The 69,030-nt window shown below is 44.1% G+C and overlaps 5 protein-coding genes and 1 pseudogene across 7 annotated transcripts in view; 5 read left to right on the top strand and 1 right to left on the bottom strand.

Moving 5' to 3' along the window:
- The first annotated feature begins 4,792 nt into the window (after positions 1-4,792).
- Positions 4,793-5,208, top strand: LOC308343960 (small ribosomal subunit protein uS8-like; annotated as a pseudogene). Its single transcript has one exon. The product of its transcript is annotated as a small ribosomal subunit protein uS8-like (transcript).
- Positions 5,209-19,950: 14,742 nt separating this feature from the next.
- PSMB9 (proteasome 20S subunit beta 9) lies at positions 19,951-27,045 on the bottom strand. Its single transcript, XM_080805223.1, has 6 exons — positions 26,515-27,045; positions 24,480-24,547; positions 23,606-23,737; positions 22,828-22,957; positions 22,462-22,603; positions 19,951-21,924 (listed from the first exon to the last, which is right to left on the bottom strand). Exons 1-6 carry the CDS (start codon positions 26,542-26,544, stop codon positions 21,797-21,799), a joined length of 630 nt encoding a protein of 209 aa, XP_080661349.1. The 5' UTR covers positions 26,545-27,045; the 3' UTR covers positions 19,951-21,796.
- Positions 26,759-34,929, top strand: TAP1 (transporter 1, ATP binding cassette subfamily B member). Its single transcript, XM_080805196.1, has 11 exons — positions 26,759-27,739; positions 28,214-28,328; positions 28,470-28,600; positions 29,378-29,583; positions 30,020-30,217; positions 31,253-31,381; positions 31,537-31,725; positions 32,324-32,497; positions 32,739-32,901; positions 33,392-33,528; positions 34,303-34,929. Exons 1-11 carry the CDS (start codon positions 27,142-27,144, stop codon positions 34,513-34,515), a joined length of 2,253 nt encoding a protein of 750 aa, XP_080661322.1. The 5' UTR covers positions 26,759-27,141; the 3' UTR covers positions 34,516-34,929.
- A 530-nt stretch (positions 34,930-35,459) lies between these two features.
- PSMB8 (proteasome 20S subunit beta 8) lies at positions 35,460-39,436 on the top strand. 2 transcript variants are annotated; one of them, XM_080805213.1, is made up of 7 exons: positions 35,460-35,609; positions 36,125-36,277; positions 37,042-37,189; positions 37,351-37,462; positions 37,922-38,051; positions 38,420-38,624; positions 39,110-39,436. In XM_080805213.1, the coding sequence occupies exons 2-7, from the start codon at positions 36,131-36,133 to the stop codon at positions 39,196-39,198; spliced, it is 831 nt and encodes a 276-aa protein (XP_080661339.1). In that variant the 5' UTR covers positions 35,460-35,609; positions 36,125-36,130; the 3' UTR covers positions 39,199-39,436. The 2 variants fall into 2 exon arrangements, with proteins under 2 accessions (XP_080661339.1, XP_080661340.1); XM_080805214.1 differs by lacking the exon at positions 35,460-35,609 and having other exon boundaries at positions 36,086-36,277; positions 37,060-37,189; positions 39,110-39,435.
- Positions 39,437-41,066: 1,630 nt separating this feature from the next.
- TAP2 (transporter 2, ATP binding cassette subfamily B member) lies at positions 41,067-54,380 on the top strand. The gene is made up of 12 exons (XM_080805199.1): positions 41,067-41,163; positions 41,601-42,098; positions 42,189-42,303; positions 43,530-43,660; positions 43,943-44,148; positions 46,618-46,815; positions 46,929-47,057; positions 48,238-48,426; positions 48,586-48,759; positions 49,183-49,342; positions 49,679-49,815; positions 50,351-54,380. Exons 2-12 carry the CDS (start codon positions 41,609-41,611, stop codon positions 50,528-50,530), a joined length of 2,109 nt encoding a protein of 702 aa, XP_080661325.1. The 5' UTR covers positions 41,067-41,163; positions 41,601-41,608; the 3' UTR covers positions 50,531-54,380.
- Positions 54,381-65,336: 10,956 nt separating this feature from the next.
- The window catches only part of LOC308343952 (HLA class II histocompatibility antigen, DO beta chain), a 6,639-nt gene continuing 2,945 nt past the window's right edge, over positions 65,337-69,030 (top strand). Inside the window, exons 1-2 of the mRNA XM_080805215.1 lie at positions 65,337-65,502; positions 68,468-68,737. Of these exons, the coding sequence (XP_080661341.1) occupies positions 65,412-65,502; positions 68,468-68,737 (361 nt within the window). The 5' untranslated portion in view covers positions 65,337-65,411. The remainder of the gene's footprint in view (positions 65,503-68,467; positions 68,738-69,030) is intronic.

Consider the following 69,030-nt stretch of genomic DNA (forward strand, 5'->3'; position numbering starts at 1 on the left):
TTCCTTCCTTTCTCTCTCTCTCTTTCTTTCTTTTAATAATTATGTTATATTAGTCACCATACAGTACATCATTAGTTTTTTATGTAGCGTTCCATGATTCATCGTTTGCGTATAACACCCAGTGCTCCACGCAATCCATGCCCTCCTTAATACCTGTCACCAGGCTCACCCATCCACCCTGCTCCCTTCTCCTCCAAAACCCTCAGTTTGTTTCCCGGAGTCCACAGTCTCTCATGGTTCTTCTCCCCCTCTGATTTACCCCTCTTCATTTTCCCCATCCTTCTCCTAATGTCCTCCATGTTATTCCTTATGTTGCACAAGTAAGTGAAACCATATGACAATTGACTCTCTGCTTGACAAATTTCACTCAGCATAATCTCCTCCAGTTCCATCCATGTTGATGTAAAAGCTGGGTATTCATCCTTTCCGATGGCTGAGTAATATTCTATTGTGTAAATGGACCACATCTTTACCCATTTGTCTGTTGAAGGGCATCTCAGCTCTTCCCACAGTTTGGTTATTGTGGACATTGCTGCTATGAACATTGGGGTGCATACGGTCCTTCTTTTCACTACGTCTGTATCTTTGGGATAAATACCTAATAGGGCAATTGCTGGGTCATAGGGTAGCTCTATTTTTAACTTTTTGAGGAACCTCCACACTGTTTTCCAAAGTAGCTGCACCAACTTGCATTCCCACCAACAGTGTAAGAGGGTTCTCCTTTCTCCACATCCTCTCCAACATTTGTTTCCTGCTTTGTCAATTCTCGCCATTCTAACTTGTGTAAGGTGGTATCTCAATGTGGTTTTGATTGGAATTTTCCTGGTGGCTAATGATAATGAACATTTTTTCATGTGTCTGTTAGCCATTTGTATGTCTTCTTTGGAGAAGTGTTTGTTCATGTCTTCTGCCCATTTTTTGACTTGATTATTTGTTTATTGGATGTTGAGTTTGAGAAGTTCTTGTTTTTTAAAGACAATTCGGTTTTCTTATTTTTTAAATATTTTATCTTATTTATTTGACACACAGAGAGAGATCACAAACAGGCAGAGAAGCAGGTAGAGAGAGAGGGGAAACAGGCTCCCTACTGAGCAGAGAGCCCGATGAACCCTGAGATCTTGACCTGAGCTGAAGGCAGAGGCTTACCCCACTGAGCCACTCAGGAGCCCTGAGAAGTTCTTTATAGACTTTGGATATCAGCCCTTTATTTGTTGTGTCATTTGAAATATCTTCTCTCATTCCGTGGGCTGTCCCTTTGTTTTGTTGGCTGTTTCCTTTGCTGTATAGAAATTAAAGTCCCATTTCTTATAATTTAAAAAAATTACACAATAAATACCTGAACTCATTTTTTTATACAGTGTTCAAACCATACAGAATGGTATAAGGCAAGGTATACGGCAGGAAGAATTCTAGGATGTCAACTGAGGATTGTTTTGTCTTTCTACTTTCGAGGTAGGTTAAGACATTTCCCCTTCATGCCTTGGGTGACCACAGCAGAACAATGAGGATCAAAAGATGCAGTTCTTGCATTTAAAATCTGCTTTTAAACACCATGGTAGAGGCAAGAGGAAAGAAAGGCCTTGATTAGTAAATGTCTGAGCTGGTGCTTATGCCATAAGTTACAGATTTGCGAAGGACTCTTGAAGTCAGAGCCGGTTTCCTTGCTTTGGAGCTGATACAGAATCTGTGGGCTGGGGTGAGGGTGCCTCTCTGGGGGTCTTGTGTCCTATAATCCTTTAAAACTGTGTCGAGGTGCCTTGGTGGCTTAGGGTCCTCTCAGGGTCCTGGGATGGAGCCCTATATCAGGCTCTCTGCTCAGCAGAGAGCCTGCTTCCCCCTCTTCCTCTGCCTACCTCTCTGTCTACTTGTGATCTCTCTTTCTCTTTCTGTCAAATAAATAAATAAATAAAATCTTAAAAAAAAAAAAAAACTGTGTCAGAGATGATCACTGCTCCCCCACATTCAGATACTCGGCATACAAGGATGGGCCCCGAGGGGGTGTATTGTCTCTCTTATTACAAATTTGAACAGAATAAGGATATTTCCAACAGTTTCTAAACTGTCTTTGCTTAATATTCAATAGACTGGGCTGTCATCTGTGCTGGAGAAGGAAAAATCCTGGCAAGGAAAGGAATAAGGAGTTTTTGAGAGGCAGGGTGCCGGATGCCCAGGCACCATGATCAAGAATCACCCTAATTACTCTTGAGCGATGGGTAGAAGGAAGTTGACTTGTACTTCTGTGAAGCCAGTAAGAAGTCAGCCAGGTGCCTTACTTCAGTTTCTCCCTCCCTCCCTCCCTGCCTTCCTTCCTTCCTTCCCTTCTTCCTTCCTTTCCTCGCTCTCTCCCTCCCCCAGTTTCTTTCTTTCTTTTTAATATTTTATTTATTTATGTGTGTGTGTGTGTGAGCGCGTGAGAGGGTGACCATGAGCAGGGGGGAGAGGCTGAAGGAGAAGGAGAAGCAGGCTCCCCACTGAGCAGGGAGCCCAATTCGGGACTCAATCCCAGAAACCTGAGATCATGATCTGAGCCGAAGGCAGATGCTTAACGGACTGGGCCAGCCAGGTACCCATCCCCCCTCCCTCTACTTTTCTTTTTGGTGGGCAGCAAAGCAATGTTTATTGAGCTATAGTACAAAGCTCCTGAAGAGGGAGGGGACCTGAGAGGATTGCCCGTTACTTTGGTTTCTACCAGAAGCACTTCCTGAGACAAGGACGTGAGTGAAGGCAGATGCGGCAAACTTCAGTAGCAGACTGGGGAGAAGCTAGACAGGGAAGGGAGGGCAGCCAGCAAACGGTGCATGACTGGAGCTCAGTAGTGTAGGGAACTCTGGGAAAGGATGTGGACCTCATGCCTCAGAGTCATCCCTGCTGAGGAATGAGGGAGCTAACTTCCGTCAGTCATTGGTTGAAAACTGCTTCCTTTCCCTTCTGGTTCACTGTGAGTGGGGTCAGTGACCTCCATACCTTTGGAGAAAACCATCAGGAAAGAGATGGAAATGCTACAAGTAGGAGCCCAGCCAGTGTGCAGTGCAGGGGTAAGGCCTAAGAAATTTGGGCAGGCAGTGGTAGAATCGGGCAACCCCTGTTTTGTTTCTAGTTGGAAAACCCTTGGAGTGTCCTGTGGCCTCGAACTTCCATATTCTCTGCCATCAGAATCAAAGGATTTCCTATTTTCATTTTCTTCAATTGTGCCCAAGTCTTTAGTGCAATCATTAAATGTTAAAGTCCCACCTTAGAAATTCCTTCCTTAATAAGGAGTAGCCCTAGGGCCAAATATGAGACCTAATTTGCTCCAGCCGCCATAACAAAGTCCCACAGACTGGGAGGCTTACACAACAGAAGTTTATTTTCTCATAGTTGTGAAAGCTGGAAGTGTTCAAAGTGTCAATGGGGTTGGTCTCCTCTGAAGCCTCTTGGCTTGGCTTGGAGATGGCCATCTTCTGAGTGTTCACATGGCCTTCCCTCTGTGTATGGCTGTGTTCTAAACTCTTCTCCTCATTAAAGGACACCAGTTATATTAGATTAGGTCCTACCCTCTGGATAGAATCCTGACTGCACCAGGCATTGTGTGACAACTTCTTCTCACCCCTGGGGCCGGAAAGAAGTGATTCATTATTGATGGGGGATAGAAGACTATGTCTCCATTAAGGCTATGGGGGTTGGGGCTGGGGACCCATTTCCACCAGGAAGCGATGAACATTCAGGTTCCCTACTCACTTTCACTGATATCACCCTGGTGTGTTTGTGTTATGTTGGAGGGTTGGAAGTTTGAGCTTCTCAGCTGGCCTTTGCTGGTGTTTGTGGGGTTTGGCTGGAGTAGAGCAATTGTCTAAAATTTTCTGCCTTGCTAGGCTGCTCCCAGCTTTTTTTCCCCCTGCCATTCCTGTTAGCTGTCTTTTCCCATGTTTCTGGGTTGCTGGCTTTTTAAGTCTGAGATACTTAAAGTAAAAGGGAATCTCAGGGACCTCATCATTGTGTGATTCCTTGGGTCCTGAAGTAGCTAGCTGGTCTGCTTTCTCTCCACCTTTTGGGATCTTCTTATACTTGTTTTATAATAATGTCCATGGTCTAATTGTATTTAGCAGGAGGAACAGGAAAAAGTACATCTACTCTATCTCTTAGAAGTGGAATTCTTCTCCCCATATGTTTTGAAGTTGACAAGGAAATTCTCATTGTTTAAATATATGTAAGGTTATGGTCAATATTGGCATTTAGAAAATAAAACTGTTACATCATTTAAAAATGTATCCAACTCTGCCTTCGGCTCAGGTCATGACCCCCCAGTCCTGGGATCGAGGCCCATGTCGGGCTCTCTGCTTAGCAGGGAGCCTGCTTCCTTCTCTCTCTCTCTCTGCCTGCCTCTCTGCCTACTTGTGATCTCTCTCTGTCAAATAAATAAATAAAATCTTAAAAAAAAATGTATCCAAGATTTTATAACTGGCAACTATTTCCTAAATATAAACATTCAGACATTTTAACTTTGTTTTTCTTTTCTCCAATTTTATTCTCAGCTTGCCTAACTTTTATCTTAAATTTAAACACGCAAAATATTTTGGTTGGTCACCATATTTGACTTCTCTGCAAAACCAAAATCTGTAGGGATGCATGGCTGGTTCAGTCAGTAGAACATGTGACTCTTGATCTCAAGTTTGTAAGTTTGAGCCCCAGGTTGGGTGTAGAGATTGCTTAGAAATAAAATCTTAAAAAAACCCCAACAATCTATCAAATCTATCAAAATGAATTTCTACTGCCATAAATTTCTAAGAGTTAAAATGTTTCTTCTGTGCTCTTTCCACCATCCTTCCGTGCTGTCGTAATGGTGCACGCGAATGTCCTGGCAGATGCCTTCCAGAACAGTAACACCACTGAAAAGAGAGGCAAAAACCAGGTTTTTATTAAGCCATGTTCCAAAGTCATCAACTGGTTTCTCACTGTGATGAGAAAGCACGGTTACGTTGGCGAATTTGAAATCGCTAATGATCACAGAGCTAGGAAAATTGTTGTGAACATCATGGGCAGGTTAAACAAGTGTGGAGTAATCAGCCTCAGATTTAATGTACAACTGAAAGATCTAGAAAATGGCAGAATAACCTGCTCTCATCCTACCAGTTTGGTTTCATTGTCCTGACAGCCTCAGCTGGCATCACAGACCATGAAGAAGCAAGATGAAAGCACACAGGAGGGAGAATCATGGGATTCTTTTTCTAGGGATGTCATACATACATGCAAATAAAGTGCCCTTAGTGGAAAAAAAGTTTCTTTTGTTTGACTTTTTGCAATTTGGTATAGTATATAATAGATCAAAAGAGTATAAATTGGGGCGCCTGGGTAGCTCAGTGGGTTAAGGCCTCTGCCTTCAGCTCAGGTCATGATCTCAGTGTCCTGGGATCGAGCCCCGCGTTGGGCTCTCTGCTCGGCAGGGAGCCTGCTACCCCCTCTCTCTCTGCCTGCCTCTCTGCCTACTTGTGATCTCTGTCTGACTTGTGATCTCTGTCTGTGAAATAAATAAAATCTTTAAAAAAAAGAGTGTAAATTAATTAGACATTTTCATAAGTAATTATCAGCCATAAAAAAGTAAAATTATCTTGACAATGAATCTCTTTAGGAGATAGATGGCTCTTTTCCCAATTAATTTAATGTATCTGTGGATAAATAATACTTATTTCTAGAATGAGATAAAAAAGTAGCTTTAGTTTTATTTTGAATTTTCCTTTTAAGCTTGGAAAATGTGCACATAGATAAGTAGGTGGTAATGGATGGTATTTTGTTATAGCAGTTTTGCTTAACTGCTTGAATTTCTGCAGAATTTTATTTTCTAAATCACATAGTGAAGTATCATCAAAAATTATTTTAAATAATGTAACAACTTACAACTTGGTTAGGTCCTCCTTCTGTTTTGTTGGAAGCAAATTATAAACTACCTGACCTATAAAAATAATTTGTGGGGGTAGGGGGTGGTAGAAATGGGTGAATTGTTTTGTTTTGTTCTTTAGTTTAGACAAACTAAAGTTTAAAAATTGAAAAGGGAAAAGGTATGCTTGCACTATGCCTGACATAATGACCTCTTTGGTTCTCTGTTGCTAAGGCCCACAAACATCACAATGGAAACTTTTGATCTCATTTTAGGGTTTTTAATCAAATTTGTCGAGGTGTAATTTACCTAAGACAAATGGAAACATTTGAAGTATTCAGTTTCATGAGTTCTGGCAAATGTATGTACCATATAACCACGACCCCATCCAGTACACAGAGTATTTTGTTTGTCCCCCAAGTTCCCGCTGGCGCTTTTGTAGTCAGTCCTCCTACCCCTTTGTGCTTCCTACTTTCCCCAGCTATTCATAGGATTTTTATCACTGTAAATTGGTTTTGGGGAACAAAGGGATTTGTTCCTTGTTCTTCGACTCATTTGTTGTCTCCGTTTCTGGGAAGCAAACATAAATGTAAACATACGCAGCTAATCTAACTACATTATCACAAGACACGCTTCCATTTTTTTAACTGATTGGTTCTTGTGAACTTTAGATGAGGCTGCAAATCATTTGACTTAGTTATTTTACTCACTTTCTTTGTAAAGTTGAAAAATTTTGTTTCTTGGAAAGATTTGTAAGATCAGAAGTGATTATGTTGCTTTATAATCTCAACTTAAATGATTTTATGACTTTGGATTAATTTGAGTTATTGAATAAGTGGCTTTTGATTACTGGCATATTCTGAAAAGAAATAATTCATAGAAGAGGGAGGCAAGGAGCGCCTGGGTGGCTCAGTTGTTTGGGTGTCTGCTTTTGGCTCGGGTCATGATCCCAGGGTTCTGGGATTGAGCGCCCACATCAGGCTCCTTGCTCAGCTGGAAGCCTGCTTCTCCCTCTCCCTCTGCTGTTCCCCTGCTTGTGCTCTCATTCTTTCTGACAAATAAGTAAAGTTTAAAAAAAAAAAAAGAGGGAGGCAAACCATGAGATTCTTAACTCTCGGAAACAAACTGACGGTTGCTGGAGGCCAGGTGGGTGGGGGGATGGGGTAACTGGGGGATGGGCATTAAGGAGGGCACGTGATGGAATGAGCACTGGATGTTATAAGCAACTGGTGAATTACTAAATTCTACCTTTGAAACTAATAATACACTATATGTTAACTAACTTTAATTTAAATAAAACCTGAAAAAAAAGAAAAATAATTCATAGAGACAAATAAAAAGATTACTGGATCATCAAGCAGCTTTTGTATATATACTCTTATCTGTATTTGTTTTGCACAACTCAGATTAAGGTGGTAAATTCAATGTGACATACATATTGGTGTATTGTGTTAATAAAGTTAGTTACATCTAAAAGCTGAAGTTAAATAATATTGTCATCCAATTATATACATATTTCTGTATGATTAAAACGCATACATAATGATGTATTAAAATTAACAACCAAAAATGGAGAAAACTTGTGATTCAAACTTGGTCTTGGAATATTCATTATACTTTTAAAAAGTTGTAGAAAAGATTTCTTTTTTCCTACTAGCTAGCTAGCAGAGATTTATTTTAGAATACTCTCAGTATCCTGATAACTTTGAGTGTTTTGTGCTGTCATTTTCTCAAGTTATTTAGTTTTTTTTAAGATTTTATTTATTTATTTGACAGAGAGAGAGACACAGCTAGAGAGGGAACACAAGCAGGGGAAGTGGGAGAGGGAGAAGCAGGTCTCCCAATGAGCAGGGAGCCGGATGCGGGGCTGGATCCCAGGATTCTGGGATCATGACCTGAGCCGAAGGCAGATGCTTAAGGACTGAGCCATCCAGGTGCCCCTCAAGTTATTTTTGAAATAAATAAAATCCCTTTGCTTCTGAGAGACCTAAAACTTATATTTTCATGTTACCATCTTTATATTTATTTTTAAATGTTTTATTGTCACTCTGGTTATTAGGGTAGCAAAATCTAAAATAATTGCTCACTCTCAAGTACCTGTGCACTTAATCAAATAATCAGTTTCTGCCAGAAATTTTTTGTTTTTGTTGCCTTTCTGAAACCCAGATCCTGGATTCAGAAATTAAAACTGTCGATATCTTTAAAGCTAAAAAAAAAAGAAAAAGAAAAAGAAAAAAAATCATTACCCACTTGACCACTGGGTGGCACCAAAGGCTTAATCTTTTACCTTATAAAACAGGAAGAAGTAATTAGAAGTAATTAGTAATTACTAAACAGAAGTAATTAGGCATACTCTATATATTTTAAATTAATTCTACATTATCAAAAGAGTTACCCTGTCTTTCAAACCCATGATGTGGAAAAAGCTGACAAATAAAAGAGAAGGAGTTCAGCCTTCCTTGATTAATTCTGTTCAAGTAAAAAGAAAAAAAATAACATATTTTATAAAGATTTTTTTAAGCCACTGATCAATCAGTCAGTCAATCAATTAATTAATTTGGAGAGCGAGCAGGAGGAGGGGCAGAGAGAGACGGAGAGAGAGGATCTCAGGCAGACTGCACCGAGTGTGCAAAGCCCAAACAGGGCTCGATCTCAGAAACCTGAGATCATGACCTGAGTGGAAATCAAGTGTTGGACACTCAACCACCTGAGCCACCCAGGTGGCCCTCCACCAGAAAATTTTAGAAGAATAAATGAATTATGTAAAGTTGCAGGATAGAAAATTAATATACAGGAATTGGTTGTATTTCTAAATAATAATAATAGCAATCATAATAAACCATCAGAAAGTAATTAAGAAAATAATCCCCCTTACAATTGCATCCAAAAGAATACAATACATAAGTATAATTTTAACCAAGAAGGTAAAAGACCTGTACCTTGAAAATTATAAGACACTGATGAAAGAAATTAAAGGCAATACAAATAAATAGAAAGGTATACTGTGCTTATGGACTGGAAGAACTAATACTGTTAAAGTGTCTGTACTACCCAAAGCGATACATAGATTCAATGCAATCTCTACCAAAATACCAATGGCAATTTTCACAGAACTAGAACAAATAATCCTACAATTTGTATGAAACTACAAAAGACCCCCCAAAGCCAAAGAATCTTAAGAAAGAAGAACAAAGCAGGAGGTCTCACAATCCCTGATTTCAAACTACACTACAAAGCTGTAATAATCAAAGCTGTATGGTACTGGCACAAAAGCAGATGCTCATAGATGAGTGGAGCAGAAAGAAGAGCCCAGAACCGAACCCATGCTTATATGATCAATTAGTCTATGACAAAGGAAGGGAGCATATACACTGAGGAAACGACAGTTTCTTTAGCAAAGGATGTTGGAATGGAATATTAGTTGGTGATCAAAAAGAATGAAATCTTGCCATTTGCAACAATGTGGCTGGAATTACAGGGTATTATGCTAAGCAAAATAAGTCAGAGAAAGACAAATATTATATGATTTCACTCATATGTGGGATTTAAGAAACAAAACAGAGGAACTTGAGGGAAGGAAAGGAAAATAAAAAAAGATAAAAACAGAGAGCAAGACAAACCATAAGAGACTCTTGAGGCACCTGGGTGGCTCAGTGGTTTAAGCCTCTGCCTTCAGTTCAGGTCATGATTCCCGGGTCCTGGGATTGAGCCCCGCATTGGGCTCTCCGCTCAGCGGGGAGCCTGCTTCCTCCCCACCCCGCCTGCCTCTCTGCCTACTTGTGATCTCTCTCTCTGTCAAATAAATAAATTAAAAAGGAAAAAAAGAGACTCTTAAATATAGAGAACAAACTGAGGGTTGCTGGGCGGGAGGTGAGTGGGGGGATGGGGTAACTGGGTGACGGGCATTAAGGAGGGCACTTGTTGGGATGAGCATTGGGTGTCGTATGTAAGTGATGAATCACTAAATTCTACTCTTAAAATTAATACTACACTGTATGTTAACAAACAAATTTAAATTAAAAAACAAAACAAAACAAAACAACCATAAATGGTGTTAAGAAAACTGGATGGCTATGTGCAAAAGAAGGAAACTGAACCATTTCCTTACATCACATACAAAAATAAACTCAAAATGTATTAAAGACCTAAATGTGAGACCTAAAACCATAAAAATCTCCCCCAAAACATGGGCAGTTAACTCTTGGAAATTAGTCTTCACAATTTACATATATTTTTGGATCTGTCTCCTCAGGCAAGAGCAACAAAAGCAAAAATGAACTTCATTTTCTGTGGTTGTGTGGTTGGGATTCCAGCAAACTAAGAAGTTTTGTGTGTTTTTTTTTTTTAAGATTTTACTTATTATTTTAGAGAGAGAGAAAGTAAGAGCGAGTAGGGGGAGGAGCAGAGGGAAAGGGACAAGCAGACTCTGTGCTGAGCAGGGAGCCTGGCTTGGGGCTCAATCCCATGACACCAAGATCATGACCTAAACTGAAATCAAGAGTCAGAAGGATAACCTACTGAGCCACCCAGGCTCTCCCAAACTAAAAAGCTTTTGCACAGCAAAGAAAACCATCAACAAATTGAAAAGGCAGTCTACTGAATAGGAGAAGAAATTTACAATTAATATTTTGGTAAGGGGTTAATATCCAAAATATATTAAGAATTAATACAAGTCAACACACAAAAAGCAAATGATCCAATTAAAATATGGGCAGAAGACCCAAATAGACATTCTTCCAAAGAATATATACAAATGACTGGGGCGCCTGGGTGGCTCTGTTGGTTAAGTGTCTGCCTTTGGCTCAGGTCATGATCCTGGGGTCCTGGGATAGAGCCCTGCATTGGGCTCCCTGCTCAGTGGGGTGCCTACTTCTCCCTCTCCCTCTGCCTGCAGCTCCCCCTGCTTGTGTGCTTTCTCTCTCTCTCTATCAAATAAATAAATAAAAATAAAAAAAGAATATATACTAATGACCAATAGACATGTGAAACTATGTCCAACATCACTAATTACCAGGGAAATACAAATCAAAACTCACAATGAAATATGACTTCATGTCTGTCAGAATGGATAGTATAAAAAAAAGCAAGAAATAACAAGTGTGGGGAGAATATGGAGAAAGGGAATGCTCCTGAGCTGTTGGTGGGAATGTAAATTGGTGCAAAAAATGAGCCTAAAAATGAGCCCACAATAAAAAACGTTAAAAGATTTTTAATTTTAAAAGCCAAATTAACATAAAAAGTACAAATTTCCAGTTATAAAATAAATAAATCACAGGGATGTAAAGTATAACACGGAATGTAGGCAATGATATTTTAGTAACTATGTATGGTGACAGACTGTAAGTAGGACTTATTGTGATGACCTTTTGTAATGTAAATATATGTCAAGTTACTACGATGTACATCTGGAACTAATATAATATTGTATCCCAACTATACTTCAATAAAAATAAATAGTAAGACCTTTGCTTTGTCAAACACGCAACAAGGAGTTCTTTATGTCTTAATCCTAAACAGGCTAAATAAAAGGGACCATCCAATTAATTAAAACATTAATTAAAACATTTCTGAAAAATCTTATTTGGTTAATTCTGTACCTTAGGGGAAGGAATTGTGTAAGAAAAACTGTTCTAAAAATTAGGAATAAGGCAAAATTTTGCTTGCTTCGTTATCTAATATCATACTGAATAGTTTCTCACAGTCCTGCCTGATCAAAATCTGGGTATCTTAGGGATTGCAACTTGTATAAAAAGAACCCAGCCAGCCCTGTACTATTAAAGATTAATCTGGAGAAAACTGCTAAGGTATGATGGCTTTGCTTTTTCTCTGGTAAAGAAGATAATGTCAAGGTTATGATTTTATTGCCCTGTTGTACATTAACCATTTTTAATCTTTAACAGCTTTTCCTGACTACATACTCTCGGCTTTGCAAATTTTTTTTTTTTTTTTTTTGTCTTTGGATCATCTCTCTCTTATTCTTCCCGGTTCCTTCATTAATGAGTTTGATAAGACTTTAAAAAGTCTAAAAAAATACATTTCTCTCAGAGTTAGGCTTTTAGAGTGGAAATACAGAGACAACCGGAGGAGCCCCATTAGAAACGGACCACCACCACCCCGCTCCCCACTGCCACACACACAATATGTCTGATAAACCACATCACTGCGACTGTTCCACGGCTTCTAAATGTTACTTTTTGGTCTGTTGTTAGGAACGGGACTTTACCACAACCTGGTGTTGAAGACACCTCCTCAGCCACTTCTGTTCCAGAACTTCTCCTTTTCTTATCACTGCTTCCCCAAAAGCCAGTTGCTGCTTCTGTCACCTTTGTCAGTGAAATGATTGTAGAGTGGGTCTCCATTTTCTCCTGTCGTCCAGTTTAAAATTGAAGTCTCAGGTGGATGAACTTGATTGGTGGCTTCAAAGAAGGCTAAAGTATTGACTTTTCTGATCTCTACTATGGGAGGCAGGACTCATAAGGTAGGGACCAAATATTTTGGAGTATTCTACAGATTTCCAAATCCCATAACCAGCCAGAAACCATAAGCAGGGTCCATACATGGAATGAGAGATGCTGTGTGGAGGGTCTGCTGTGAATAAGGGTTTTGGTTCATAGGCTCCATCAGTAGTTCCTAAAGCCCAGTTAACCTACAGACTCCCAAGAGATAATAAAATGGTTGTTTTTGTTTTAAGCCACAAAATTCAGGGGTGGCTTTTACACAGCAAAAGATAACTGAAACATACATGTTGTATTTTTTATGTGTGCCTGCCTTCTTCACTCAGTATTGTTTCTATTAGATTTATCCATGATTGAATTACCAGTTTATTCATAATCATCACTTATACAGTATTCCATTGTAGGGATAGACAACATCTTGTCTATCCATTTATTGTTGAGAACTATCTTGTTAAGCTATTTGAGAATAACCTGTGGACATTATGAGAGTGTATCCTAAATAGTTTGGCACGGGTGTTTTAAGAACAAGGACATTTCTCCTGCATTACCATAATACCAACATCACTTCCAAGACACTTAAAATGGATACAATGTTATCAAATATACGCAGTCCATATTAAAATTTCTTCTCTTGTCCCAATAATGCCCCATAGTAAATGTTTGTTATTTTAAGCTGTTAAATTTTGGCATCATTTGTCATACAACAATAGATAACCGATACAGTGGGTACGACAGCAAAGATGTTCTGGGGATTTGGTGATCCACAGTTCCCTGTGTCTGTTCATATGTCCCCATTTCATATCTCAGGGTCCAAATCCATCCCAGCCAGTGGCCTTATCTTAACAAAGAGACCCTACGGGGTTATGCAATTAATCGCTCTATGACTCTTATCTATAAGTTTTTGAAGAAAAGATGTCCTTTCAAACTGCTACATTTTTTTTTTTAAATTTCTCATTCATCTTGAGTTTGGATGAAAAGCTTTTAATTTATTCTTCATTCTTTGTATGCTCTCTAGGGCAGTCTGAGGCAGTCAGCCCATAAAGGTGGGAACCAAAAACCTCAGGGAAATCACTCAGCATTTGTCTGGTACCTACCCTAATCTAAAACCCGGCTGCGTGTTACGTGGTGTGTGAGGTCAGTGCGACCGTTCAGTGATGGTTCAGTGGCCCCAATGGGTTAGCACTGAGTCCATTTCCTTCCTCAGCACGCCCACCGCGTTTAGCTTGAAGTTGGAACTTGAGCCATGTGATGGCTGATTTTGTGTCACCTGGGTTAGGCTAAGGTACCCAGATATTTGGGTCACAGTGTAGATATTGCTGGGAAGGCATTTTTATTTATTTTTATTTATTTATTTTTTATTCATACACAACTGTATATTGTAAAGGAGACCATAAATTATGTTCTTATAAACATTCTCAGTTTTGTACCATATCAAGTTAGATTTCTTGAGTGCAAAGGCATTTTTGAAGATGAGATTTAACATTTAAATCAGTAGATTTTGAGTAAAGCTGATTACCCTCCACAATGTGGGTGGGCCTTCCAGTCTATTGGAGGACTTCAGAGGAGAAGACTGAGGTTCACTGAAGAAGAGGGAATTGTATCTCCAGACCGCCCTTGGGCTTGGGCAGCAGCATCAGCCCTGTCTCCAAACTGCCCTGCAGATTTTGAATTTACCAGTCCCCGTGATCACATGAGCCAATTCCTTCAAATAAGTCTCTCTTTATATATACATCCTATTGGTTCTATCTCTCTGGAGAACCCTGACTATTACATTTCCTAGGGAAGGCATTTCCCAGAAAAATCCACTCTCCTCCATGTGAACAGAGTTTAGATGAAAATCGAACATCCAAAAACTCTTCATCTCTGAGTTTTTAGAGCTCATAGTCTGTATCACACGCATACAACTCTGTCAGAAGCATTGTTGAACCAGTTTCCCACACCCAGCGCTTTTGAATAAGCTCAGTGGAACCAAGACACGTTTCTTCTTACAATGTATGCCCGTAACCAGCAGAGTTAAGAATTTGGTAAAGAGGACCAAAGATAACTCATCTATTCTGGCTCATTCTGTAAAATAGAACATGTTTATTAGATTCTAAAACATTTGGGACAAAATAAATAATACTTATTATTGGAGAGAGATGCTGTAAATGTAGAGAGGAATCTAAGGTTTTCTAATTTCTACCCCCCTTTCTAAATCATGGTCTTCAACTGAACACTTGAACTGTCTTTATTTAGTCGGATGGAAAATACAGGGAATTATTTAATATCTGTCATGGAAATATAGAATAAATTGCTCCCAGACCTATGATTTTCTTTGAGTCATTACCTTTAAAAAAATCTTACATGCAAATGGTAGAATTATATTCCTCAGTTGATGGCACATGGTCATCACTGGTCCATACCAAATCTTCTCCCTGTTTGTTATCATTTATTCCTTTTTATGCACATTCCAGTTTCCTTCCTTTCACGGAAGGCAACCCTTCTCATGTATTTTGTATATACCTTTTTGTTATATATATTCTTGAAAAATGTGTGTTTTGTATTTATTTTTTATTCAAAATAAGTTGCTTTGTGCTTATAGAACATTCTGTTTTTGTTTTGTTTTGTTTTGTTTTGTTTCTTTCCCCTCAGCCCTCCATTTTAAAGACCCATGCATGGTACTTTGTGCACTCGCAGCATTTTTCCCACTGTCTCTCTGGTAGACATGAAGATTGCCTCTATCTCTTTGCCACCACAAGTAAGTTACAAAGAACGTCCTCCCGTAGGTCTCTTCAGGGAGGCAGTTGCAAAGGCGTGTATTTCCAGGAGCAGAATTATTGGATCCTAGAATGTTTGTCACTTGATTAAGTAGTGCAGAATTTTCTCCAGAATGGCTACACCAGTGTACATTTCCACTAGCAGGGCAGGAGGCTTCTCTCATACCTATTTCCTCACCAACATTTGACACAATCAAGCTCTCATGTTTTTCCAGTCTAATAGGTATAAAAGTAATATATAAATTTGTTTTATTGTGATTTTTGTTGAGTTTGGTTATCTCTTCAAATGCTCCTGAGCTGCTTTGTTTCCTTTTCTGTAAGGTCCATGTTTACGACTTTTGTGCATTTTTCTCTAGGGTTGATGCCTTTTGGTTTCTGTTTGCAGTTCACTGTATATTCTAGATATTATCCTTAAGTGGTTTCAGATAATGCAAATATCCTCTCCTATCCCGCAATTCGTTAATAAGAGTTGTTTATGGTGTCTGTTAAAAAAAAATCTTCAATTTTAATGTAACAAAATAATAAAATATTTGCCACTATGGTTTCACAGGTTTTATATAAAGAAATCCTTCCCTATCTAGTCCCAAAGATAATTTTTATATTTTATTCCGTTACGTTTAAAGTTACACATTTCCCTTCTGTGGCTTCAACTCACCTGCTATTGTATGTGGCATTAAATAGGATCTGGCTTTATTTTTCTTTGTATGGTGAGCTGTTTTTTTTTTTTTTTTCTCTCTAATAGCACCTATTAAATAACCCACAATTTCCCCCATTAATTTATGGTGCCAACTTTATTGTATATTAGATTGCTGCACAAATATGTTTGTCTCTCAGCTCTCTCTCTCCATATCTCATTTTGGAATTTTGTTCCCTTGTCAATTAATATATTTTTATTTACTTAAATAATTTATTTTAAATATTTGGTTTTTTTTTTAAAGGCTTTTATTTATTTATTTGAGAGGGAGAGAGAGAGACAGAGAGCACAAACAGGGAGAGAGGCAGAGGGAGAGGAAGAGGGCAAAGCAGATGCCCACTGAGCTGGGAGCCCAACATGGGGCTCAATCCCAGGACCTGGAGATCATGACCTGAGTTGAAGGCAGAGGCTTAGCCATCTAGCCACCTAGGCACCCCAATTTATATATATATTTTTTAAAAATTAGACTTTTTATAATATAGTTCTGTTGAATGTCTTAATGTTTAGGACATTATGTTTGAGACAAGTATGTTTACTTAAAGGTTTGCTTAGCTATTTGAAGACCATTATTACATCATACATATTTTAGAGTGAACTTATAAATTTCCTCAAAAAGGTTAAGTGGAGTTTTGATTGAGATTACACTCAATTTAAAGATAAGGTTAGGGAGCAATTGATATCTTTATAAGGTTGTGATTCCATCCAAGAATGCAAAATGACTCTCCATTATTTCAAATCATATTCAATGACTTTTTTAGAGTCTTACATTTTTCTATGAATCCTTTTTTTTTTTTTTTTTTTTTTTACAGAGTGTGGGAGTGGGCTGGGGTAAGGGACAGTGGAGAAAGGAAGAGAGAATCTCTCAAGCATGCTGCATGCCCAGGGTGGAGCCCTACATAGGGCTTGATCTAATGACCCTAAGACTGTGACGGGAGCCGAAATCAAGAGTGGGGTGCTTAACCGACTGAGCCACCCAGGTGCCCTGGCCCTCTATGAATTTTTAATTAAGCTTGTCAGTAGATACTTTATGTCTCTTGGCTAATGTAAAGTGATTTCTAACTTTTATTGTATTTCTTTTTTTTTAAAAGAGTCTAATCCTCAACTCATATTCTTTTTGTTTTTTAAGATTGATTGATTAATCAATTGATTAATCAATCAATAATTGATTAATTATTTGAGAGAGAGAGAGAGAGAGAACATGAACAGGGGAGAGGAGCAGAGGGAGAAGCAGCCTCCCTGCTGAGCAGGGACCCCAATGTGGGGTTCTGTCCCAGGATTCCAGGATCATGACCTGAGCCAAAGTCAGATGCTTAGCCAACTGAACCACCCACGTGCCCCTTTATTGTATCTCTTATTGGTTATTCTGGTGTAGGGAAGTGTTAGTAATTTTTGTAAAGGCTAAAAGCCTTGATACATTCTTTTGTTATCTTAATAGTTTGCTGCTTCTATTGTTTTTTTTTTTTTTAATTTCTGAGCTGGTGATCATATCATCTGCAAATTCATCTGCTTTGCTCACATCTCTTTCTTTCCTTATGCACCAGTCTGAACTCTAGTGCTATGTTTTACTAGTAATCATAGTCATTGGTCTTTGACACCTAAATTTTTTCCATTATGTATGCTGCTTGTTATAGATTTTTTGGAATATGACCTTTACCAAGATAAGAAAGTTTTATATGATTCTGGGTTCCTTAACTGGTTTTTCAAAAATTGCAAATGGATATTGATTGAGAAAAGCAGATGATTTTTCCTCTTTAGTCTATGATTATGGTGAATTACAGTAATATATTTTATTATATTGGAAGCTTCCTTGCATTCCAAGATCTTTCATTTGATCTCCATGTATTATTATTTTTTTCTAGTTTTTATTTAAATTCCAGTTAGTTAACATACAGTGTAATATTAGTTTCAGGTGTACAATATAGTGATTCAACACTTCCATACAACACTCTGCTCATCACAAGTGCGCTCCTTAATCCCCATCACCTATTTCATCCATCCCTCCACCCACCTCCCCTCTGGTAACCATCAGTTTGTTCTCTATAGTGTGTATTATTATTTTTAATACTGTTGAATTCAGTTCATAAATAATTATTTACTTTTTCCATCTATGTTCAAAGTGAGATGGGTCTATTGTTTTCTTTCTTTGAATTTTCCATACCTCAATTTGAAATCAAGATCATGCTAGTTTGATAAAATTAGCTGAACAGCTTTGATTTTTTTTTCTACTTTCTGGGGAAAAAAAAAAGATAGGAGTTGTAAGTTCCTTGAATGTTTGGTATAACTCATCTGTGAAACCATGTGGGCCTTTAAAAAAATTATATTTATCAGATGCCATTAGCAACTTTCTTCATTTCTTCAATGTTTGTTGATATACACAAATTTTTATTTCTTATGCAAATTGCATTAGATAAAGTTTTTCTAGGAGTTTATCTCATCAAAAGTTTTCCAATTTATTAGCATATACCTGTTCATTATACACTTTTTAATGTTTTGTATCTATCTGTAGCTATTCCCACATTTTGTTTCTTCATTTTTTTCTCTCCTTTACTCATGACCAGTCTTGTTCCAAAATCTGAATAACTTGCAAATATTTTTTTAAGAAGCAGCTAGGTTTTGGTTTTATGAGTTTTTGCTACATAGTTTTTGTTCTCTATTAAATTGCTTTCTGTTCTGTCTTTATTATTTCCTTCCTTCTTATTTCTTTAAGCTTGCTCAATTGCTCTTTCTCAAAATTTTGGAGAATTTTTAGGTCATTTATGTTTAACTTTTCTTGTTCTAATATATGTATTCGAAGCTATAAAATTCTGAGTACTACTTTAACTGTATCTCATAAAATTTGATATGCAACATTTTTACCACGTAGTTCTAAATGTGTTAATTTCCTTTATGGCTGCCTTGTAAATCCAGGTTATTTATCAATATTTTCTTAGTTTGCAAACTATCTGAATTTTAGGTATCCTTTTGATATCAAGTTCTAATTTTATTACAATATGGTTACAAAATGTAGCTTTTTTTCAAAGATACTGATACTTTGAAATCTATTGTAGTTTTCTTTGTGGCATAATGCATATTCTGTTTCAGCAAACCCTCTGTGTGACTTGAAAATGTATACATATATAGGAGGAGTTGCTTTTATTGGATGTCTTTATTTATTTTTTTTTTTAAGATTTATTTATTTACTTGGTTGGGAGAGGCAGAGGCAGAGGGACAGAGAAAATCCTCAGCCGACTGTCCATTGAGTACGGAGCCCCATGCAGGGCTCCGTACACAGCCCTGAGATCCTGATCTGAGCCAAAATCAAGAGTCAGATACTTAACTGACTGAGCCACCTCTGGCTTGTTTTCATTTCAGTGAATCTTTTTTATTTATTTATTTATTTATTATTTTTTTTTATTTTAATAAACATATAATGTATTTTTATCCCCAGGGGTACAGGTCTGTGAATCGCCAGGTTGAATCTTTTTTTTTAAATTGAAGTAGTTGACACACAATGTTACACTAGTTGCAGGTGTACAACATAATGATCCCACAAGTTTAAATGTTATGCTATGCTCACTACAAGCATAGTCACCATGTGTCACCATACAACACTATTACAATGCCATTGACTATATTCTCTATGCTGTAGCTTTTTAAATGATTTTGATTTATTTTTAAAAATTAAAAAAATTTTTTTAAATGATTTGATTTATTTTTAAAAAGATTTTATTTATTTATTTTCCGGAGAGAGAGATTGAGAGTGCGCACAAGGAGAGAGAGGAGAAGCAGGCTTCTTGCTTAGCAAGGAGCCCAATACAGGGCTGGATCCCAGGACCCTGGGATCATGACCTGAGCCCAAGGCAGACGCTTAACCGACTGAGCCACCCAGGCGTCCCTAAATGAATGTTTTGAACTTCATACCTAATTTCCTTTTCTTCTTTGCTTTCACTACCCTGTAGCTCAGAGCCAGTCGTTTTTTACCCATCCATAGCTGGGTGATAAATACGTGTCCTGTTAAACTGACTCTCAGAGGAAAAAAACCCAAAAAATCCTGACCTATAACATTCCTGGTTTCTGTAGAATAAATGCTTCTATCCAGGCCAATGTGAAGCTACCCACAGTCAACAACTGCCTTTCAAAATTCCTGAATATTTTACAGTCTGCTCTTGTTGGCCAGTATAAGACAGCTCCCGTACTCCATTTTTTTTTTTTTTTAGAGATTCATTTTGTATTTTAGTTTGATCCCTTGGCTTTACTTATTTCTTAGCTTTATTTTCTCTTTGCCCCAGTTTCTTCTTCTTCTTCTCATTAAATCGTGTCTGCCTCTATGAGCTGCTCTAAGTGCTTTTTGGGATGAGGGACACAAACACACGATTCTTCAGTCAATAAGGAAAAAGACAGAGTTCTAATTTTAAAGGCTTAAATCTTAGTTCGGCTCTCAAGGACTGTGCTGGGCCATTTGGGGTGTGCCGCATGTATGTGTGGCTCAGGGGTTACGGGGTACTCATGAGAGTTCCAACCTAGAATTAAGGAATCCCCTTTTCCAGTTCCCTCATGTGGGAAACCCCTTCCACTTTCCTGTCCCCAGGGGCCCCCTTTCTCTAGTTCCTCCATTCCTCTGGCCAGAACCAACTACAATCTTTCTCTTGGCAATTTAGGGCACTATAGCTTTGTACCTGAAGCCTGACTTCTCGGGGCAAAGCTGGGAGATGAAAGAGGGGGAAAAATTGAAAAATCACCCATGGGGAGCCTCTCCAAGCTCTGGCTCTCCTCATTGCCCACATGATTTTGTCTATTTTCCAGAGTCCTTCAGCACTTGCTTTTTGTCTGCTTTCCAGAAGAGTTTTTCTAGTTGTGATTGGTGGGGAGACTGGCTCTTAAACTATTATTTTATTTAAAAAAAAAGATTTTATTAATTTATTTGACAGAGACAGAGAGAGCACAAGTAGGCAGAGTGGTAGACAGAGGGAGACAGAGAAACAGATTCCCCGCTAAGCGGGCAGCCCAATGTGGGGCTCGATCCTAGGACCCTGAGATCATGACCTGAGCGGAAGTCACCACGCCACCCGGGAGCCCCTTAAACTATTATTTTAAACTTCAGAATAAATTAAATATCATGACTAGAAAGAACTCAAGTCTCTATAATTTTAGACCCCCCCCCCCCATAAAAAGCCACAGGCTCCCAAGGGCATAGGATTGTTTTAGGGTACTTTGAATTTTTATGTTAAGCCTGAGATCCAGAAAGAAAAGCAAACAAAAGCTTCCTGGGGAGCCCATTATGATTTCTGTTTAAATATACCTCTTAGTTGCTTACTTATGAGCAAAATGACATTGAATATTCAAGCTGTAAACCACCTTAGAAATCAACGTCTTCATTTGACAGAAGAAATGAGGGCTCGTAAAAGGGGAATAATTTGTCCCGTCACTTGGGAAGTCCATGGCAAAGCCTGGACCAGAAGTTAGCCTGTTTAGCTAAATAGTTACTCAGGTATCTGCTATTAACTTCCTAAGTGTCAACTGCTGTGTTGGGCTATTTATCGCAGATTTCAAGGAAGACATGATATACGAAGATTGAAGGAATAGAAAGTTTTATGTGTTATGCGGGAGAGGAAGGGCATATGGTGGAAAAAAAAAAAGCTAAATCCCATTTTTCAGTTTTTGAATTTGCTATGATTTTGGTTAAGGAACTTACTTTTTCTAAGCCTTCATCTGTCCGTAAATAGACATAGTAGTCTAATGTATGAAGGCTTTTATTTGGGTTATAAGAGAGAAAGCTTACAAGCATGTAATTAATGCCTTGTCCAGTATTTTTGTTGTTGTTATTATTCTTTGAAACTCACAAATCCTGAAATTTTACGCACTCATCACGTATTGACCTCTAATGTGAATGAACACATTATGGAAAAGGTATCTGATATCTGGGAGGGAAGGAGCCCCCTCCCCTCACCTCACCCCACTCACCTAAGCTTCATCTCCCTGAGCACTCATTTTCCATTGACCATACCGGGTTCTGGTCTGAAAGAGTTTATTACAAAATGACGAAGGGAAGTCTGAGGAAGATTCACTCGTCATAGAATTTCGGCAGCTCATCACCCAAGATTACTTGATGGTCCACACCAGCAGCTGTAATAGTGACCAGGTAGATGACGCCCCCACTAGAGCCATCCCGGTTCATGGCCAGAGCGATAGCTGCAGAGTTTCAGGGTGGAGAAGGGGAGAGAGAATGACTTAGCTTCAGGATATTTTACATTCCTCTCCTGCCCATGTGCTTACTACCACTCTCAGACCTCAAAACCCATCTCCTAGGGACACATACCAAGCGGTGTGCTGGTAAATCAACTTAGAAAAAAAAAAAAAGCCTTTAGCTGTAACATCTCCCATTATCCATGGTCTCAAAACTCCCACCAGGATGGATTTCAAGTTGCAAATAGTTAAACAAGCAGCTCATGAGTTCTTGCATGTTTAACAGCCAGCTCCAGCAAGCCCCTGATTCTTACAGTAACTGTATACTTTGATTTGGGGTACTCCGAACACTCCTGGTGTCTGCCCTGGGTTCTGGTGTCCCATGTCGTCTGGCATTGTCCTGCTCCCTTTCCCTCTCAAAGGAGTTCCAGTTTAGACAGTAAGTTAAATGGTTGCCCATGTATTCCTCATCGTGTTCCTCACCCTCTCCTTCCTTCTCAGGTTTAAAAACCCTCCCAGGTATCCTTCCATGCAGTCAGTTACCATTCGTGGTGAAGCTCCTGCACTCCTCAGCGGACATGCCTGGTTTATAAGCTGCATCCACATAACCATAGATATAGGTGCTCCCAGAGCCGCCGATGGTGAAGGGCTGCCGAGTCAGCATTCCTCCCAGGGTTCCATACACCTGAGGGGGCATCCTCAGGTCAGACTATGGAAGCACCAATCCTCTCCTTGCCACTGAGACAGGCAGGGTGTCTCCGTGTTCTGTAGTGAAGCCCCCCATCTCCTACTCCCATTGGCGAGATTATACTCTGTTTTTAGAGGCGGTGTCCTGGGAACCCACTGCCAGAAGGATGTAACTTCTGTCTCCCCCCATTGGGTAGAGGGGGTACATTGGAAGACATGCACCTGGCCCCCGTCCCGTCGGTCCCAGCCGGCTACTATGAGATGCGCAGACAGGTCCTCCCGATACTTATAGCTGATATTCCTCACCACGTTGGCAGCAGCGAGAACAAGAGGAGGTTCTTCCAGTTCCAACCTAAAGGGAGTGTTAGTAAGTGTTAGTAATAGGGGTCAATATAACTTCCTGAAGGGCCACCCTCCTGTACCATTGCCATCATCCCTGCCAAGTGACATGTGAAACCTGAAACCTGTGGTTGCAATAGTTCAAACTCCAGGGGGACTAGTCTCACAGCACCCACTGGTAAGAAGATTCAACATTCCCCTCCTTTCCTCCATCACCATCCTTTCCTTACCCATCCCCCAATTATATAACACTTTGCTGCAAGGGCCGTGCCCATGTGGGTAAAAGCAGATAAGATTTACTTCTGCACCAATGACCTTGGTTTCCCACTGGGTAACTTCCTGATATATCATACATCATTTTCTTTCTCGTTATTCATAGTGGGACAGAGATTTACAGTGTTCAAGCCCTTTTCACATACATCATTTGATTCTCAAAATAACTGTCAGGTGAGGTAGGGTAGGTGCTGTTAATTATCTCCAGTTTACAGAGGCAGAAACTACATTGGCGCGTCAAGCTCCAGTTCAAAGCTAATAAAAACAGGAGCGCAAACAAGAACTTTTCATTTTTCATTGCAGCGCTCCTGGAATGGGACACTGTCTCGGGCTTCGCGGGTGGGGAGAACTCTGGTGAATGTGGACTGAGGACCCCAGAGCTTCATACCCGTGGAGTTCCAGTTGGTAGACGGCCATATCAACCATGGCTTGGGCATCAGCAGCTGAACCAGAGAGCGCACAGAAGATGTGTTGGTGCAGCGGGGACAGCTTGTCAAACACTCGGTTTACCACCGCCTCTCTGTGGGGAATGGGTCAACAGTCACCAACATTAGCAATGCCAGAATTTTGGAGGTTAATCATCCAGTGTTTCTCAAATTTATCTGACAAGAGAACAGCCCTGGAGTCCATGAAATTTAATACTTGGATTAAAACAGGAAGAAAAGATCATCTCGAATAAATGAAACACCTCAAGTTATCAAAATTAGACTTTTTTCCAGGCTTAGATTTTATAGTAAAACAAAAAATAGTAAATTAAGAATAATTTTTTAAGCAATTTTTCTTTGTTGTACCCATCTTGAGGAAGTTATGTGTTCTATGGGACATAAAGTAAGTAATATTGATCTAATCCCATATACTCATTTTGCATATGGGGAGACTGGCCAGGATGGAGGAGACAAAATTAGTTCAACATGTGCTGGATGAGAAACCAGAATATCTGCTTGGCAGAACCACCTTTTCTATCTCTAAATATAGATGGAAGGAGGGCCCCTGAAATCTTTGTGTTTTACCTCTTTTTCATACCCTCTTCTTTTATACCCATCTCTGCAGGGACAGGACACAAGCATTCAGACCCCAGATTCTCTTCCATGAATTCAGGGACCCAAGCACTGGCCCAGTATCTCATTAGAGGGGCATTTCTGAAGGTTAACTCCATTTCTGCAAAGCTCCACTTTACCAGTCTCTTCATGAATGGGCAAGAAAAATCTGTATTTAGGGCCATTGGCTTCCTTCTAGAAGCATTCACCTTGACTGGTACTTACCCTGCAGACACTCGGGAATCAGAACCCACCACAACACCTCCGTCAAACTCCACTGCCATGATGGTTGTCTGCAGACAAAGAGGATGGAATGTCAGAGCAGGACGAGACTTGATTCCCTCATGCTACAGATGAGGAAACATCCCCAGAGAGGTGAGGTGACTAGCTCAAGATCATACAGCAATTTAGGCCAGAGCAAACTCCCAGTACAGGATATCCCCTCTATCCCTCCACCTTCTCTGTCTCCTCTCCCAGCTGTAGGGGAATGTCACAGCCTGGTCCTGGCACAACAGAGAAAGAATCCTATCCCTGGGCCGCAGCCTTCCTAAGTTGAATCCTTCCCACTATAAAGAGAGAGGTGGGGATGAGGTTCACAGAGGCAGACATTTGGCTCATGGGGGTGCTTCCAAACACTGGCGGAAGAGGCAGCCCTACAAGTGAATGACCTCCGCAACATGTGCTCCTAGTGCGTGCGGATGTGTATAGACCTAACACAGAGCAGGTTACTGAGACCTTGGGAAACAACCTCAAGTCTTTCTTTGGCCCCTAATTCTCTACCCCACACCCCTTAGCCAGTTTATTAAACAGCAGAAATATCAAGGGGCGCGGTGGTTCACAGGGCCATGCATTGAGGAGGGAAGTAGCCAGGAACACACGAGATGGTTTAAAATAAAGGTTTCATTTAAGGATTTATTTATTTTTTCTTTTTTAAAAGTAGGCTCCACACCCAGTGTGGAGCCCAGCGTGGGACCTGATTGCAGGACCCTGAGGTCAAGACCTGAGCTGAGATCAAGAGTGGGTCGCTTAACCAAATGAGCCACCCAGGAAGCCCTCATTTAAGGAGTTCTGATCAAGAGTTCAATAGGTGCCTCAGCAGCCAGAGGAAGAGATCTGTACCAGGAGAGGATTTGCCTGGGGAGTTTGAGCTCACTTTTTCAGGTCAAGAAAGGAAATCAAGGAAAAGAATTAAAGAAAGTGAAAGGGATAAAGCTACACGTTTTCTACTCCTGTTGAGTTGGAAAGAGCCTTAAAGGTCCTTGGTTCAAATGCGGAAACTGAATCATGGAGGAGGCGATTGACTTGTCAAGGTTACCCAGAATTAATAATAGACTGGGACTAAAACCCGGGTCTAACTATCCTGTTGTTGTGACTTCTGCTTCCCATTTCCCACTGCTCATCAGATTTTCTACCTTACAAATGGTTTTAGTGCATTCTCATCACTCTGTAAGTCCGGACCCCAGGGCCATTGCCCAGAGCGTGCTGTCTGACATACTGATCTACCATGAACTGAGGGCCACTGAAAAGGGGCAGCCCCATTCTAGAGGTTATTCCTCCAAAACAAAGCTGCCCCCAAGCCAAGAGTGGTGGCATAGTTTAGGAACAGAAGCCAGCCGGCCATGGGCTGTGGGCAGCCTGTTGCCCAGCCTGGGCAGGCAGGTGGGAGTGAGCAAGAAGGACATAGGGAGCTGCACATAGCAGCTCCTGAGCCAGATGGGAGCCTTCTTGGATCAGGCTGGGGAAGGACACCACCGTCTCACAAGGAACCCCCATTATCAGAGTTGTGGCTATGAGTTACCCAGCGGCCAATTTATCAAAGGTCTGTGTGATGAGCTGTCCCTTCTCAATCAGTGCCCATATTCCCTTCGCCCCAGCGCTGTCCTACTTCACCCCGGGCACCATTTCTTCATCAGTCTGCACCTTCTCCAGCCCCCTCCCCTGATTTAAGCAGCCCCTCTCTCCAGTCCGGAGTTGAAAGCGAAAGCGCTTTAGAGCAGCTTCCCCTTGACGGTTCCAGCTAAGGGCCAATGCACCCCCTTCTCCACTCGCCTCGCGGGCTCAGTCCCTTGGTGGACTCCTATAAGACCCCCTTCGGAACAGAGGTGCCCCGTCTTCATCTCAGGGCATCTCTACAAACACTGGCTGCTACAAACGACCTCCTCGCTCTTTTAGTCACCGCATACACTCCTCGGAGTTTCCAGCGTCCCCCCTGTCGCTCCACCGCCTCCACCTCTCTCCTAAACCTCCACAGACTCCTTACCCCAGTGCGGACTTCGCCGCCGCGCAACATCTCGGCGCCGCTTGCAGCCTGGCGCACTGCTCTCCGACGTGGGACGGCAGGCAGCGCCCGTCTCCAGCCCCGCGCCTTCTCCACGCCCGCTAGGGGGCGCCCGGGTCCGCTCTGTGAGGCCTCGCTCCCGGCGCTAACCTACTCGGCACAGATCTGCCCGGAGACAGGTGACGAAAGAGGCTGGGGTAAAAACGCCCCGGCAAGTGGAATTCGCAAAATGAAGCAGAGACAGCAAGGAAGGACTAGTGTGCCTGATGGAGAAGGTGGAGCCGCAAGTCCGCTCCCTAAAACCTCCTATCTGATTTCCACGCCTTCTCCCAAAATAGTCCGGGCGGGCCACCTTCTGCGCGGGGCGGACCTACTGAGCTGCTGCCGCTTTCGTTTTCCCTTTCCGCGAAACCGCCCGCTTCAAGGAACGCGGCCAGAACCAGCCGGTCCTGGGACTTTCCGGGATCCCCGCCTCCGGCCGCCCAGCCCTCTTCTCCCCGCCCCGCGTCTCAGCGCCCTCTCGGTTACAGCACCCGGAGTCTCCGGCTCCGCGCGGACAGCGGGGAGTCCCAGGCCGGGGGTGCGACCTCCCGCAGCACCCACGCGCCCATGGCCAGCTCGGGGTCCCGCAGCCTCTGCGGCTGCCTCTGCTCGTCCCGAGCTTCCCTGGCGTGGCTGGGGGTAACGCTGCTGCTTCTCGCCGACTGGGTGCTGCTCCGGGCGGCGCTCCCCAGAATAGGCTCCGCGCTGGTCCCCGCCGCGCTGCCCCTGCTCCGGGTCTGGGTGGTGGGCCTGAGCCGCTGGGCTGTGCTGTGGCTGGGGGCCCGTGCTGTTCTCGGGGCAACGGTCGGCTCCGGCAGGAAAAGCGCAGGAGTTCGGGGATGGCTGGCCGCCCTGCAGCCATTGGCGGCGGCGCTGGGCTTGGCCCTCCCCGGACTTGCCTTGTTCCGAGAGCTGAGCTCGTGGAGCGTTCCCAGGGCTTCCGACGGCTCCCGGCTCCTGCACTGGGGAAGTCGCCTGGATGCTTTCGCCCTCACTTACTTGGCAGCAGTACCCGCAGCCGCCATGTGGCATAAGCTCGGCGGACTTTGGGGGCCGAAAAGTCACGGGGGTTCGGGAGACGCGGTGCGCCGGCTTCTAGGCTGCCTGGGTTCAGAGATACGACGCCTCCCGCTCCTCCTGGTCCTGTTCGTTCTCTCCAGTCTCGGTAAGAGGGACGCAGGGTCAGAGAGGGACGGACACTAGGGGCCTGGGCAGGAATCAGTAATAATGGTCAGTGAGATCGGTTAGTGTGGGTTCTGGGAGATGTGGATCAGGGGAAGGCGACCGAGCTCTGGTGGTGAGAAGACTCGCTCCAGTGTCAAGGAAAGAGCCCTGGACTCCGATGCCGCTTCAGGTGTTGCTTCACTAGCCACCCTGGGCAAGTCCTTTCTTCTGGGCAGCCCACCCTATGACCTCTGGTCTCCCTGTGAAACCTTTGTAGGTCCGGTGGGGCTCAGGGTTGTGAGTTCCATGGTGCGGATGCAGGGCTGGGTTCTCAGTGTCCTCTTTCTGCCCGGGCCCTCCAGGATACCGGTGACGGGTTCGAAGGAGTGGGATGGGGGACGGGCCCCCTCTGCTTGGAACTGATCTGCTTAGACTTGATATCTGTGACTGACCTCTCCCTCCTCTTCCTCTCTAGGGGAAATGGCCATTCCGTTCTTTACTGGTCACCTTGCCGACTGGATTCTACAAGATGGGACAGCTTCTGTTTTCACACGGAACATAACGCTCATGTCCATTCTCACCATAGCCAGGTCTGGGGGCTGAAGATGGAAGCCTGAGAATGGGGGTCCCTGAAAAAGAGGGATCTGGAAGCTGGGGCTGCTGTCCAAAGGGCCCTTCTTTGGGACTTCTCTCTGTCCCTGGAACAGGGCCTGATCCTTCTCTCTCTCCAGTGCAGTGCTGGAGTTCGGGGCTGACGGGGTCTATAACAGCACCATGGGCCGTGTGCACAGCTGCTTGCAAGGAGAGGTATTTCAGGCTGTCCTGCGGCAGGAAACAGAGTTTTTCCAACAGAACCAAACGGGTGTGTCATGAAACTCATTATACATCTGTATACTCTTTATTTTCCCCATATATCCTCTTTTATTTATAACCTTGATCTCTTTCTCTTTTTCTGTCTCACGTAGACATTGTCATTTCTTATTCTTGATATACTTTGAGTATTATATCCTTTACCTTCAGAAAAACCTAGCTTTTCCATCTAAATTTCCATAAATTTATCCTTATGTGTATACTCAGATAAAAACTATAGAATTTCAAACCTGGAAATTTTGAGATCACGGAGTCCCACTCCCTATTTTGCAGAGAAGGAAGCTGAGGCCCGGACCCTAAATGCTGAAATTGGCATGGTCACATATGGATAGGGGTGAGCTTGGGGATAGAATGCATCTCTTGGTTCCCAGCCGAGTGGTTGGTAGAGTTTTCTGGACTGCTTTCTAGCAGCACTCTTTTTCTCCAGCTATGTTATGTGACCAGCTTAAGCTCTTCTCTGTGCTCTGTGTGAAGCACGGTTATACATGCTCTTTAAGGGATAGAAACTGTCAGAGAAATGGAAATTCACATGGGCATCAATTTCCTTATAGTTACAATGAAAATCTTTGGCCAGGTTTTTCCTAACATTCATTCTCCCAGCACTGAGATCCCTAAACTCTCCTATCCCCCTTACTTCCTCTTCCTCAGCTTCCTCAGCACACCCTGTTGCGGCCCTCTTTCCCCTGGCTCCCCCCCCGGCTCGTTGCTAGTCCCTTCTACCACTCTGAGCCTCTCATTCATCCACTCTCTTCTCTCCAATGCCTGGCAGGAGCCATCACTTCTCGGGTGACAGAGGACACCTCCACGCTAAGTGAGTCTCTGAGTGAGAAGCTGAGCCTGCTGTTGTGGTACCTGGTGCGGGGGTTGTGTCTCTTGGGGCTCATGCTCTGGGGGTCACTGTCCCTCACCATGGTCACCCTGGTCACCCTGCCTCTGCTTTTCCTTCTGCCTAAGAAGCTGGGAAAATGGCACCAGGTATGTCCAGGGAGCTGCCTCCCCCTACACAGACCTTCATTTCCCGGACTGGGTGGAATTAATCCCTCTTAGATTTCTTTCCTGGCACCCTCGCTGATTCCCTGTCTTCACAGGACCCCCTGTCCCTGTAACCCATGCTCCCAGATGGCTCAGTGCTGAGTTTCATACTCTCTGTGTCTTCTCTTCTAACTTCTGCCCACGATCTGTCTTTGCAAAAATGATCACCAGTCTTGAGATTTCGATCCCCTGTGACCCTTCTAAATAATTTCCTCTGCTCTGTACCCCTTTGGTATCCAGGAAGCATAGCTGTGCCCCTTTGTCTTTCCTTCATTCATCTGCCTCTTCTCACCTTTAATCTCCAACTAGGTGACTCAGGTACTAATGTCCCTGATGGTTTGCCAACCCCGTGCGACATCTCTTGTCCGTGTCTCCACAGGCGCTGGCAGCCCAGGTGCAGAAATCTCTGGCAGAGTCCAGCCAGGTGGCCATTGAGGTGCTGTCAGCCATGCCCACAGTCCGGAGCTTTGCCAATGAGGAGGCTGAGGCCCAGAAGTACAGCCAGAAGCTGCAGGATATGAATACTCTCCATCAGAAGGAGGCTGTGTCCTATGCAGTCAACCTCTGGACCAGCAGTGTGAGCACCTGTATATGAGTGCCTGAGACGCCTCGACTCCATTCCCTTTCCCGTGACCCTGCTCCGCACGCTGCCACCACGGGGCAGTGGTTGGTTCGGTGTGCTCATCCTAGCAACCTGGGGCTCAGTTACCCTGCTTGGTGTTGCTAACTGCCTCCCTCTCTTTAGACCTGCCAGATGGCTTCCTGTCACCACAGTACACAGAATCCTTCCAGCCCCCTTTTTAGGGAGGGGCCCTGTCTTCCAGTCCCAGGGCCTTCCTTTGCCTCTCAGGCAGCACTCGGGCATAAAGTTCTGCAGCTGGCCTGTGTCATGTTGGGACTGTGAGAGCCATGGCAATAGCAGAAGCCAAGGACGAGGGGCATCTGCTCCGTCATTGAAAGAGAACTGGAGCAGCATTCAGGAACTCCTGCCTCGGTGCTGCCGTTTACTAGCTCTGTGATTGTGGGCTAGTAACTTACTTTCTCTTGAGACTGTTTGCCCATTTCATTTTTATTTTTTATTTTCTAAAAAAGATTTATTTATTTGAGAGGGAGAGAGCATGGGCAGGGGAGAGAGATAAAGAGAGAGGACTCCCCGCTGAGCAGAGAGCCTGACAATGACTTGGGACTCTTGAGATCATGACCTGAGCCGAAACCAAGATGTTCAACTGACTGAGCCACCTAGACTCCCCTGTTTTCTCAATTAGGAAAGGGGGGAATGGTATAATCTTGTTTATAGGGTTCTTGCTAGGAATATTAGATGACATTTCATTTAAAGCCTTTTGTGAAGAGTGCTGTGCAAACAAGTGTTCTGCACACAAGGTGGTAGTGGTGATGGGGAGAACAGTGATGACTGTTGCTTGGTGTAGCCAAGCAAGACTCCGTGGAGCCCCCATGGTGCACGCTCCCTGTCCGGCTGTGGAGCCTCCTGCTGTTCTCCGGCGGAAAGGGACTTTATATTTCCAAACTGCTAATGTGTCTCATACTTTGCACCCCCCCCCCCGCAACCGAGATTTTTCTACCACAATCCCTTTTCTCCATGGTCTCTCCACAGATCTCAGGGATGCTGCTGAAGGTGGGAATCTTATACATCGGTGGGCATCTGGTGACAAGTGGGGCTGTAAGCAGCGGGAACCTTGTCACGTTTATTCTCTACCAGATCCAGTTCACCACCGCTGTTGAGGTGAGAGCCTTCCGTCTTCACTCCCTAGTGCTCTTCCTTCTTAGGTCCCATCACCATGTTTGTCACCTTCCTTCTGTTCTTTATCCTTCTCCTATCACATGGCCCTGGCAAGCCGATGTGTTCTCCCCTTCTCAGTACTCATACCTCCCCTGCAGGTACTGCTCTCCACCTACCCGAGTGTACAGAAGGCTGTGGGCTCCTCAGAGAAAATATTTGAATACCTGGACCGGATTCCTCGCTGTCCTCCCAGTGGTGTGTTGACTTCCTTAAACTTGGAGGGCCTTGTCCAGTTTCAGGATGTCTCCTTCGCCTATCCGAACCGTCCAGATGTCCCAGTGCTGCAGGTATAGCCTACCTATCCTTGTTTGTCACCAGCCTCGCTCATCTTTACCATCCTAAGCTCTTCCTGTCTTCGGCCCGCTTAGCATGAGGTACAGATAGATCCTTCCTAGCCCCTCAAAGGCAGAGATGAGCCCCGTCTGCTCCATACAGCTGCCCCGAACTCAAGAACTGGTGTGGATTTGTAAGAAGGATGGGAGAAGAGGCTCTCCGGGAGGAGAGTCTCACATCCTAAGGAACTGCTGAAGCAAAATCTGTCTCCAGTCTTCTATCTTTTCCTCTTCTTTCCATTTGTCATTTAGAATGTGATTTTTTTTTTTTCCTGCTTTCTCGTGACATTTGATATCAAGTATGTGACATGGTGGTGTTTGGTCTCTGCTCTGATCTTTGCCTCATTTTCCGTCTCTCTTCCTTGCGGAGCTGTCATCCCTGAGGAACAGAAATTTATGCCTGTGGGAGGATAGGAGTTGCTGTATTTCCCTCTTCCCCCCATCCCCCCTTCTTCTCTGGACTAAGACATCATGCTATGTAATAAGACAATGGCAGTCTCAAGGTTAGAGACCTTAGTCTGTCTCTCATTTTTTTGGATTCTCTGACCTCCAGGGGCTGACATTCACCCTACGGCCTGGTGAGGTGACGGCTCTGGTGGGGCCCAATGGCTCCGGGAAGAGCACAGTGGCTGCCTTGCTGCAGAATCTGTACCAGCCCACGGGGGGACGGCTGCTGCTGGATGGGAACCCCCTTCCCCAATACGAACACCGCTACCTGCACACACAAGTGAGCAAGAAGATGGCGGCGGTGGAGGGGGTGGGGAGGGGACATCAGTGAACACCCTAACTGGGCGTACTGAAAGGAGAACCAGGGAATGATAGATCTTGGGTGGAGATGGGGTGTAGTCAGGAGAGAGCTTGTATAATTTTGTGATAATACGTTCAACAAAGATTTTGAGTCATGAGTCTCTAGATAACCATACTCCTGTGTTCCTTGTTCTTTGACTCTTCATCATATTTTGTCCTAGGTGGCTGCAGTGGGGCAAGAGCCACAGCTATTTGGGAGGAGTTTTCAAGAAAATATTGCCTATGGCCTGATCCAGAAGCCAACTATGGAGGAAATCATAGCTGCTGCAATGGTGTCTGGAGCCCATAGTTTCATCTCTGAACTCCCTGAGGGCTATAACACAGGTGCCTTTCAGCCCATATCCTCACCCAGACTTTTTTTTTTTTTTAAGATTTATTTATTTACTTATTTGACACTCAGAGATCACAAGTAGGCAGAGAGGCAGGCAGAGAAAGAGAGGGCTGAGCAGAGAGCAGAGAGCCTGATTCGGGGCTTAATCCCAGGACCCTGGAATCATGGCCCGAGCTGAAAGCAGAGGCTTTAACCCACTGAGCCACCCAGGCACCCCTCACCCAGACTTCTTTACCGAATCCTTTATTCTGTAGTCCCTTCCAACCCGCTGACATCAGTTTGAAGTTGTAGAATCTTGTTCCTCTGGCTTCTTCATGCTCACATCCTCAGAACTCAGTCGCCTTTCCAGAACTTTCCCCATCCGGCTGCATCCATCAGTCCTTGGTGTGTGTATGTGCACATCTGCGCCTGTGTGCACACACAGGCAAGCATGTGGAGGCACGTGTGGTTATCCAGCCCTCACCCTGGCTCTTGTCTCTGCAGAGATAGGCGAGGCTGGGAGCCAGCTATCAGGGGGTCAGCGACAGGCAGTGGCCTTGGCTCGAGCATTGATCCGGAAACCACGTGTACTCATCCTGGATGATGCTACCAGTGCCCTCGACGCAGACAGCCAGTTACGGGTGAGAGGGACATTTTGTTAGTGACTGTATGCCCCCTCCCCCAGTCTTCTTTCCTTCACTCATCCTATGTTATTTATACTAACATAGTTATCCAGATCAGTCCCTGTGATTCTCAGTTCCCAGTAGCTGCCCCCCAAGATGCTTAGAACCAATTCAAAGACACTGTCTATAGACCCTGAATCTCTGAAGCCGAACATAAGAAGACCATCCTAAAAGTATTATTATCAGTTGAGCTATTACTCTTTTACTATGTGCTGGACATGCGATTAGGGCCCCTGCATGTATTATCTGATTTGTTCATTCATCTTGAAGGCCTTTGAGCTGGGCATTGTTACCCTCATTCTACCCATGATAAAAAGGGGGTGAGGAGAGGTTAAACGACCGCTCAACGTCACTGAGCTGTGGAGTAGCAGAGCACAGACCCAGAGTCAAGCCCGCCTGATTTAAATGCCCATGCTTTTTACCACTAAGTTGTATTTCTTCAAAACAGAATATAAAATTCCCAGTTTATAGGTAAAGAGGAGAGACTGTTTGTTACCCTCTACTCTTTCTTATGGGTTTCACCTCAGGACTCTTACTTTTATCCCACTGTTGCCACCTCATGTAAATAGTCCTCAACAAATCAAAGGGTTGGACAAAGAGGCACTTAGAATGAGAATCTTAGACTCCTTGGGGTTGTTGGCAGAGGTGGCAGTGATCCTGGTGAAAGCTTTCCGGGCTCTGGAAACACAGATGTCTCCCTGGGCACTTGATGGAATCTGCGTCTTGTCTTAGGTGGAGCAGCTCCTGTACAAAAGCCCTGAGCGGCGCTCTCGGTCTGTGCTTCTCATCACCCATTGTCTCAGCTCGGTGGAGCAGGCTGACCAAATCCTCTTTCTGGAGGGAGGCACCATCTGTGAAGCAGGAACCTACCAGCAGCTCATGGAGAGGAGGGGACGCTTCTGGACCATGATGCAGGCTCCTGGTGGGTCAGGAGCTCCAGAATGAAAGACTCCTCTGACCTGCACGTGCCGTCTCCCTCCCTTCTTTTCTCCTCTCTAGTGGAGAATTTGGGAACAAGGGGCTTACCAGAGCTGCACAGTAGGCAGCTGCTTCTAGAAGGAGCGATTTCCTAGAAAATAACTCACTAGCTGATGCCTGAAATTCTGCCACGAATGTTGCCCCCTCTCCAAACTCCTCTTGATGATGCAGATTTCTGGGAAGAAAACAGGGCTTATAACTCCTTAGTGTAACTGGGTTCAGAGCCAGAGTTCTGGTGTGGAACCCTGGAAATGAGAAGAACTTTAGAATATACAGAGAGGGGAGAGCAGCTACTTTCCACTAAGACTAAAGTCATATGCTGGCCCATAAACACACTCTGGATTCTTGATATTTATAATAAAATCGGGGTTTTGTACTGTGGTTTCTTGTGTTTTCAGCGCACCAAAAGGCTCACCAAGGCTTGCAGTGAATTTTTCTCCCTCCTTCAGGAGCCTCAGTGCTTCACAGTCCCAAGAGGGCCATATTCTCCTTTAAGTTTTCTGTTTCCTGTGGTTTCCGCCTCTACTTTCCCATGCCCCCATGTCCCCCACCGAGGACGAGCCAGAGTGGGATACAGCACCCTCCAAGCACTAGCAGCTGCAGTTCGGAGCTCTGACCTTTCTGAAGGGGAAAATGGAGGTCAAGCGTAGCTAGAGGAAGAGGATGTCAAGCGCGCCTACCGATAAACTGACTTTACCAACCTAACCCGCCCCTGGTCCATTCCCGAAGAGCTCACCCGGCTCAGAAGAGACACCTGCCGGGGTAATTTCAGCGTAGTGGGCGGGGTTGTCTAGTAAATCTCTTCCATTCTGGAAGGGCCTCGGTGTGTGACGTCAACAGTTGCCGAGCAGTTTAGGCCAACACAGGTTGCAAGGGGAGGCGGGGTTTGGAGGAGTTCCGCCGCAGTGCTCAGTCGAGCAAGGAGGTGCTGGCAGAAAGGGCGGTTGTTGTGGGTGGCTCTAGGTTAGGGAGACCGTCGAACCAGGAAAGGTCCTGAGGGACTAAGTCGAAAGATTCAGAGACTGCACCCTCTCCTTGGTGCCTCCCCCCGCCTTCCGCGGGTATATTCTGTTGCCAGTTGCCCCACAACCTGTCCTCAAGCCTCACTGCCCCCGCATACTCCCCCTTTCACCCAATTTTATAAAATGATGCTCCTATGAACACCTCCAAGCCCCGGAGGTGAAACAACTCCCAGCTTCTTGCTGATTTGCAGCTTTCTGGTTAAGGTGAAGCCTTTAGAAGATGCAACCCCATACCCACTTCGTAACTGTTTGAGAGGATGCCCGGCGGCGTGTTGGTGTCTCTCACTGGAATCTCAGTACCGAGGGGGCTTTCGAAGCCGCTCCCTCTCTTTTTCCTTTTCTTCCGACAGTCTATCATCACCCATTGTTTCCCCAACTAACATAACGGCTGAGCAAAGAAGCCTGTCCCCAATATGATATTTCTGGTCTCCAGCCGCCCACTGGCCTCTTCTTGGAAAGGGCAGGGGGATGTGGAAAAAAAAATTCTGGTTCCCTCCCCTTAAGGCTGAGGGCTTTCGCTTTCGCTTCCTCCTCCGACGATTTCTGGGTTCCAGGCGACAATGGCGTTGCTGGAGGTGTGCGGAGCCCCCCGAGGGCAGTGGAAGGATTGCGCTGTCCCGACCCTGGGAAGCCAGTTTCGCTCGGACCCTGGACACTACAGCTTCTCTCTGCGGTCTCCGGAGTTCGCCTTCCCCCGGGGAATGCAGGTCAGGGCTGTAAAGAGAATCCTGGGTGAGGGGGAGACGGGGAGAGGGGCGGGGAGGAGGGCACAGAGGAAGGGAGAGTCCCCTTGAGACTACCCAGAGGGGGCCATCCTTTAGTGAAGAAGAACCACGTCCAGGGCCCCGTGCCAGGGAGGAGGGAGGGCACGTGGGACTCCGGGGCTGATTGCCTGCCTGAGGATTAGAAAGTACAGATTAGGGCAAAGAGTTAGAGGTGCGGTGGAGGGAGACAAGAGAGCTTTCCAGCCAGCTCTCCCACACACGGATTATGAATCACAAAGCCTTTCTCCCGGGGCTCTCATGGGCCTTGGAAAACCGGGGAACTTTGCTAGCCTCCTCTCAGCCACTCACTGTTGTGCGTCTTGGCTCAATCACTTCGTCTAGGTCTGGGGCATCGCTTCTGTCAAATGAGGATATTATTAACAAAACGTGTTGTGAGTGTAAAATGACCTATGAATGGAAAGAAAAAGTGCATTAAAGTCGCCCTTAAAATGTTTACTTATGGTGAACGTTTATTTCCTTTCATATCTATTGTGCTGCAAGATGGAAGAGGTTGGTGTCATGTGCTTGTCTCTTTTCCTTCTCCCAAGTCAGATCCTGGTAGAGATTGGTTATTAACTGTTTCGGTTATTCACGGTTGGAGAATTTCTGCCCATCTCCTCACTCCTAGACTCTTGTGAAACCTTTTCTGGAGCCTTGTGTTTCAGAAGTTTTCAGTGCCCCTTTGTCTACCTTTTCTCTCTAATCAGCCCACTGAATTCTTCCAGTCCCATGGTGGGAACGGTGAAAGGAATGTTCGGATTGAGATGAACCATGGCACTACCACTCTGGCCTTCAAGTTCCAGCAAGGAGTGATTGTGGCAGTGGATTCTCGGGCTACGGCTGGGAGTTACGTAGGTGAGTGTGTGTGTGTGCCAGCAGGCAGGATCTGGGGAGCTGGGCCCCTCTCTCGGCAGGAGGCCCCCATCTGCATCAAAGCAGAAGCAGATACTAATTTTGGATACACAGGGAGAGCTGTGGGGTCCATCCAACTCTCTCAAAGCTCCATCTCCTTCCAGACAGCACAAGGGTTAACAAGGTGATTGAGATTAACCCTTACCTGCTTGGGACCATGTCTGGCTGTGCAGCGGACTGTATGTACTGGGAGCGTCTGCTGGCCAAGGAGTGCAGGTAGGCCAGGCCTCTTATCCCCCCTCCTAAGCCCAGGGGTCAGTGGTGGATCCTGGAACCCCCAGATCACTGTTCCTCATCCTTCCACCCCCCCCCCAGGGCTAACATAGCATCTTGGTGTTAATGTAGCATTTCACAAAACAGCCTTCTGTTGATTCGAAAACCTTCTCCCAAATCTCAGCCTGTGCTCTTGCCAATAAGCCAGATAGATAAGTTGTCACTTATTTAGCACTGATGTCATAAACCCTGGTGGGATGGTGTCATTTACTAGGATTTCTTTATACGGTTTAGATACTTTAAATTCCGAATCTCTCCCTGATCCTTAGATCCTACCAAACCATTCTTCTCAAATGCTTATCTCTTTAATTATTTCCTGCACATCAAGCAGGCTGCTCTCCGAGAGCTAGACTTCTCCTGTCCCCTCTGAGTCCACTGCCCCCACCGCCCTGTTGTACTCAGGCTGTACTATCTGAGGAATGGGGAGCGTATCTCAGTGTCGGCAGCCTCCAAACTGCTCTCCAACATGGTGTTCCAGTACCGGGGCATGGACCTCTCCATGGGCAGTATGATCTGTGGCTGGGATAAGAAGGTGGGTGCTCTCCATTCTTCCTATTTTCCCATGACGGGTGAGAGACTGATTCCCCATATACACTCCCACTCTCTCCCTTATAAGATGCGTGGCACGTAGAACACCAGGTTATAGAACGGTTCCAGCATACCCATGGACTATTTCTGGGTCCAGAGGTGGACCATTTTTCCGTAAGCTTGTTCCTTTGGATAAAATAGCTGACTCCAACTTTTTCCCCCTAAAGTTCTATGATTGTTACTAAAATGCTGGTTCAAATGTTCCTGGGTAATGCTTATTCTTTTACCCACTTTTTATGGCTCACACTTGAACCTGTATGTTATTAAAAACTCCCTCTCCAACTCCAAAGGGAAACTTCTTGCTTCCTGTAGGGTCCTGGACTCTACTATGTAAGAGAAGATGGGACTCGGCTCTCAGGAAGTATGTTCTCCACTGGCAGTGGGAACTGCTATGCCTATGGGGTCATGGATAGTGGCTATCGACCTGATCTCAGTCCTGAAGAAGCCTACGAACTGGGCCGCAAGGCTATTGTTTACGCCACCCACCGAGACAGCTATTCCGGAGGTGTTGTCAACAGTAAGAGACCTGTGCTGCCACACCCCTAGATGGGGAAAGGGGATTTGAGATTGGGAGAGTTAGAGGAGATAAAGTGGTAGGGAAGAATCTTTCTTTCTTTCTGTCTGTCTTTCTCTCTTTCTTTCAGATTTATTTATTTATTTGAGAAAGAGAGAGCAAGCATGCATGGGGGTGAGAGGAGGGGGCAGAGGGAGAGAAACTTCAAGCAAACTCCCTGCTGAGTGTGGAGCCCCATGTGGGCTCCATCCCTAGATCCTGAGATCTTGACCTGAGACCAAACTGAGAGTCAGACATTTAACCGACTGAGCTGCCCAGGTGTGGGAAGGAGGTTTTCAGCATCCAAAGAGGGGCATTGAAGTTCCAGTGATCAAGCATGTGTTGAGCGGATGTTTGGGAGTATGTTATTGTCACCTGCCGCATAACACCATGAACAGGAACTTGCTGGAGTGAATGGTGACTCCCTGTTCTTTCTCATCTGCCCACAGTGTATCACATGAAGGAGGATGGTTGGGTGAAAGTGGAAAGTAGAGATGTCAGTGACCTGCTGCACCAGTATCGGGAGACCAGTCAGTAACAGCGGTGGCTGGGCACGCCTTTTCTGGCACAGCCTGGCCAACTCAGGAACCTGGGCTAGTTTACACTCCCCAGGAAAGGGGAGCCTTAACCTGAGCCCCGAGGGAGAGAACCAGTGGGCCGTATGAATAGGGTGGAGTTTACCCTCTTGTGTGTTCTCTGTTTCAAGGAGCATTCCCCCTACCCCACACTCTGGGTGCCCTACTAAGCTCAATAAAAGAAAATGGTTATAAATGCCTCTGTGTTGCTTCTGAGTGGACTTGGGGCTGGGGCGTTTGTGGGTGGGGGCAGGAAATAGAGAGGCTTTCCCTGAGAACAGACCCGAGACCCAACCTAAGAAATGGGGCCTCACCAAATATTTCTGTTGGGTTTTCCTTCCACACTCGTCCCTCCGTGCGCTCAGGAAGGCCGGTCAAGGTCTGTAGACACATATTTGCCATTTAATTTAGGTTAGGGTCCTTTTTATAGGAACGCAACCTGAAGACTCCTGTGTGGTTCACTGTTAATGCGTGTCTGGGAGCAGGGTACTAGAACGACTTGTTTTTGACGTTGTAGAGTCAGATGAGAAAGCTGCCACCTCACGTGTATATGGTGATTGGAAACGTGGTACATTGACCTCAAATAACATTTTGGGGACACTGGATATTGAATGCAGAGATGGACATTAGGGGCTCAATTTCATGATATGTCACGCTCAATTAATTGCAAGATGACAGGACCATGACTAAAGAGGACTCCCTCCTTGGAAAGGGAAATATGAGGAAAAAGTAAGCAGGTTAGGAAAATGAGAAAGGCATAATGAGTTTTTCTGAATCACGCAAGGAGCATAGACAATGTCCCCTCTTAGGGAGAGTTAGTTAAAGAAAAAACTTGAAAGCAATTAGCCCCTGAACGGGGAGCTTTTGTTTCCATTAAGGACAGAGTCTCCTTATCTCCAAATCTCAGAACGGCAAGCTTGGAGAAATTTTAATAATCCTCTACTTCGAATACACCTCCTCCCTTTAAACAAGAAGTGCCTCATTGGTAAACATACCAGTAACCTTTCAAACAGGCGGTTTGGAATCCAAGTGGTCCTTCCTTTGGGGGTATTTTGAGTTGGGGAGGTAGTTTCAACCTGACGAGTTACTTCTGGAATAAACAAACCAGCATGTTCCATAGGTGGGCTCTGGGTCAGGCAGGACCTATAGAATCCTGTTTACCCCTTAATCAGTGTTAAAATAGACCAGGAAACAAAGTCCATCCTCCTCATATGCCAGAGGTGCCCCGAGGCATAATCTGAAACACACACCTAGAGGCTCCTGAACTTGTGCTCTGCCCAGGGAGCTGTGTTGAGGAGGGCAGGTGAAGGTGAAGAATCAGGGCCTTTCCGCTCAAAATCTGTGTAAGTGGAAACCTACTGAGGCCCCGGTCAAAGTGTCTGGGACCTTCTATTTAGAAGAGGTCCTGAGTGCCTCTCGCTCAGAATCTGGCTCGGTTTTGATCCCAGACTCTAAAACTGGAGCTGAAGATAGAGGAAGAGGCAGTTCTCAAAATAGGATCAGAGCTCAAGGCAAGAAAATCCAGCGGTTCTCCAAATATAAAACATCTCATTCCTTGAAAGAGCTTTGTTTTAATTAATGAACTTAAAACACTTTGCAGGAGTTTTCTGCTCCAGAGTCATCGTTGCTAAGTGCAAGAAGCTCCCTGAGGGGCGGGGCGCGTCGCGTGTGCGCGGGGCTTGGCACTGGGCTTCCGCGAGCGGCAGGTGTCGCGCGTCCCCTGCTGGTGGCTGCCCGGCCCGAAACCGGGGCTCGGTCTAGGGAAGCGAAAGCGAAAGCGGCGGGCGCCGGGACGCCCCCGCTTGCAGAGTGCCGCCGGCCGACAGAAGGGGAAAACGAAGGAGAGCCAGGGCGAGCCGATTTCAGCGCTCGGTGCTCAGCACGCAGACGAAAGTCCCCCCGGAGCTGCAGTCCCGAAGCCGCCGCGGGTGAGTTCGCGCGGCCCGGAGCCGGGAGCGCTAACCGAAGCATCCCAACCCGCCACCCATTCGCACCCCCCGCGCCCCCACTCCCCGGCCCTCTGGCCTCCCGGAGAGTGCGAGGGAGCCGGGCAGGGACCGCGGGGCGGCTCTTCGGAACTCGGTGAAGGCGGCGGCGGCGGCGGCGGGCTGGGCGTAGGCCGGGGGGTGGATCACGAGATTTTTTTTTTTTTTCCTTCTTTTTTTTAAAGGCTGAGGCTCCCTATGACGGGCGGGATGCCTTCTGTCATAAGCCGGCCGTAGTGATGGGCACCGGGGACCCAGGGGATCATTCAGGGTAGGGGTGGGTAAATTGAGAAGCTGACGGACGAGTTGAGCGGAGTCGGGGCGGTGAGCATAGGGCGAGGATTGGGACCCCACCTCCGTAATTCCTCTTCTCCCCCTAGATAACACCATGAGGTTCTCTGATCTGAGACCCTGCGCCTTCCTGCTGCTGGCGGACTCGGCTCTCCTCTGGCTGCTTCAGGGGACACTGGGGGCTCTCCTCCCCCCGGGGCTTCCAGGCCTTTGGCTGGAGGGGACCCTGCGACTTGGAGGGCTCTGGCTGCTAAAGGTGGGAGGACTCCTGGGACTGGTGGGAACACTGCTGCCCACGCTCTGCCTGGGGACCCCGCTGTTTCTCTCCCTGAGGGCCCTGGTCCCAGGGGCCTTGAGTGCTCCCCCAGTCAGAGTGGCTTCAGCCCCCTGGAGCTGGCTGCTGGCAGGGTATGGGGCTGCGTGGCTAAGCTGGGCCATGTGGGCTCTGCTGAGCTCTCCAGGAGCCCAGGAGAGGAAGCAGGGCCAGGAGAACAACACAGACTTGATGTGGAGGCTGCTGAAGCTCTCCTGGCCAGACCTGCCCTATCTCATTGCAGCCTTCTGCTTCCTTATCGTTGCCGTGTTGGGTGAGTCCGGAAGGGGGCATTGGGAATCGGAGGTGGGCAAAGGTCCCTGGTGCCAGCATGTTCATCTGTTCTCCTCCATACCGCTTTCAGGTGAGACATTCATCCCTTACTATTCGGGTCATGTCATTGACATCCTGAGAGGTGATTTTGACCCTGATGCCTTTGCCAGCGCCATCTTTTTCATGTGTCTCTTCTCCATTGGCAGGTAGGTGATGCTTAATTGGGTTCATTTGCTAGCCTCACATCTTTACGGGGGCCCTCCATTTCCTGACTCTGTTTTCAGATCCTTTAGTACACGAAGCATAAAATACTTAAACCGGAATATGTGTGAAAGTGTTTATCCACCGTTCTGTTTCACACACTCAGCCACTCTTTCATTCACCCTATTTACCCAACATTATGCTTCCAATCCATACTTGCTACTCTTTGCTGAAGCCAGCTCCTCGGAAGTGACTTCCAGACCCATATTTCTACACCCAGCTCTAGGCTTGTAGTTCACCTGTCTTCTTGACATTGCCATTGGACAACCCACTGTTATCTCACACTCCACATACCCAGACCTTCAAATGTATCATACTCCCTCCTGGTCTTCTTGAAAGTGGCTCCCTCTTTTATTCCCATGTATGAAACAACCAGGGTCCTAGGCTCTGTCAGTATTGTTGATGCCTTTCTGATGTTCAGACACTAGCCCCACCGTTTTCTGCTTTCAAAGTGTTTCTCCCGTGGCTCTTTTCTGGCCATTCTCACGGTAATTGCTGGAGTTCAAACCCTCCTCATTTTATGTCTGACTATCCCAACAGCCTTCTAAACATGGAAACCATATTTTGTGAAATACTTGCTTCTATCTTTCCCATTTTTCCTTTAAATTTTATTGTATAAATGGTTGGCCTAAGAGGAATTCTCAACTCCAGGGACAATAAAGGTGAGGGAACAGCATGTCTCTGGGGCTCCAGAGAAGAGGGCAAGGGAATTCATGGCTGCAGTTCCCGGAGTAAAGTAGAAAGGAGGACTTTGGGGTGGGGAGGCAAGAGACCAAGACGGAGGGGGAGGGTAGAGGAACAGCGCTGAAGAAGGTGTGTTCTGGGTCAGGCAGGACCATAAGCTATTTCTCTTGACATCTCTTCATTTCTATTATGGTCTTCCCTATGTCTAGCATGGAGTGAGCTCCATAGATACTCGTGAATTTGTATATGTTATGATTTTGTTCCCACATCTAGCTCTCCCTGTCCTGTTTTTCCTCCCTCTGTTCCTGCCCCCCTCGTGCCCCCCCCCTGCTTCTCTTCTGCCTCTCACGGTGCACACGGTGCACTTTCTCCCACCTTGTATTTCTTTTCATTCTGTGCTTTCTCCTCTGCTTTTCTCACTCGTTCCCTCCCTCTGGGCACCTGTGTCCCCTTCATCCCAGTTCCCTGTTCCTTCCCTCGTCCACAGCTCACTGTGTGCTGGCTGCCGAGGGAGCTGCTTCACCTTTACCATGTCCAGGGTCAATGTGCGGGTCCGACAGCTGCTTTTCTCCTCCCTTCTGCGCCAGGACCTCAGTTTCTTCCAGGATACTAAGACAGGTGGGGCCTGGAGTCCAGGTCTGGGATTCCCCTGGACATTTCTTGCCTTTCAGTTACCCTCCAGCCCGTAAACAGCCTCTCTTCCCACCTACACCCATGGTGTCAGGGCAAGGAGCTGCTGAGCTCTCTTTCGGGACGGGGTAGTGAGGTCGCCTCCACTGGTCTCTGCAAGTGAGGGGTGTGTTTAGAAGAGGGGGTTGTGTCAGTGGAGATGGTCGGTGGGGGCAGTCTCTGGGTGTTCTGCTTTACACATGGTTTCCTCAATGGCTCTGTCCTCCCCAGGGGAGCTGCATTCGAGACTGAACTCAGATACCAAATTGATGAGCTGCTGGCTTGCTCTGAACGCCAACGTGCTCTTGCGAAGCCTGGTCAAAGTGGTGGGGCTGTATGGCTTCATGCTCAGCCTGTCCCCCCGGCTGGCCCTCCTCTCTCTGCTCAAGGTGCCTCTGGCAATAACAGCCGAAAAAGTGTACGATGTCCGCCATCAGGTATGTGGGGATGTTAGGGAATCCCCAGGGCAGAAGAAGCTCTTCCAGAGGTCTTCTCTTCTCAGCCTCCAGAGCAGTAGTTCTGACAGGCTTGAGAAGGGCCCTGGGCCCTGGGATTTTATGTAAGTGTGTGTGTGTGTGTGTGTGTGTGTGTGTGTGAGAGAGAGAGAGAGAGAGAGAGAGGGAGAGGAGAGTGGGAGAAGAGGGAGCATTTTTCTGGAAACAGGATAACTTCCTACTAGATTCTCAAAGGAGTCTGGGCATACCTTCCCCACAAAAAGATTAAAAATGCTGTCTTGGAGGATTTTAAGCAGAGTTTTCCCCTTTCTAATCAGGGGAAATCAATTTGGGTGGAGTGTAGAGAAAGTAGAAAAGTGCAGTCAGGAAGTCCTGAGTCTGAGTATCAGCTCTGTTTTCTCTCTTTTTAGAAAAGTGTTGGTAAAGTTTACATGACATAAAATTGACCATTTTTACTATTTTTTATTGTGCCATTCAGTGGCATTAAGTACACTCACATTGTTGTGCAAGGATCACCACCATCCATCTCCAGAAACTGTCTCCATCTTCCCAAGCTGAAACTTGGTACCTATTAAATAATAACTCCCCACTTCCCCTCCTCCCAGTCCTTGGCAATGACAGGTCTATTTCCTGTCTCCATGAATCTGATTACTCTAGGTATCTCATGTAAGTGGGATCATGCACTATTTATTTGTCTTTTTGTGATTGGCTTATTTCACTTAGTGTACTGTCCTCCAGGTTCATCCCTGTTGTAGCACATGTCAGAATTCTCTTCCTTTTTGAGGCTAATATGCCATTGATGCATAGACCGCGTTTTGTTAATCCATTCATCTCTTTCCGGATGCTTGGGTTGCTTCTACCTTTTGGCTATTGTGAATAATGCTGCTGTAAACATGGGTGTACAAATATTTGTTCGAGTCTCCGCTTTCAGTTCTTTTGGGGATATACCCAGATGCAGAATTGCTGGATGTTATGGTAATTCTGTTTTTAATATTTGGAAGAGCCACCGCCATAATGGTTTTCACAGCGCCTGCACCTTTTGACATTCCCCTTGGCAATACACAAGGGTTTCGTTTTCTCCACGTCCTTCTCCAGCACTTATCTTCTGTTTGTTTCTTGTTTGTTTCTTCTTTATTACATTCCCCGGTACTTATTTAGCTTACAGCTCGAAGTTTGTACCTTTTGACCACTTTCCTCCAGTCCATTCCCCACCCCTTCCTCTGGTCTCTGGTAACTACGAATCTGATCCCTCTCTCTCTCTCTCTCTCATTTTTTTTTAAGAATTTATTTATTTATTTGACAGAAAGACAGATATCACAAGTAGGCAGAGAGGCAGGCAGAGGGAGAGGAAGGGAAGCAGGCTCCCCGCCGAGGAGAGAGCCCAATGTGGGGCTTGATCCCAGGACCCTGAGATCATGACCTGAGCCAAAGGCAGAGGCTTAACCCACTGAGCCACCCAGGTGCCCTGATCTCTTTTTCTACGAAATTTTGTTTGTTTGTTTGTTTAGATGGCACGTATAAATGAGATCACACAGTATTCCTCTTTCTCTCTGGCTGATTTCACTTAGCCTAATGCCCTCGGGTTCCATCCTGGGCAGGTTCCATTGTTGCAAATGGCAGGATTTCCTTCTCTTTTATGGCCGAGTAAAATTCTGCTGTATACGAATATGCAGCACTTTTTAAAAAATAGCAGCCATCCTAATTTTTATGAGATGATAGCTCACTGTGGTTTCGATTTGCATTTCCCTAGTGACTAGTGGTGTTGAACATCTTTTCATGGGCTTGTTGGCCATATCTATATCTTTTTTGGAGAAACGTCTGTTTAAGTTCTTTGCTCATTTTTTAAATTGGGTTGTGTTTTACTTGTTGAGTTGTAGGACTTCTTTCACTATTCTGGATATTAGCGCCTTATCAGATACATGATTTGGAAATGTTTTCTCCCACAAAAGTTTTTAATTTTGATGAAGACCAATTTTTCTTTATTGGCTGTGCTTTGTGTTATTCCAAGAAATCATCACCAAATCTAGTGTCATGAAGCTTTGCCCTGAACTTTTCTTCTAAGAGTTTTATGGTTTTAGCTCTGGTTTAGGTTTTTATCTGTTTTGAGTTACATGCCCACCTTTTGTTAACTAGCTGTGGCCCTTTAGGAAAAGGATCCCTTCTGGTTTCATTCAGACACTGCGGGTGGTATGAATTCCCTTAAATGAAGGAGCAAATGAAGGAGCCTGTATTCCCTATACTACCCGGCAGTAAGAGCTCAGTAACATTTTGTTCCCTCCCTCTCTACTCTCAGTTCTTCTGGAAAGAAATGTAAGGAAGAGAGGAAAAGGACAGTTAGGTATTTTTAGGTAGATTGGGGGAGCATCCCCAGGACGGGGATGAGACAATGTGGGGGAGGTCTCCTGTCTTCTGCCCCATCAGCCCCTTATACCCCTCACCCCACTTTTGCAGGCACTGCTTCTGGAGATCCAAAATGCTCTGGCGAAAGCAGGACAGGTGGTGCGGGAGGCTGTTGGAGGGCTGCAGACGGTGCGCAGTTTCGGAGCCGAGGCGCAGGAGATCCATCTCTATAAGGAGGCCCTGGAACGGTGCAGGCAGCTGTGGTGGCGACGAGACCTGGAACGTGCCCTCTACCTACTCTTTCAGAGGGTGAGATGGCTGTGTGGCTGGGGGTAGGAGCCAGAAAGGGACAGGGAAGGCAGTGGGGTCCCCGCTGCTCTGTGTGGTGGACTCTTTTTCAGGGCTTTCTTCTCACCCTGCAGATGGTGCACTTGGGAATGCAGGTACTGATGCTGAACTGTGGGGTGCAGCAGATCCTGGCTGGGGACCTCACGCAAGGCGGGCTGCTCTCCTTCCTGCTGTATGAGGAGGACATGGGCCATTATGTGCGGGTGAGTCAGGAGCCTGAACATACTCTCACCAACCCCCCTCAGTTTTCTCTCTGGCCTTTTGGCCTTGGCCTTTGTTTGAGCCCCTTAAAAATACAAACCAAACCAACCCCCAACTCACTGTATTATGGAGAACTTCAAATTTATGCCCCCCCCAAAAAGATGAACTATAATGAACCTGCATGTACGCATCACCTGCTTTAAAATTATCGACTCATGGCCATTCTGTTTCAACTGTACCCCCACCCATATTATTTTGAAGCAAATTCAAGATATAGTTTTATCTGTAAATGCCTCAGGGTATATCTCTAAAACATAAATATTTAAAAAATATAACCAGGAAACACTTATTATACCAAAAAAGTGTAATAGTAGTTCCTAAAATTTATTAAATACAGGGATTATATTTCCACTTGTCTCGTACATGTAACATATGTGTCTATATTACATTTATCTCTCTCATGTATGTCTGTGGTAGCATCAGCCATTAATGCTCAATGCCTAGATCCATTAAAATCATTAGGGCTTGCAAGATGGTGACACTCTACCATTCCTCCACTTATTAGCTGGAATACATCTATCCAGGGAGACTTATCCTGGTCCACTCTTTGGTACAGTTTGAGTACGAAAGGCAGAATAACATTTGGGTGTTTCCCTGTATTTACCAGTTTTCGAAAATAGCTACTTCACCTTGGTGGTTATTTTATAATTTTCCTACATATTTGTGAAACATCTTTTATGTATGGAGAGCTGTGCTAGGCACTCTGGTGGCTAGAGTGGCAGAGATGAGGTGGGCACAGTGCCTGCTTTTAAGGAACTCCTTGTCCAGTTAAGGCAAAACAGGACGGTGCACGAGTAATACGGAGCGGGAACTGGAGGGTCTGGGGAGAGAATTAGCGCTGAACCGGAGTACGGACCTCTCTATCCTTTACGTTGCAGATTGGCTCGCTGGGGCCTTGGGTTGCCTTTAAATTCCATCTGAATCGCACATTTAGGGGGAGGGAACCCTTTTCGGATGAAGGGCGGTATCCCCTCCGAGTAGGAACGGGCCCATCTCTGAGTACGAACACTGCTAGCAAGCCTGACCTGGACAGAGTGTGGCAGGGAGCGTGCGAAGAGCTGGGGAGCTGGTTTCTGGTGAAGCTGCATTTGGGGAGCTGACCCCTCCGTTCCTGTTTTCCAGACCCTGGTTTACATGTGCGGCGATATGCTCAGCAACGTCGGGGCTGCGGAGAAGGTGTTTGAGTACCTGGATCGGAAGCCAAAGCAGCCTCCGCCCGGGACGCTGGCCCCTCCCACTCTGCGGGGGCTGGTGGAATTCCAAGACGTCTCTTTCGCGTATCCCAACCGCCCCGACCAGCCTGTGCTCAAGGTGCCTGAGAGGGGCCGCAGGGAAGGAACCCGGACCTTGGCTCCCAGGCGGCATGGCCTGTAGTAGATCCTTTGTCTCTGAGAGGTTGATCCTCCCCCCGACAGAACCAGAAGGCAAGGGCCGTGAGGCAAGCCTCTGACTGTTTCTCGGCTTTTCTAGGGGCTGACGTTCACTCTACGCCCTGGTCAGATGACGGCTCTGGTGGGGCCCAATGGGTCCGGGAAGAGCACAGTGGCTGCCTTGCTGCAGAATCTGTACCAGCCCACCGGGGGACGGCTGCTGCTGGATGGGAAGCCCATCTCCGAGTACGAGCACTGCTACCTGCACCGAGAGGTGGGTGGTGGTAGGCAGAGGGGGTGCGGTGAGGAAGAGGGACAGGAGATAGGAGGGAAGAAGCATGTGCAGAGAGCTTGGGCGATCCGTGGGAAGAAGCACAAGGAGCCCATTCTTTTTTTTTTTTTTTTTCCCAAAGAATTTATTTATTTGACAGAGAGATCACAAGTAGGCAGAGAGGCAGGCAGAGAGAGAGAGAGAGAGAGAGAAGGAAGCAGGCTCCCCAATGAGCAGAGAGCCCAATGCGGGACTCGATCCCAGGACCCTGAGATCATGACCTGAGCCGAAGGCAGAGGCTTAACCCACTGAGCCACCCAGGTGCCCCACAAGGAACCCATTCTAAGGGAGCTAGACCAGGAGGAAGAGGATCCTTGCCACGGGGGGGCTGACACACCCTCCCCTCCTCCCATCCCCTCTGCACAGGTGACTTCGGTGGGGCAGGAGCCTGTGCTCTTCTCCGGTTCTGTGAGGGACAACATTGCTTACGGGCTGAAGAGCTGCAGTGATGAGAAGGTGATGGCAGCTGCCCAGGCCGCCAATGCCCACGGCTTCATACAGGAGTTGGAGCACGGACTGAATACAGGTACCTTCCTTCAGAAGAGGAGCTGGAGCTGCTTCCTGGGGGTGCGGGTTGTGTCTGCTGTTTCCTTGCCCCGTGCTTGGCTCCCACTTTCCTGCCTTCCCTGGCACCGGGAGTTCTCTAGTTGCGGTCCCGATTGGGAGACAGCCCCCCGGGGTAGTAGTGCTCCCTCTCTTGGGGCAGCCTCAGCAGGTGTCCACCCCTGCCCTCCTGACATAGGCTCTCATGCCTCCTCATGGGTGCTGGTGGAAAGACCAGCTGTGCGCTTGTCCCTGCTCGTGGGGAGGATGCTGTCGTGGCCACTCGTGTCTGAGAAAAGGTATTTCTCGGATTCCTCAGAGGTAGGGGAGAAAGGGAACCAGCTGGCTGTGGGACAGAAGCAGTGTCTGGCCATTGCCCGGGCCCTTGTGCGGGACCCACGAGTCCTCATCCTGGATGAAGCCACCAGTGCTCTGGACGTCCAGTGTGAGCAGGCTGTGAGTACTGGGGCGGCAGGCAGTGGGACCTGAGGCTCATGGTTGAAGGACCAGCATATGCAGAATTGGGCAGAGGAAGACGAATGGCCCACTAGTGGAAGACTTTCTGTGCTTTCTCAGGGGGTGGGGAGTGGAATGGAGAGTATGGGGTGTGGGAAGAGCCCCTCCTTTTCCCCAGTTCCCTTTACAGCGGGACAGCTGAGAGAAGGGCAGCACAGACTGTCGTCTTTCTCATCGTTCACGTCTTCTTTACCCTGTGCCACAAGAGATATTGTCCACTTGCGATATGGTGCCCATCCTGTTCTTATTTTTTTTTAAAGATTTTATTTACTTGAGAGAGAAAGAGTGAGAGCAAGTGAAAGAGCTCAGGCAGGGTGGGCAGCAGAGGGAGAGGGAGAAGCAGGCCCTCTGACACAGGGCTTGGTCCCAGGACCCTGGGATTATAACCTGAGCCTAAAACAGACCCTTAACCCACTGAGCCACCCGGGCACTCCTCTTCTTACCCTTCTGAGGCATTATGATCCTCCCCCTTCAGCTGCAGGACTGGAAATCCCACGGGGACCGAACAGTGCTGGTGATTGCTCACAGGCTGCAGACGGTGCAGAGTGCGGACCAGGTCCTGGTGCTCAGGCAGGGTGAGCTGCGGGAGCACTCAGAGCTCATGGAGGGCCAGGACCTCTATTCCCGCCTGGTGCAGCAGCTCCTGGAGGACTGAGAACCCGGGGACACGGGGCCCTTCCAGTGGTCATCTCCATGATCCAATGTAGCTTGTGCTGGGAGTTTCCCTGGGCTTGTGCTGCTGGGTAGTTGTTCCTAGAGCTATTGGCATGGTGGAAGTTTGGACGTGTGCTGACCGGGGGTGGGAGAAAGGGGAATGCTATCTGTTTCCAAGATCTTCATTTCCCTGGTGCTGAGTATTGTGGCATAATACATCTATTTAAAGTACATTTTCCTTATTATGTAAATAGCACGTATACATAGAGAAAAGTAAAACTAACCCTAGTTTCACCTCCCAGAGGTGACCATAGCTACTGTTTTGCTAGCAACCTGTGTCTTAATCTGTTCTTTGAGATAAATATTAGCCAGTGTGATGTAAATATTCATGAGGTTGCCTTTCTGTGTCTTTCCCCTTTCACACTGATATCTGATATTTTGGGGGAAGCTAGGATATGGAGGGGTAGAGCACTGTTTCCTAATTAACAGTGTTAATGAAACACTGATAATATCTACCATTTATTGAGTTTTAATATGATAGGAACTATGCTAAATGTTTTTCAGGCATTATCATATTTAGTCCTTTTCCTTAAGCCTATGTAGTTGGTTATTATTATCCCCATCTTACAGGTGAGGAAACTGAGTCTCAAAGAGGTTAAATAACTTTTCCAAGGGTACACAGGGGTCGAGTTGGAGTTGAATCCAAGCCTGACCCCTGAGTCCATAACCTCAACCAGTAAATTATATGATGTCATGTGTTCATAATCTTGAATTCATACTCAGATCCAGTAAAGAGCTCTGAATTCGCTGCCTACTTTCTAGTCTCGTGGTTATTATAACTTTCATTTAGTCTTAGATGATCTCATCACCAAAGAGGTTTCCCCATCATTGGCTCAGCTCTTCCAGCCGTTCTTCCTGAAGTCATTTTTCTTTTGCAGACACATGAGATGATGTCACTTCCGTAAAGTCCTTCAAGCTCTTCCTTCATTTCTGCTCAGATCTTCCTCACAGCATGCGAGGTTGTGCAGCTCATTTGCAGCACCCTTCCCTGTTGCATTAAGCTCCCACCGCAAACTTCCTGCCCTCCTTATCCCTGTGCGCCTTTGCGTATGTTGTATTCTTTTTTTTTTTTTTTAAAGATTTTATTCATTTATTTGACAGAGATCACAAGTAGGCAGAGGCAGGCAGAGAGAGAGAGGAAGGGAAGCAGGCTCCCTGCTGCGCAGAGAGCCCGATGCGGGGCTCGATCCCAGGACCCTGAGATCATGACCTGAGCCGAAGGCAGAGGCCCCAACCCACTGAGTCACCAGGCGCCCCGCATATGTTGTATTCTTGCTGCTTCCTGAACCACCCTTTATGATTTACTCCAGTCCTTCAAGGCTTAACTCGGATCAGGTCTTCCATTCTGAGCTCAGTCTGGAGAAAGTGTCCTTTGCATGTGCTTCTGTTGCCCCAGGGCTTACCTCTTTCACAGCCTTTAGTAAACTCCTCATCCCCCCATCCCTCTGTTCTCCCACTAGACCATGAGTTCCTGGGGGGAAGGCCATATATTTTACTGTTTTTATATGGACTACCTGGCACAGGGTTCGATTCATAGCAGACAATAAGCAAATGTCTGTTGCACAAATGAGTAAATTTTCTCTGTCCTCCCTCCACATGCCAACCACTGAAAATTCAGAGCTGTGTGCATTACTGCCTTTTGGGAGGGAGTTACCTTTGAAGGTTCCTATTCTAGGAAAGAGAAACTTTCATGTTCCCAGAAACACCAGGTGCTTTCCAGCTCTAGCAATGAACTACCCGGAACTTTTGCAGTTTTGGTTTCTTTTTTTTCATCCTGGTAACTGTTGGGAATGGGCAAAGTGAGAGAAGGGAGCTTTCTTATGCAGGTTAGCCTTTGTTTCATTCTGGTGTTTGTGTCTCAAATACTACTGAACTTAAATACCCACGTGGAGAGAGACAAGTCTGGCCCAATTCCTTTCCCTCTTAACCAAACGTCCTTCCTCTATTTATAAAATGGGAATAATCATTCCTGTATATCCCAACCTTAGGGAAATTGTTGCCCTCAAGGAGGAAGATGATCTGTTAAAATTCTTTGATAGCCTCATTGTAATGATGATAGCCTCAATATAATGACACCTAATAGTTTAAGCCTGCAAGGTATCTTAAAAATAATAAAGCAGTCAAATCTTACTTTATAGAAAGGGAAACTGGCCTGAAACTGCAGGTCTACTCAGTGATTGAGCTGGGAAGAAAACTCAGGCATTCAGACGGGCATCAGAAAGACGCAGCAGACCTCAGGATCTTAGGGTGTCTGGAAAGTTGGTTATTTGAGGGAAACTCCCAAGTAGACCTTACATCAGGGACACATTCTGGAAATGTTCCCTGGAGGTCAAAGTGTGGAACTTTGGCAAAAGCCTACAAGTGTAGTTTGTTTGGTAACCACAGATATGAGTAATTCTAGTCTGTTCCTGAGTTCTAGTTCTTTTCATTCACCCTGCCTCCCCCACAACACCATTTGATCTGCCCGCCCCTTAACCTCCCCTTCTTGTCACTTACCTTCGGCATCTTTCCCATTCGGTCATATTTTACTCTTTCCAAAAGATGGTATGAATGGAGAGGGGAAACCTTAGGAAACTCTCATAGATTTTTCTGGAGCCCGCAGACAACCCATCTGCTTTGCCCAGTGTGGAAATGGCATTGAATTTCAAGTCCTTTATTCCCCAGCCACTGTAGGGTAGCCCCTTTGCTGTTCTCATGGCAGTTGTGATTCAAGAGGAGACTGAGTGCAGTTGTCAGAATTTTGGAGAAAGGAGTAGGAAGTAAGGAAAACAAAGATCTTCCTGGTTTTTGGTGCTGAGTGAGCCAAAAAAGCACCCATCTGATTGAGTCTGATGCCCATTTAGTGATCGTAGGAAATACAGGGTTTTGAACCTAGAGTTTTATGGACTTATGAATTATTACAATTCATGTAATTGCCATTACAATAACAATAATCATTCAAGTGCTATGCTAAGTGCCTCATGTATAACTTTGTACTTTTTCCTCAAGACAATCCTATGTTCAGATATTACTATATCAGTTCTAAGAATGAGAAAATGGAGGTTTAGGCACATTGTCTGGCTCACAAAGCTTGGAAAAGGTGGACTCTGCCCAGCTTTACTACAAAACTCCTCAAAAGAGTTGCCTATACTCCTTCTATCTGCTTACCCTCCTACTAGTCTCTTTTTAAAAAATATGTTTATGTGAATAGGAAATATATTAATGGGGTTTAAAATTCAAGAGCCCCAACTAGGTATGTAGAGGAAACCCTCACTGCCATCCTTCCCATGGTTTACCAAGACCCCTTGCGCACACAGTCCATGTTCCAAGCTTTATGTTTATCCTTCTAGGGAAATTTCATGTATATTTAAGCAAATTTGTGAATATGTTCTTGTTCCCTATTTTTACAGATAGGTCCTTAGATCCACTGTTTTGAACTTTGTTTTTTTATACTTAGAAATATACGACTATATAGCATTCTGTTTTATGGAAGTACTGTATTTCATTTAGCTTGTCTTCTCCTAGTGATGGGTAGCTAGGTTACTTGAAGTCTCTAGCTAGTATAAGCAATGCCTTGTGTAGACATTAGAATACACGTGTGCAAGAATACCCATAGGGTAAAATTCTAAACGGGGAGTTGCTGAGTCCAAGTGTATGTATATATATGTTGCAGAATTGCCCTCATAAAGGTTGTATTCATGCACAGTTCCATCAGCAATATATAAATTTATCTGTTTCCCCACATTCTCATCAACATGGAGTGCTGTTAAATTAGCTTTTTAGGTTTTGTCAATCTTATGAATAAAAAGTGACATCATATGGTAGTTGTCATTTGTTTTTCTTTTATTATCACTTACAGAAGCATACTAAATTGAGCAAGAAAAATCGGGACACAGGAAACAAAAATGAGAAACACACACACACAACAATAACAACAAAACATCTGTCTATAATATTGGTAAATCAGAATGAGGAATGAAGAATAACTATAAAAATCACGAACACATATGACTATTAAATTTAAGAGCACAATAGAACAATCACAACATGAGAATGAGGCAATAAAGTAAAACATTCTAAAGCCTTTGTTTTATTTGGAAGGGGGGTAGAGTTTAACTTCGGATGTTCCCAGTTTAAAATTATGTTAAAAATGTAGGGGTAAAAATAGAGTTACCCTATGACCCAGCAATTGCACTACTAGATATTTACCCCAAAAGATAGAACTACAGTGATCCGAAGGGGCACCTGCACCCCAGTGTTTATAGCAGCAATGTCCACAATAGCCAAACTATGGAAAGAGCCCAGATGTCCATTGACAGATGAATGGATAAAGAAGATGTGGTATATATAGACAATGGAATATTCCTCAGCCACCAAAAAGAATTGCCATTTGCAATGACGTGGTTGGAACTAGAGGGTATTATGCTGAGCGAAATTAGTCAATAAGAGAAAAATACCATAAGATTTTACTCACGTGAAATTTAAGAAACAAACAGATGACCACAGGGGAAGGGAAGGAAAAATAAAATAAGATGAAAACAGAGAGGGAGGCAAATCATAAGAGCCTCTTAATTATAGGAAATAAACTGAAGGTTGCTGGAGGGACGTGGGTGGGGGGATGGGATAATTGGGTGATGGGCATTAAGGAGGCCACTTGATGTGATGAGTGTTGGGTGTTTTGTTCTAATTTTTTTAAAAAGATTTTATTTATTTATTCGACAGAGAGAGATCACAAGTAGGCAGAGAGGCAGGCGGAGAGAGGAGGAAGCAGGCTCCCTGCTGAGCAGAGAGCCCGATGCAGGGCTCGATGCAGGGCTCGATCCCAGGACTCTGAGATCATGACCTGAGTCGAAGGCAGAGGCTTTAACCAACTGAGCCACCCAGGCGCCCCAAGTGTTGGGTGTTATATGCAACTGACGAATCACTAAATTCTACCTCTGAAACTAATAAGGTAGGCTATGTTAATTAAATTGAATTTAAATTAAAAAATTTAAAAAGTATAGGGGTAACTCTTAACTAGTTAGAATTTAGAATTCTTAAGTCAATAAGAGGAAGTTAGAGAATACATTAAAAATATACTCAGTTTGGGCGCCTGGGTGGCTCAGTGGGGTAAGCCTCTGCCTTCGACTCAGGTCATGATCTCAGAGTCCTAGGATCAAGGCCAGCTCTGCTCAGCACTTCCCCACTCTCTGCCTGCCTCTCTGCCTACTTGTGACCTCTCTCTCTGTGTCCAATAAATAAATTAAAAAATCTTTTCAAAAATGTACTCAATTGACAAACCATAAGAGACTCTTAATCTCACAAAACAAACTGAGGGTTGCCAGGGGGAGGGGGATAGGGAGAGGGTGGTGGGGTTATGGACATTGGGGAGGGTATGTGCTATGGTTAGTGCTGTGAAGTGTGTAAACCTGGTGATTCACAGACCTGTACCTCCGGGGCTAATAATACATTATATGTTAATAAAAAAATTAAAAAATTAAAAAAAATGTACTCAATTTACTATAAGTGATGAAAGAAGAAAAAAGTGAAGCAAAGAAACAATGTAACAAAATAGAAAACACAATAATAGTAGAAACTAATTCAGATACTTTAGTAATCCCAATAAATGTAAATAGCTTAAGTTTGAAGTTAAAAGAGGTTTTCAGGTTGGATTAACGATACAGCTGTGTTGCCCTTATCTGTGGGGGATATGTTTCAAGACCCCCTCAGTGGATGCCTGAAATCACAGATAATAATTGAATTCCAAGTCTACTTTGCTTTTCTCTATATGTACATACCTATAATGAGGTTTAATTTATAAATTAGACACAGAAAGAGACTAAGAACAGTAACTGATGATAAAATAGAACAATATATGTAACAATATACTGTAATGAAAGTCATGTATTGTTCTTCTCTCTCAAAATACTTATTGTACTATGCTCACCCTTCTTATGATGATGTGAGATGATAAAATGAGTGTTTGATGAGATGAGGTGAGGCAAGTGATGTAGGCATTGTGACCTAGCATTAGACTACATTGACCTTCTGACCTGTTGTCAGAAGGAGGATCATTGACTTGTGGGCGGCAGTTGACCATGTGTCACTGAAACTGCAGAAAATGAAGCCATGGATAAGGTGCTCACAAAATCCAGTTACATGCTCTTCACATTAATCACAAAGAAAACCTAAAAACATGAAAAGGTTAAAATCAAGACATGCAATAGGATATACAAAACTGACACTAACAGAAGACAATGTTTGTAGTTACTTTGATACCTAAAAATATAGTTGAAGGCCAAAGGCATTAGTAGAAACAAAGACGACCATTGAATAATGGTAACAAGAAGAACACTGTACTAAAACAGACTCAGTCTACACCTAGCAAAAAATACCACAAAACATGTAGGAAAATATAGGTAGAATTAGAAGAAGAAATTGACAAACAGAAACATTTTTCTCAATAATTGTAGGTTGAGTGGAAAAATGAGTAAGGATATAGAATAAGCTTATTGATGGCCTTGTCTATAATATCTGGGAGTCTAAAGCTATGTCACAAAATGGATAAACCAAGTATTCATATTTATAACATATTAAGAGTACAAAGGTAAGTACAAAGAAAATGGAAGAGGAGAGGAGAGGATGTAGGTTAGCACTTTTATGATGTTCATAACTAGTAGAAACTATCTAAAGAAAGAGGGAACTAATTGTATTATATAAGAATAAAATTATCAGGACAATCCCCAAATATACACCTTTTAAAATATCTGAAAAACTGCAATTTTAGAAAACATGAGACACAAAGATTTTCTAAAAGAATTACTCATATAAGCAGCATATTTAACAGAAAATAATTTCACCTACAAATCACAAATTACACTGAATCTATTTGCTATATAAATTTTAAGTGGGCTTAACCGATATATAAAATAAATAGTTTTAGATTAGATTGAAGGAAAAACTGCTGTTTGTAATATGCAAAAAACACACCTAAAATAGAGTGACTCAGATAGGTCCATTCATTTATTCAAAAAATATAATGATGGCAAAGGCACAGCAAACAAAAAGGAAGCAGAGGTCACAACACTATTATTAAAAAGGTGGAATTCAAATGGAAAAAAATTGGGTGAGGCAAGAAGGCCCTTTATAATGTAAAGTGTAAAATTCATAATGGATATATAAGATGTGCATTTAAGTTCTAGATATCACATAAACAACTCTCATAAAGCTGAAATTAAGGGAGACACAAGGAAAATATTCAGAAATGTACTAGTGTTAGGTGACTTTAATTAACTTTTCTCAGTGGACAAAAATAAGTATGATCACAGAAGATAGTCCAACAGTATAAAATTAGATCTGATGTATCTATATTAAATTTTCTTCATTAAAATTAGAGAACACATCTTTTCACATTCCAGGAAATGAAAATGGGCTACATATTATGGTACAAAAAGCCTCAATAAGTTCCTAAAAGTAGAAATGATATGGATACTATTTTCTGACCATAATGGAACAAGTTGGATCATAATAAAAAAATCAGAAAGATAAATACACACACAGAGAAACTTAAAGAAACTGTCTCTTTTTTTATCAGAGAGAAAAACAATTTCTAGAACAATTTCTAGAAAAATGATAATTAAAAGTCACATATCAAAAGTCTTGGGATATAGCTCAGGCAGTGCTCAGCAGAGAACCTATGGCCCTCACTGCTTGAATCAATTAAAGGAAAGAACAAAACCAAGCTAATTAAGTGAAAAGAACAACACAACCAGTCACGTGAAAACAGGAGCAGATAATAAAAATAAATGCAAAGAAAAAAAATGCAGAAACTGAAGAGTTAGAAAATTGAAAAATAGAATAAATTCAAAATTAAAAATTTCATTAAAATAAATAAGCCACTGACAAACTGAATCAAGAAAAAAGTAGAGAAAATAAGAAATGAAAAGACAAAATTAATACAGGAACAGGAAAATCATAAGAAATTGGTTTGTTCAATTTTATAAAAATAAACTTGAAAATTTGGATTGAATGAATAATTCTCTTGCAAAATATACCAAAAGCAATGCCTTTAGAGGTAGAATATTTGTATAGAATAATTTCCAATGAAGAAACAGGAAAAATTGTAAAACAGTTACCCCAATAAAAGCTCCAGGTTGAGATATTCAGGGCAGTGTAATAAAGTCTTTAAAGAAAAAGAAAAAAAGAGAATTCTAATCCTAATTAAATGGTTCAACAGCAGCAAATGTGCTCTTTTAGTGAAGTGAGTATAGTATCAACGTTAAACTATGACAACGCATGAAAATAAAAACTTTAGATGAATTTACTTATTAATACTGATGCAGGGGTGCCTGGGTGTCTCAGTGGGTTAAAGCCTCTGCCTTCGGCTCAGGTCATGGTCTCAGGGTCCTGGGATCGAGTCCCATGTCAGGCTCTCTGCTCAGAGGGGAGCCTGCTTCCCCCTTCTCTCTCTGCCTGCCACTCCGCCTACTTGTGATCTCTCTCTCTCTCATTCTGTGTCAAATAAATAAATAATATCTTTTAAAAAATACCGATGCAAAAATCCTTAAAAATATTTACAATATTCTGTTCACAACAGAATCTACCACAAATTGAAAAAAAAAACCACAACAAGATAGGTTTGGGTTTGCTCTAGAGAGCCTTTTAAAGCTCATAATATGATAATTTCTGTGGGTCTTTCCTAAGAATAATGAGTTCAAATAAACAAATTAGTAGAAGAAAACACCACCAACATTCACTTTTCCAGGATGATGTGATGGACAAAACCATCCTAAGAGAAAGGTGTCCCATAATAAGCATGAATCAATGTGTTGGGTGGATCCACCCAGCCAGCCATCATGTCAAAGAAGTGAGAGCTGATTAGAGCCCAGACCTTTGGTTCCTCATTCCCACATGGATTCTCACTAAGATCACAAGTTTGCTTCCGACACCCCCCAAATTCCACTGATTTCTGTTGTTTCTCATATTCTTTCCTTCTTACCTTTTAGCAAATATTTTGAACAGGCAAAATTCTTAGCTTAGTACTATTCCTTCAGCTGAACTGTGTCTCAACACAGTGTTCCCTAAAAATATGTATTAATTTTCTCTTTTGAATAAGATTTTATTTATTAATTTGAGAGGGAGAGCAAGGGGGAGGAGCAGAGAGAGAGGGACAAACAGACTCTGCGCTGAGCATGGAGGAGCCCCACGCATGGTTCGATCCCATGACGGTGAGATCATGACCTGAACTGAAATCAAGAGTCAGATGCTTAACCAACTGAGCCACGCAGGCACCCCATTTTCTTTCCCATCCTCCTTCCCTCCCTCCCTTCCTTCCTCCTTTTTCTTTTTAAAAATATTTTAATTTTATTTTTAAATAGGCTCCACACCCCACGTTGGGCTCAAACTCATGACCCCAAGACCAAAAGTCTTATGCTGTAGTGACTGAGCCAACGAGGCACCCCTATGTTTTCATTTTCTGTTCAGTAACTCAGAATATTTTTCTAATGTCTCCAAGGCAGTTTATGTTTCTTGTCATAGGCAGGTGTAGGAAGAATAAAATGAATGTAAATGAACAGTTTATTTCAACTTTAAAATCACCAAAATAGTAATTAAAGGGGGATTTTTGTCAGCTAATAGGGAGAATAATGATTTTATACTGCTCTCAAGAAACAATCACATTGGGTTGCCTGGGTAGCCTAGTCAGTTAAGCATCTGACTCTTGATTTCGGCTCAGGTCATGATCTCCTGATCTCAGGTCATTGACCTCATGTTGGACTCTGTGCTCAGTGCGGAGTCTGCTTAAGACTCTCTCTCTCTTCCTTTCTCTCTCTGCCCCTCACCATCCTCCCCCTACTCAAGTGTGCGCTTTCTCTCTAAAAAAAAGGAAACGGGGCGCCTGGGTGGCGCAGTGGGTTAAAGCCACTGCCTTTGGCTCTGGTCATGATCCCAGGGTCCTGGGATCAAGACTCGCATCGGGCTCTCTGCTCAGCAGAGAACCTCCTTTCCCCCTCCTCTCTCTGCCTGCCTCTCTGCCTACTTGTGATCTCTGTCTGTCAAATAAATAAATAAAATCTTAAAAAAAATAAAATAAAATAAAGGAAATGGTCACATCTATCATACCTACCATCTCTTACTCCTTAGAGAATAGAAGAAGGAGGGAATGAGGAAGAGGGATGCAACATACAGATCTGAGCGGTAAGTCACAGAAGAGCCTGTATCTATATTAGGTAAGGCTCTTGGCTGAAATCAGACAGGAAGAGAGATTTCAGAATGCCCCACTTTGTTTTTCAAGCTCATAGAAGTAGAACACAAAAACAAAAACATGAGAGAAAGGAGCCAGGCCACCACCTCTCCCTTTATTAGCTTCTCCCCTGATCTGATTCAACAAAGTTTCTAACTGGATGAACTGATGCTTGTATCAGAGGCCATTGACAAGGGAGATTCTCGGGTTGGTACTGCTTTCTCTTCTTAGTGCTCATAGATGGATTCTATGCCACTTCCTGCTTGTGATGTATGAGACCACTGATTTCCTTATGTGAGGTAGGATATGTTGGGGATCTGTTCTGGCTCCAAGTAGTTTTAATAAAATCCTTCAGTTATTTTGCTCCTTTGTGCATCTTATCATCTCAAAGATACTGAAGCAGTAGAAATAAAGCTTTCCTGGGCCTCCAAGTAAGAAATACCATGCAATGGAAAAAGCACTGCTGATGGACTTAGTAGTTATGTGACCCTTGCTTTATTCTTTCACTACTTCAGCTATAAGAGGGAGGTCATAATAATACCTCTGCAAGGGTTATTAGTATGATTCTCTCTATTCTTTTTCTCTCTTTCTCTCTCCCCTCATCCCTCACCACCGTGCACAGACACAGACATTCACAGTGCTTAAAAACTGACTCATAAAGTATAATCAACAAATATTAGCTATGACGATGATGATGTAGGCAAGCCAGATTTTAGCATTTATGAGCCTTAAACACATTCACACCAGAATTAGGAAAGAGTGGTCCTCCTAACTTCCTGGTTCAGAATCCACATCTTCCAGTCTCCCCTCAACACCTCTTGCCATCTACCAACTCTTTCTCTTCCTCTAACTCCAAAACAATCATGCCTTTCATCTGTATGGGCCTCACTCTTTCTTCTCTCCTCAAGATCTCTCTCTCATCCTTGAGAGAAGGCACTGAAGCCCAGCTACAGTATTGCCTGCGGAGGAGCTAACCAGACTTGGGCTTAAGCCTCTATTACCCTCTCCTGCTTTTGCTTCTTCTGATAATCTCCATGTCAGGTTCTCATTCACTTAACTTCAAGTAGAATGCTTTTCTCTACTTCTAAATGAGAACAAATACATGGGAAAGACTAAGGTAGGTGTGGGTAGGAAGAAGGGAGGAAGTTAAAACTCAGTGGCGTGAGCTCCTTCTGATTACCACGTTTTCACTCAGCTGCATGTGTGCCCTCCCAAGTGGGAGCAACACAACCATATGCCTCTAGAAGAAGTACCACAGTCATGGGTCAGATGCTCTGTGGACAGAGTCTACCAGTTTTGGCCTGTGCTCAGGCTTCTAATTCATGAATATTCAAATCTACTTAAGGGATGTGCAGGGGGCATGTCAACATTCTTGTTCTTGTCCTATACTAGTTAGGTTAAGTTAGGGCGGGCTCTGGTAACAACCCTCAGAGCCTTAATCAAGCAAAACTTCCCTCTCATGCATACAGCACCTGTTGTGGGTTTGGGGGACTCTCTAGGGCTTCTCCTCGTCATGATGACTCTGCGGATTAGACTGCTTTAAATTCTAATTCCACCACTTCAACACAAGGCTGTCTTGGTTGACTTGATAAGGGAAGAAGAGAGGAGTCATGCAATGGTAGTTAAATTCTTTGACCGAGAACCTTTTTGTTCACATAGTACAGGGAAACCAGGAAGTACAATTTTCCATGTGCCCAGGAAGTAGAGGATGTTGGTGAACACTAGTGATGTCTTCCATACCTCCCCATCTTTTTCTTTATCTGTTGTGATCTCCCAGGAGAAAGAATTATTATTTTGATTGGTCAGATTCCAGGGCAGGGTGTGTTTACTAAGAGTTCGAGGGCCATGTTAATTAAAGGTTATATAGTTGCATTTCAGCTCTTTTCTGAATCCTGCTTCTGCTATTTTGAACAGAATCCCTTTGTGACCCACGCTATTACTCTTACGTTTGGAAGTTCTTAATCCTTTATAGCTGGCTAGTGGTATCAGTGTGATTTAAGAAGGAATGTGAGATCTCGCTTCGGTCTCATGCTTCACAGAAAAGTATCATAAAACATTCTCCTGGGGTATCAGAGATTTGACCAGCTAATAATTGAGTCAGTCTTTGATTTACAAGTTGGCATTACTACTTATGGGTAGAGATTTCCTGCGGGTCTCCCAAATGTATTTGACAAAGCATTAAGTCAAGTATTTCTGGATGTTCTGGTCAACTACCATCATAATCCTACCTTACATAAGCACCAAAGCGTGTGTGTTCTCTCTGGGAAGTGAAGAATTAAAAAAAAATTATATTGTATCTTTTCCTATTCAGTAAAGTAGTAGGCATGTATTTATTGCAGATAATGAGGAATTTGAAAGGGGTTCCAGATAAACATTTTATTTCACTGTTTATCTCCTTTCTGTTGTCTGCATGTACTGGGTGTTCCAAATTCTAAAAATCTCTGCTTGTTATGTCACTTGTATCAAGTATCAACTTTATCATGAACTCTTTCTAGATTAAGTTGTAATTTACTCTTCTCGTGTACCCAAACATTAGCAAATTAATCTCATTCTTCCTGACATTAGAGTGGATTGTTTCCTTGTCACTCTGCTTAGGTTATGTATTTCTTGAGAACAAGGAACATATCTGTGTCATCCCTGCATGGTTCATAATATTGGGCACGGATGGCTTTGTGTTAAATAAATAATAATTGTACTTATTGACTATTTTGGTTAAAAAGCAGCCTTCTCTCTGTAGTTGTCAATCAGATTTTCTTCCAACACTTTTCTAGCAGATTTTTGCCTTGTCTGAAATGGAGTCCGCTGAACCATACGACTAGAACTTCCTCATTCCCCTCTTTCTCACCTCAAATCCCCCTGTCTTCATCTTAGTCTCTGAACAAGTGTTCCTTTTTATAACCAAGTCTGACAATCTCTTTCTTTGGATTCCACTAAGAATTTTGGGGGGTAATTTCACTTTTCTTCTCCTTTTTATGTTCAACTTCTCCCACATACAGATGCCTTCCACTTGACTGAGAAACTTGTTATGGTCTTTCCTTTTTTTTTTTTTTCCCATTTCAAGCTTTTAAATTCTGGTTAGTTAACATATAGTATAATATTGGTTTCAGGAGTAGAATTTGGTGATTTGTCATGTACATATAACATCCAGTGCTCATCACAACAAGTGCTCTCCATAAATACCCATCATCTATTTAATTGTTAAGGTCTTTTTAAAAAATTTTTTTAAAAAGATTTTTATTTATTTATATGACAGACAGAGATCACAAGTAGGCAGAGAAGCAGGCAGAGAGAGAGGAGGAAGCAGGCTCCCTGCTGTGCAGAAAGCCCGATGATGCTGGGCTCAATCCCAGAACCCTGGGATCTTGACCTGAGCTGAAGGCAGAGACTTTAACCCACTGAGCCACCCAGACACCCCCCTTAAGGCCTTTCTTAAAGGTAACTTATCTTTTGTGTAGCTTTTTGCTAAAGTTAAGAGTCCCATCTTTTGGGACACCTGGGTGGCTCAGTTGGTTAAGCAGCTGCCTTCGGCTCAGGTCATGATCCCAGCATCCTGGGATCGAGTCCCACATCGGGCTCCTTGCTCAGCGGGGAGCCTGCTTCTCCCTCTGCCTCTGCCTGCCTCTCTATCTGCCTGTGCTCACTCTCTCTGACAAATAAATAAATAAAATCTTTAAAAAAAAAAAAAAACTTTAAAAAAAAAAAAAAGAGTCCCATCTTTTCCTTATTTTCATTTCCAACATTCTTGAGGGACTGTTTATATCTGCTGCCTTCATTTCTAATACTCTGTGTCCCAGGGAAGGTTGTTGGCGCTTCACTAAGTATAAAATACAATAATCCTTATATTTAATCCTCTTGAACATTTTTTTAAAAGATTGCCTTTATTTATTTGAGGGGAGGTGGGGATGGACAGAAAAGCAAGCAGAATCCCACTGAGGGGGAAATCCATTATGGGGCTCAATCCCAGAACCCTGAGACCATGACCCGAGCTGAAGTCAGATGCGTAAACAGACTGAGCTGCCCAGGAGTTCTGTCTTGAACATTTTTTGCAGCATTTTATTCTTTTATCTTCTCTTCATTTTCTTTTTTGTGGCCTCTCTTGGTTAATACTCTTCAGGTGGTTCTCAGTCTCTTCTATTTCTTCTCTGATAGTCCCCTCATGAACTCCTCTTAAGGCAAACTCTTCAGAACTCTGTCTACTTTCCACTTTATTTGCACATGCTGTTGGCCATGTCAGCCATAGAAGAGACTTGTTGGTTAAAAGATAGCGAAATGCATGATAAACAATGTGTGTAGTTCTTCTAGGACCACATACTATGTACACTATTTTTAAACCATTTTTCTCACAGCCCATTTTCCACATAGATTAGATCACCATCAGTGATTCTGCAGGTAAACAATTCTTGAGTGATATACACGACTTCATGAAAGTAGTCTACCCAGCGTCTAATGATGCAAAACTCTTCTATCATGATTGGTTATCAGTGTGAAGAGTTTCCAATCCTGAGGAAACCAGAAAGGTATTCATACTATTCATAAATATTTTTTGACTGCGTTTTGTGGGGGTAAGCCCCATCCTGAAGCAGTTGATGATTTCGCTGTCTAATTTTTTATTTTTCTTTCCGGAATGGGTTCTGGGTGGGTTCCGTGGATGGTGGTTCTGCTAGTGAGTGTAATTAGACTGGATTCCTCCAGGACTCAAGACAGAGACTCTCCAGGTAAGAACAAAGCAATTTTCTTCAGGTGTGTATACAAGAATGGGAATGGGGGAGGGATGTTTTTCCCTGTAGGTCCAGGCTGTAGACTGGAACTGGCTTCTGGCTTCTGGCCTCAAAGTATTCTTCCCTTTGAAATTAAAATATGCCTCCTCTCTTTACCATACACAATGGACTGCCAGGAAAAGGGACTTCCTGTGCCGCAGCTTCAAGGAGAAGGGTGCTAGGATGAAGGGAAACATTTCGTCTTGCTTGGAGTCCTTATTGTATCAATGTCAGTCTGAAGAACTGTATCGACTGGGGCCAGCCTGAGAATAGCTGTCATTTTTCCAGACAGGAGTTTGCTCTGATGATTGCAACTGTTTTTATATTTATCCAACTGGGATATATGTGGACAAAAGAAATTGGAAACAAAGGTTTCCTCTCTTGGCATTTATTAACCCTAGTTTTGAGAAATAAGAGAAGTTGAATGCATTATGCCTGTCCTCAGGTTCCTGGGTATTTATTACCATTATTTTTCTAGCCAAGGAGATGGGCTGTGTGAACATGAGGCAGTATTACACCCTGAACACATACTTTTTGGCAGAAAACAGGATATAATGCACTAAAAACAGAGCCTGTTTGAACGTCAAAGTTTCATTAAACACAAAAGAGGAACAAACCTGGGAGGGTGGGGTGGATAGGAGAGGATTGTTATCTCCCAGAATAGAAACCTCTCCGAGCTTATAATGTCCATTAAACAACACAAATGAAAAAAAAAATCAGTTCAGATCTTAAATCTGACAAAAATCTGACCCCCAAATAACTTTCTTTTTCTGATTTAAACTGTAAGAAGGAAGAGCCCTGGAGTTTAGAGCTGACTTTAGCTGTTAAGAGTTGATCCAGGAATGAGCTGCCATCCCTAATGCTCAGCTCAGTAGTTCCCGGAGAAGGCCTCTGAGTTTGAGATGGAAGCAAATTTACAGCTCAGGATTGGCAATGATTGTCCTTTAAACCTTAACTCATGCTGTTTCTGCAAGTTAGATCTTTTCCGACCAACCTGCCTTATCAACCCCCATTCGAATTTCCTTTTATTTTTGTTGTTCTTGAGTGCATACAGAGAATTGTGTCAGTCTTAACCAGTGAGTTCACAGCACGTGGCAATCATTTGTCAGTGTAAGGACTCTCTCCTCTTTCCTGGTCTACATTTCCACACCCTCCTTTCCTTGCAGATCTGTTCTAATGCGTCTGGTGTGTGAGGCTGGCCTTTAGGAATATTTAGCGTTGTTTTTCACGTGTATTTTAAAATTTTTTAAAAAGTCGTTGTGCACTGAATCACATTCTGCTTCCTTTGTCTCTTAACGCTACGCTTTTGAGCTCTGCTTCAGTGTTGTTTTCAATGGAAAACAGGTCAGGGAGGGTAAGTGGTTCTAGGTACAACTACTGGGTATAGAACTAGTACTGAAATCAACTGAAACATAACCTGGGGCCATTTGCCAATTTGTCGCTTTAGATTTTTCAGATCTTCAAATCTATGACAGATATAATTGTGTCTCAGTCCATTCTGGCTGCTGTTACAAAATACCACAGACTGGGTGGCTTATAAACAACAAAAATTTATTTCTCACAGTTCTGGAGGCTGGGAAGCCCAAGATCAAGGTGTCAGCATGGCTGTGTTCCGGTGGAGACTCTCTTCCTGGTTCATATGTGGCACCTTCTCCTTGTGTCCTCATGTGGTGGAAGGGGCTTGGGATCTCTCTGGAGCCTCCTTTATAAGGGCTAATCCCACTCATGAGTGAGAGCTCCGCCCTCATGACCCAAACACCTCTCAAAATCACCTCCTACTGATAACATCACCTTTGGGGGTTAGGATTTCAACACATGAATTTGGGGGGGTGTGGGGCACAAACACCCAGACCAGAGCACACTGTGTGCTCAGTGAGTAAGAATTATAATTTTTCTCATCAATGAGGACAGATTACATAATTTTTGAGTGTCAAATTACATTGAAGAACATGAGCGGAGTAGACTTTGTATGAAAAAATACATAACTCAAACCAATCACCATCAACATTAGTAAGGTGCTCTGAAAGTAGAAAATCATAACAGACAATGGAATTAAGTTTTTTTTAATTCCACCTTTAATGGCACTGTTTCATGTAATCCCCCCGCCCCCCCCAAGAAGGTTTAAGCTAACTGTATATTCCCTATCACCATGTTGTTGTAGCTACTGGAATGGTAGGTATAGTGCCAATGATGCTGATAGTAATATTATTCTTTGAGCCATCGATTAGTATTATTCTACTTAACACCAACAAAGTTAGTGAAATCATTACCTTATTTGAGCCAACAGAGGGGTGAGGTCTCTAAGTAAGAGTGCAAGGGGAAAGGTCCAAAAGAAAATTCTTGGATAAAACCCATAGTGACTAAAAAGTAGGAGGAGAGTTAGTTTCACTTCAAAATGCCTAACTAGCCTGCATTTCTTTGTTGCCCGCCCCACCCCCCATCACTCCTTTACTTCACTCCAGAAAGAATGTGTAGAATGAACCTGTTAAGGACAAGAGTACTATTGAATTATTTTATTTGGGGATGGATGTTTTCAACTTGATAACAAAGGGAGTTAAAACCTTGGGATTCTGAAAACTTGGCTTGGAAAAACCAGCACAGTGTCAGCAAAACACAAAGGGTCAAAAACTATTTGCAGCATGAATGTTTATGTCTCTTGGGACTCTCTCTTTGGCTTGTCTTTTTTGGGTTACATGTCTTCTGTTTGGCTGGCCAAAGAAGTCTCAGGCTTCTTCCCACAACGGTGGGAACCAGGGTGCTAAATGGAACCGGTTGGGTTCAGGAGAAAAGAGGCTACTTTGACCTGTTTACTGAGTTCAAAAGGCCTCCTCCCAAATCCATGGGGTCTGGCATTATTTACCATGATATGGTTTCCTAAAAGTAGGGGTTGGTTTAAAGTCTTTTTGTTGTCATTGTTTTCTAGAAGATTTTGTGATTCAGGCAAAGGCTGACTGTTACTTCATCAATGGGACAGAGAAAGTGCAGTTTGTGGTGAGATTCATTTTTAACTTGGAAGAGTATGTACGTTTCGACAGCCGTGTGGGAAAGTTTGTGGCGTTGACAGAGCTGGGGAAGCCTGATGCTGAGCTGTGGAACCATCGGCCAGATATACTGGAGAGGAGTAGAGCGTCTGTGGATGCCCTCTGCAGGCACAACTACAAGCTGGGTGCACCCTTCACTGTGGGGAGGAAAGGTGAGCTGGAAGGTGAGGTCTGGTGGGTTTCAGGCATCTCCCACATGTGAGCCTGACCATGGGCTTTACTTCCTTATGATAGGCAATCTCCTGCTTCAGGATAAATGTCTAATGAGCAGGGGAGTCTTTTCTGTCCCCACTTGTGATCCACTCCTTTTTCTCACAGGTCAGGTCACTGTGGTCTTGGTCCCAGACCTCCAAAATTCTCAGGGACGTTAAGTCACAGTGGGCTCTCAAGTAGAAGGGGTAACTGTGGAAGTCTCTAATAAGGTCTAACTCCTCCTTGGGGCATT

This window comes from Martes martes (genome assembly GCF_963455335.1).
Source record: "Martes martes genome assembly, chromosome: 6".
Taxonomy (NCBI): Eukaryota; Metazoa; Chordata; class Mammalia; order Carnivora; family Mustelidae; genus Martes; species Martes martes.

Coding starts and splice junctions, on each gene's coding strand:
- TAP2 (XM_080805199.1), top strand. CDS start 41,609: ATGAGGTTCTCTGATCTGAGACCCTGCGCCTTCCTGCTGCTGGCGGAC. Junction 43,661..43,942: donor CTTCCAGGATACTAAGACAG/GTGGGGCCTGGA, acceptor TGTCCTCCCCAG/GGGAGCTGCATTCGAGACTG. Junction 44,149..46,617: donor TGTACGATGTCCGCCATCAG/GTATGTGGGGAT, acceptor CCACTTTTGCAG/GCACTGCTTCTGGAGATCCA.
- PSMB8 (XM_080805213.1), top strand. CDS start 36,131: ATGGCGTTGCTGGAGGTGTGCGGAGCCCCCCGAGGGCAGTGGAAGGAT. Junction 37,190..37,350: donor TACGGCTGGGAGTTACGTAG/GTGAGTGTGTGT, acceptor ATCTCCTTCCAG/ACAGCACAAGGGTTAACAAG. Junction 37,463..37,921: donor CTGCTGGCCAAGGAGTGCAG/GTAGGCCAGGCC, acceptor TGTTGTACTCAG/GCTGTACTATCTGAGGAATG.
- TAP1 (XM_080805196.1), top strand. CDS start 27,142: ATGGCCAGCTCGGGGTCCCGCAGCCTCTGCGGCTGCCTCTGCTCGTCC. Junction 29,584..30,019: donor AGCTGGGAAAATGGCACCAG/GTATGTCCAGGG, acceptor GTGTCTCCACAG/GCGCTGGCAGCCCAGGTGCA. Junction 32,902..33,391: donor CCCTGAGGGCTATAACACAG/GTGCCTTTCAGC, acceptor TTGTCTCTGCAG/AGATAGGCGAGGCTGGGAGC.
- PSMB9 (XM_080805223.1), bottom strand. CDS start 26,544: ATGTTGCGCGGCGGCGAAGTCCGCACTGGG. Junction 24,548..26,514: donor GCGGCGAAGTCCGCACTGGG/GTAAGGAGTCTG, acceptor CTTTGTCTGCAG/ACAACCATCATGGCAGTGGA. Junction 21,925..22,461: donor CAGGAGCTTCACCACGAATG/GTAACTGACTGC, acceptor GAAACTCTGCAG/CTATCGCTCTGGCCATGAAC.